Source organism: Ornithodoros turicata, unplaced genomic scaffold (genome assembly GCF_037126465.1).
Source record: "Ornithodoros turicata isolate Travis unplaced genomic scaffold, ASM3712646v1 Chromosome44, whole genome shotgun sequence".
NCBI lineage: Eukaryota > Metazoa > Arthropoda > Arachnida > Ixodida > Argasidae > Ornithodoros > Ornithodoros turicata.
In genome coordinates this window covers 115,172-187,075 of record NW_026999374.1, presented here as the reverse complement: position 1 = coordinate 187,075, position 71,904 = coordinate 115,172, and the positions used below count along the sequence as shown (strand labels likewise).

Here is a 71,904-nt window from a genome sequence, read left to right as displayed (position 1 = left end):
ATGATACTCGAATGGCTGCAGGTGGCAGACATACAGCGGCGAGGAACAACAGACTACTGTAGTACTAAGAGGCCAGTAAACGGGCACGGAAAGTGAGGGGCAGGTCTACATGCAGATTTGAGTTCACGGAGAACAGCGGATGAACGTTTAAACACTGTAGGCCAGTTTACTCGAGCTACCCCACTACCATCGAAGACAACACCAAGGATTTTCACTTAATGCTTTGAGGGTAAGCCCTAGGGGGCAACGCGGGAAGATTCCGCATTAATGTAGAGGGCACGGCTCTAAGCCCTGTTGAGTTGTGCGCCAGACACTTCACCGTAATCGTCGAATGCCTTCAGCACAGATTCAAGGCATGCTCCCCCGGTAGCATGACAGAGGTATCATCTGCATACGCGAAAACAGGAGGGGGGGCAACCACCAGGCAATCTAAGAAGCATAGATTGATAAGTTACCCGTCATAGAGAACTCGTGACAAGTTAAGTTACCGTATGGAAAATGTAACTAAGTTAATAACGAAGCTCTTCAGCCTGAAATGTAACTCGCAGTTACTGAGTTACTTAAAAAAGAAAGAGTTACTTCCAAGTTACATCGGACACAAAATAGTATTACGCAGGTGCAGCGCGCGTGAGCAGCTGAGTTAGACTTTGAGTTGCCCGCGGAGGAGTGCAACACGCTTAGATCTTTTTGATTTATGTCCAACAGTAGACCTCTCCCTGTTTGTAAAAAATAAAGTTGTCCATCTCAAAATAAAGTTATTGTTGTTTTGACAGCGCCAAAATCTGGTAGAATTAAAACTACGCTCGAAGCTAGAGGTGAACCAGGTCGCGCCCGAAAATAACGGTCTTGAGGGGATTACGGTATGGTCTCTTAAAGGGACGCGACCCTCGGTCCTACTTTTCTTTCAATGGGAGGCAGCGAACAAGTGCAGCGTTCGCGGAATCCAACCCTCTTTTTCCAATTTGTTTCGGTTTCAGTCTGTCTACCAATGTCATGATGACGGAAGGAAGTTGCCTCAGGACAGAAGCCGCCGATATTTCGAACAGAGTTCGTTCTTCTTCTGGGCACCGTCCTCGTCATTGGCATGGTATTTAAAGGGTTAGGTGTGACGTGTTTAAAGGTTCATGCGAATTTCTTTCCCCACGTAACCACTAACCTCCTTATCTTTCGCTATGTTTGCCAATTCTTGCCTGTTGTCCCGTTTCGTCCACCTGTTCGTGAACCTCCCATTTTTCTGTAACCGGTCAGGAGCCTAGATCACTTCGGGACGGTGTCACGGATGGCCATCCTGTGGAGGACCGATGACCTGCCAGCGACCGAACAGGCTTGACATGGGTGCAAGACCTTCTTTAAGTGCGGCGAAACGCGTAGGACAGGCGCCTTGGCTAGAATTTTGTAGTCGCAAGTCAAAAGTGTTACGAGGCGATACGCATCCTGGTCCTGCTTTCTTTACGCGTCCTTGCAGAGAAGGACGATTACGCCACTCTGCATCGTGGAGCAGAGCGCGCCTCGCGACAAGCATTGAGTACATATACGAGTTAAAGCACTGCCAATTACGCTCCAAGAACGTTTGTAGAACTCGACTAGGGGGCCATCGATGCCGGGACACTTTTGTTCGGTATTGACACCGTTCGGTATTGACGAAACAGCGGCAAAAAGTTCATTTTGCGTGAGCGGTCCTGAGTGTGCAAACCCTATCTGTTTCACCGGGAGTGGGCACTCTGGGCTATAAACTTCTCGTTGGATGATGACTCTCGATAAAGGGCCGCGCAATGCTCACGTATTGCAGCTCGAATGTCATCAGGTTGTGTGAGAAGTGAGCCGTCAGCTGACCGGACAACGGCGACATCCGAGGCCGTGTTTCCTGCCAAAGAGCACCGGAGGAGTAAGCGGGAGCAGTATGCTTCCCGACACCAGCGTTCGACGTTTCGCTGCGCTGCGAAATTGCGCCAGGAGCGCATTCTCATGGCCATCAGGCGCCTCTGCACGTCCGCAATGTCAGATTCAGTGTGATGGCTGTGAGAGCCAGGGTAGCGTAGAATAGCTAAGACCTGCCTGAGTGCATCTTTACACTCCCGGTGTTCACTCGCGCGCCGTCTAGCCCAACATCGAAAGCGATCAGCGGCTCCCAGCTTCAAAGCCTCCCAGTGATCGGACCCAAAATCGGGTACGGAACATTGTTCCGACAGCCAATGTTGCATAACTTCTTTAATTTCTTGGTCTTCTAGTAAGGACGCGTTCAATCGCCAAAGGCAGCGACCGGAGCGAAAATTCTTCAGCCCTGACAAAGATAAAACGACTCCATGATGATCAATGAGGTCCCCGGTCGGTTTTGTGTTGCGCCCAGAGACAGAATTCAGCAATCCCGGAGACATATAGAAGCGATCCAGCCGACTGTAGCGGTTCAGTATCTGTCAATTCGTATCTGTCACCATGAACGTGGGACCAGGCGTCAGTTAAGCCAATGGCGCTTACAAGACGCTCCAATTCTCTGCAGGCCTGCATACCGTGTTGGCGGTCGATCGTGCAACTAGAATCACCAGCAAGTATCAAGTTTTGGCTGCCAAAAAGAAAAGTGTGTATTGTCATCAAGCAGGAGAGACACCTATAGAGGTAGTCCCTTTTGGAGCAAGTATGAAGTTTTGGCAGCCGAAAAGAAAGATCTAAGAAAAGATCTTCCTGGAACAGCACCACCAAGACGAAAGAATAAAATTATTTCCCGGAACAGCACCGCAAGCAGTACTGCCCCGTCGACCTGTTTATCGGCCGTACCAGTCAAAGACACGGCCCACCCAGGGGCGGACCGCGGTATCAAGGGGCTCTTCTCCATATATGAAGGACCGGCTCCCTTTCGCCTCCCTCCACCGCGAAAGGTCGTGGCCACAAAAGGCGAAATATCAATGCGCGGATTTGAAGGGAGACCAGAGCACGAAAAGTGTGGAGGTAGTCCCCTTTGGACAGACGCTAACTTTACGTTACAGTCCTACAAGCTAGATAACAACACTCTCTAGGGGAGTTTGCTTTTCGTACTGACCATACCAAGTGAACAATCCAAGCACGGGAGAGCCGCTGCGGAGAGCAGTACGGTCCTAGCGAGCTGGCTAGCTAGAACATGATTTGTCACTCACCCTGAACGTGGCGGAGAAGACAAGTAGACATCAACCAGCGGCGCAAGCACTCCACGAGACCATACAGTGCTTGCTCACGGACAATGCGGCTACGAAGCCCTGTCCTGACAGCCTGAAATATAGGTGCGTCTCCGAAGTCTGGGCCACCGAAAGCCAGCCAGCAACAACGAATCCAGATTTGAAAGTTGATCTCGGTAATTAATAAAGCCAATTGTTTACGCTGAACGCGCGGAACAGGCAATGGCTCCACGAACAGTACGGTGGCCCAGGCGAGAGTCGACAGCTCAAATATCTGGGTTGCTCTACGCCACAGCAAAAGAGGAACACGACAACGCCTGAAACAGTGCTCTGCTGTTTCACACATCCCGCAAGACGGGCAACCGTCTGAGCGAGAGATGTGAAAACGGTGTAGTCGCTCAGGAAGAGGAACTACAGCGTGGGACAACTTCTATTGAAGACTGGCGCGGCGGGCGTCTAGCCAGCCCGCGGTGATTCGACGCCAACACAGCTTCGTCGGCACCGAAGGAACTGGGGGACCAGACTCCAACTCCCGGATAGCTGTATAAAATCGCTGACAGCCCATAACTGGATGTTAGCATCGGAAGCTGGAGTTGCAAAGGCCGTACAACATCAACACAGGCACTGTAGTGATGAGGCAGGACTTCGGATCTAGGCCGAAACCTAAGGCTCTCAACGAACCACCTGGTAGCACATCCCATGGAGTACTGCACTAATGCGCACGCTTTGTGTTCGGGAGTGTGCAATGCCTCGAAATAAACGCGCGGCTGAAGTGCTAGGCACTTGTCGAGCACCACCGGCAAGGCTAAGCCGCCCTGGTCACGTGTACGGTGCAAGCGGGACTTCGCGACCCACTCCACTGAACCGCCCCAGAAGAAACGGAACGCGTGCCTAGTGATGGCAGTTCGAATTAGTGGTGGCGGCGTGGCAACAACTCCCAGAAACCACAAGCGACTGTAGTACCAGGCCACTAGCAGATGAGCGCGAAAAGTGATGGGTAAATCAACAAACTTAAGCTGCCGCTGGACAGCAGTGCAACGATTAAACACTCGTGGCCAATTTACGGTAGATATGCCAGTGCAATCAAAACTAACACCAAGAATTTTGGCTTCTGGCCTCACTGGAACACAGAAAGGAGCACCGCAGGAAGGCTGGAGGTTCAGAAACAGTGCTGCACTTTTTGATCTATTCAGTGTTGCCCCTGAAATGGCTCCGTAATCCCCAAAGGCCTTCAAAACAGTCCCTAGGGAACACTCGCGAGAAAGGATCACAGAGATGTCGTCCGCGAACGCAAAGACAGGTGGGGGCATCCATTGGGCAGTGGCAATGTAACAGGAAGCGAGCACAGTCTCTCGAGTAGAGGGTCGATGGCAATGGCGTACAAGGTGGGAGAGAGAGGACACCCTTGACGGACCCCACAAGTTACGTCAAAGGGGGACGGCAGTCCGGCACCGACAGAGACAACGCTTCTAGCGCCCCTATACAACGTTTCCACATACCTGACCCAAGCAACGGCGAACCCATATGACCTTAGCCGAAAGAACAGGTATGCGTGTCGCACACGATCAAATGCCTTGCACTGATCGAATGACGCCAGTACAGCGGGGGCATGACCACTGTTAATCCAGTTTGTATAGCCAACTGTACGATGGGACAAGTGTTAGCTTGCCCACACCACGCTTCAAAAATAGGCCACAAAACAGCAACCGCCTGAGGTCCCTCAGAAGCCTTCATTGAGATCGCAAGCACCACGTGTTTGCAAAGAAACAGATACTAATACAGCAGTTAATCCAGTTGTATTGTTGACTGATTAGATGAGTCACAAAATTAGTGAGCCCATCTTATCTTCCTTATCTTTGAGCCTACCACTCCCAATATCCTTTATTTACTGATTTGCTTTATTTTCCCCAACCAAGTCAACAACTGAGGCCAGTTCTAAAACTCTGCACCATTGCTTTTGCACTTGAGTGTAACGCTGTATCGTGTGCTTCAGAAGAGCGTCAATACTCCTGTGCTTTACAGTTAACTCACCCCAAAATTCTGATAGATCTCCTCCTTGTGTTGCGGCGTTAGTATATTCTAAATTCATTTAACTAATCTGCCAATTTAAATTTAATAATACCCTCCACTACTCTGAACCCTTTACACTGCCACAGTTTCGAGAAGTTTTCTGCTCCTAACCTTAGCCGCTCCCTCCCAAGCCAAGTTCGTACGTAGTAACTGATTATATTTCTCATTCGTTCTTTACCCCAGCAGTCACCACCATGCACCAATCTACACCTGTTTACCCAAGCTTGATATGCGGTTTCGACTGCTACTAACATGTAAAATTTCTGTTGTCTTTTGGTTACTTTCCCAACATGTATTCCAACATCTTCTTCAAATGTCAAGTTACTTAATCCAAAATATTTCTTAAAACAGGAGCACAGGTACACCGGTACATTACACTCGAAGACGGCGTGCCTCACCGTTTCTATTTGACCGCAAATCTCGCAGTTCCTTCAGCTGCTTTTACCCCACAGATAAAACTTGTCCCTCACTGGTATGACTACATGCGCCATTTTCCGCGGGCATGTAACTAAGAATTCTTTTCCAAGCTTCCGCTGTTATTGTAGATGGATATTTCTCTATTTCTTTCCCTCTCAGATCTCTGTATAATTCAGCGACTGAGCTTCCGCTGTACTCTCTGCTCTTGTCTAATCGTTTCAATTGCAGCAAAGTGTGCTTCCCTGCTTCATAAATTGGTGGCTGCCATTCCGACATTGGACTCCTATGATCTATCCCGTGTTGCGAAAATGTCGCGACCATGTGAGTCCGACAGTCCTTTTACCACCACCGTCTAGGAACGCGTGCCTCGCGGTGGCAGTTTGAATCAGTGGTGTCGTCATGGCAACGACTCCTAGGAACCACAAGCCACTCTAGCACCAGGCCACTACCAGGTAAGCGGGAAAGTGATGGGAAAATCAACGAACTTAAAGGGACCATGATGATTCCCGTGAATGGCGAGTCCTCCGCAGGACAACCTTCTCATCATCCTTGACTATCGAGTAGACACATCGACCTCTAACTGTATTCAGTACAACTGGGGCGGAGTTATCGGACAAAAATAGCAGGGGGCGTGACTGCTGGATAATTGCTTTGAAATGTGCTTACGTCATAGCCATCTAATCCTCTCACTCAACTGTGAACGACGAGGAGGACAGACGCCGCGGGACCATGTGGGTGCATGGTTTTGGTTTGGACAACAACGACGTGGTATATCTGCCGTGGAAATCACTCGAAATACGGCGAAAGGCAATTATCAGAAACGGAGGAAGAGATTACGCGACACACACAGCGTCTATGGATCGTTCGGTACTCAGCAGCTCGGGAAAGAGAGTGAATTGGCATCAAATGGAAGGCCGGCCACAGGGGCAGGCTTCCTGTAGCATCTCAAACAGACTCGAACAACATTCTGAATACCAACTCTCGCCCAGCGACTAAGGCTGTTTAGAGATTGCTATGTATAGAGATTGCTATTGCTAGAGATTGTTTGAGATTGTCAGTTTCGCCATGCAACAGTCCATGACACTGGAAAGCTGCAAGTGGGAGAAGAACACGAGGATGTGGACACTCATAGGTTATCATGGAACTTGCCATTGTCCACCCTGAAGAGGGTGTCAGAGGTCATCCAGCGACGGTAAAACTCAACTGCTCCAAGCACCGCACGCTCCCTGCAAAGAACTTTGCGAATACCGGCGTTAAATAGCAGAATCATCTCCTGCACACTGCGGCTCTGCTGCGCGTGCACTCGTCGATAGCGTGAAATCCACACTTGGTAATTGACGATGAAAGATGAAAGTCACTGAAAAGGTTAGCTGGCTGTAGGGATCGAACCCACATCTTCTAGATTACCGGTCCAGGGCTCTACCAATTGAGCTAAGCTAACACGCCTCTCCAGCGACTTTCGGGGTGCGTCATCTGAAGGGACGACAATCCAGCCACTCACTCTCACTCACCCTCCTTTCACTCTTACATTTTTTGCTCACTCATACACACATTCATACGACGGAAATCGACGCAAGCGGCACCTGTTGAACAAGAGAGAAACTGATTTAGGCAATTTGAGGCTTTGTTTGTATCTGTTCCTTCTATGTCGTCCCAGCCTCAGAACATCAGTTTCTCTCTTGGTAATTGATTTCGGCTACCGAGAGCACAAAATGCCGCCTATCCCGCTGCGAGACAGGGAGGGGGTACAGACCACGAACTGTGCTCCACTCAACATCCATCATGCTATAGAGGCCTGCTACACGATGCCACAGGGCACCCGGCAACAAACATAAACTTAAAGCATGTGCTGACTCCCTGTACTCGCAGAAAGGACAGCCGGGTGACGTTATAAGAAAAAGGGAAAAACGCTCACGCAGCGGCAAAACGTCATGCGCTAAGCGCCACTGAAGACTGGCCCGACGGGCGTCCAGCCAGCCAGCAGTGGTCGTACGCCACGCTATGTGACGCTGAATACGCGTCGAGTTCGGGGGTGGCCGATTAAGCGCAAGAAGTGCCATATAAAGGCGCCGCACAGGCCATGATGTTATATCATCATCAGGGAAAGAAGCTCGCAGGCTGCGCATTGCCACGACGTATGCCTTCAGGTGGGGAGCCACGCACTCTGAGCGCTAGCGAGTGTGTGTCAGCTCAGAAAAAAAAAAAAAAAACGAATGTCGGGTCCTAACAGAAAAATCAAGAAAAGATCTTCCCGGAACAGCACCGCAAGCAGTACTGCCCCGACGACCTTGTTATCGGCCGCGCGTTCAAAGAAAACTGAAAAGTCGTATTGCCAACTGTAGGATGGGACAAGCGAAAGCTTGCCCACATCACATTTCAAAAATAGTACTGCTCTCGCCCTAAAACGAAGAGCAGGAAACCAGAAAAGTGTGTATTGTCATCAAGTAGGAGAGCTACCTATGGAGGTAGTCCCCTTTGGACAGACACTAACATTACGAAAAACAGAAAACACGGTAACTGAAAAGGTTTTATTCACAGTGATTACTTAAGTGTCACACATGAAAATCAATCGCCGACTATGTACACGAGGGTGGCATGCCTATGCCTTAAAAACGACCTTTCCCCTTGTGTTCCATTCCCTTTCCCGGTGCACGTTTGCAAGCAATGAAGTTATGCCATTCTTGCTAGAAAGTTGTTAACAGTTTCACCCGGGAGTTAGCAACCTCGACTATGTTGACACAAGTCCACGCAGACGAAAATGCTGTCTCACCCGTCATCAGCAACTGTCTTTCGAGGAACTGTTTCACCTCACTTCCAACACAGTCGATCAACATCATCACGGAGCACCACTGCCTGGACTGTATGGTGTCCCTGCATCGGGCCTTCCAAAGAGCTTGTTCTGCAATGGCTGTGAACAGAACCCGAAGCTTGCCTTCTGTTGCACCGTACGATCTTGTCTGGAGCCCAGCAGGGAGCCGCAAGCGATATTTTCGAGATAGTATTGACCATACTCTGCGGGCCACAGAGCATTCACGGAAAACATGCACTGCGGATTCTTCTTTTCGGCATCGCACGCAGGTGGATGTTCGGGAGACTCCCCAACGGCTCAGCCGATCCCGCGTTGGTAGTGCATCCCAGGCAGTGCGCCATCGCAGATCTTGAACAGAACTTGGTAGCCATAGCGGCGCGACGGCGTCCCAGCGGTATCCGAGACGGGGTTCGTCTTGAATGTGGGCCATAACAAGCATCTCTGATATTTTTCTTGGAGGCGTTCCTTTGGCATCGACGCCTTCTAGTCCTTGTATTGTAGAGTAGTGACCGAGGATAACGGCGTAATGAGCAGCCGGAGTTTCCGCTTTAGAAGACATGTTCAATGAAGACCGAGGTAAGACAGCTCTGCCGAGGGGCCCCATCCAGTATGCCATTAGTCTTCCAGCCGGATGATCAGGTGCATCTGCTATACGCAACACCTGTCGCAGTGCTAGGGTTTTAGCCACTGTACCTATTTCGGGTAAGCCCCATCCACCCCGCAAAGTTGGACAATGAAGATATTGGCGTGCGACGTAATGTGTCTTACCACTCCCGAAGAATTTGATGAGGGCTGAATGCAGTGAACGGACAACAGAGCAAGGGGGAACGCTCACGTGTGACAGGTGCCACAGTCGCGCCGTGAAGACTCCTCGTATCAGGTATGCCTTCTCTCTGTAGGAGAGTGCGAACGTGTTCGCCTTGGCTATCTCTTTCTGTATTTCCAGGGTTGCTTGTGTCCAGTTTGACCGTGATAATCCCTTAGCTGTAAAGAGAACGCCTAAGATGCGAAGTGTAGGGCACACGGCAAAATCTAGTTGATTCAGGCTAAAACTACCTAACAAGAGGAGCTTGCTCTTGTCTTTGTTCAAGCTTGCACCAGAATACAAAGCGTACTGATCAAACAAGTCCAAGATGTGCATGAGTGAGTCCGGGTCGTGTAAGAAACATGTGATGTCATCAGCATAAGCTGTCACCTTACAAGCACCAGTACCAGGGAGGGGCAACCCATTCACTCTGTTACATGAGATAATACTGCGAAGAAACGGATCCAAACTGATAACAAATAGCAGAGGTGACAGTGGGCAGCCTTGTCTAACACCGCGCTCTATATGAAAGGTTCCACCAATGGCATTGCTGAACAGTAGAGTACTTGTTTGCTGGTTGTATGCAGTTTTGATCCACTGGGAAAACTCTGGCGGAAGTCCATACGCGTCAAGGAGGCGAAACAGATAAGAATGCGCTACCCTGTCAAACGCCTTCGACTGATCCAGAGACAAAAGTGCTCCACTTGAACGACGAAATTCTGTGTATTGTATCATGTCCCGAATGCCGGAGAGTGCTGTGTACATACTTCGACCTTGCACACTGCACACTTGGGCTGGATGTACAATGCTCTCCATCACACTGCTTAGTCTTGCTGTCAGGACGGCCATGACGATCTTGTAGTCACTATTCAGTAGAGAAATTGGGCGCCATGTTGACGGATCACTGGGGTTACTGTTGTCTTTAGGAATCATGACAACGTAACTGGCCATGAATTCGGGGTTCCATGAGGAGGTGGTTAGTATCCACTGAAGATATCTGTGAAAGTAATTGCGGAGTGCAGGCCAAAACATTTTGTAGAAGGCATTCGGTAACCCATCCGGTCCTGGAGAAGATCCGCTGTTCAGCTTCTTCACTGCGTTGTCAATTTCTTCTTTAGTCACAGAAGATATCAACAAGAAGCGTTCCTCGTTTGAGAGTTTGGGCAGGGACTGCAGTACTTGGGCAGGGACCTCTGCAGTTGCCTCAGAGCAAAACTGTCGAGAAAAGAACTGTTGGAAAGCTTGGCGGTCTGTTCTTGACTGAGTGATGTACTCAGCAGCTGTAGTTGCCTCCGGATCGATAAATCACCTGGAACGCAGATAGCGCAAGGACCCTGGCCCTGCAACAGACCGAGACCGGAAAAATTCTAGTCGCGCTGCCATAGTGCTAGACTTCAAAAGAGCCATTCGTTCTGCCTCCAGGCAGTCAAGGTATGTCTTTGCTTTCGAACAGAGCACACTGGAACGTCGAGCTATGCGTATCTTCTTTGTCAGAACAGTTAGTTGGTTGGTACGCTGGCGAGCCTTCGACCGACCCATTGCTGTGAAGAGGAGACGGAGATATTTCTTGATCTTGGACCAACCCTCGAATGTCGTCTCTGTTCCAAGTAGTCTTTCAGACAAGAATTCGTTCACTGTCGTTATCGTATCTTCGTCGCATAAAGCAGCGTGAGACAATCTCCACGGTCGATGAATTCGCTCTGCTCTTTGAGGTACACGTAGCGTCATCACGACGGCTCGGTGATCTGACACATACCTTCCACTTTGGGAAACCTCAAATACATCACACCTTCGCACATAGCTTGTGTATTCTTGTGGTACGTAAAATCGATCCAAGCGCGAGCTGCTTTGTCCTCGGTGCCAGGTGTACACGAATTCGTTACCGCGTGTTAGTTCCCACGCGTCTTGTAATTGGAATTGCTGTACAATTCTGAGTAACTCTCGACCATTCCACACCGGTCGTCCAGCACCAGGCCCTCGGACATCTCTCACACCGTCCAAGACGCAGTTGAAGTCTCCCACAAGAAATGTAGAAGATGGGCTTAACAGGTGAACATCAAGATCAGCGAAAAATGCATTGGTGGAGTTCATCTGAGCAGGGGCATACACATTAACTATGCGAAGTCTGTTCCCCGCAATGTTTATGTCCACAGCGATGACGCGGCCCTCACTGTCTGGAGTCGAGAAAGCGTCAGATAACACACCAGTAAAGCGAGTGGATGCTAGGCTAAAAAAACAGTTCACGCGGAAACGTTGTCTGAACGATTCTACTTCTTGCACCGTGGTAAAATTAGTTTCTTGCAAAAGCAGAATGTCTACTCTGGCAGCTGCGGCGAAATTAATTACTTCCGCTTGCTTATCGGGATTTCGAAATCCCTGTACGTTGAGAGTGCATACTCGCAAATCCATTGTTAGAAAGAGAAGTACGAGCTGCACAGCAAGTCGCCAGTTGTTATGACCCATATTACGAATACTCTAGTCAGACGAGGTGTCGGAATCTCCAAAAAGATCTCGCTTGAGTTCGCGATGTAAGTCGCTCGCCAGCTTGGCTCTCTTCTTTGTTGGAACAGAGCCTTCGCTCGACGTCGTTGTAGCATGTTGGTGTTTCCCTGATGTAGTTAGGTCATTGCTTGTAGAACTCTCGCTGTCGCTTATCAAGTGTGTCCCAGCATTCATGTGCTGTGTTGAAGATGGCTGATGTGTCGCAGCATCACTCTTCACATCAGAAGTTGCGGAGTAGCTGTCGCTTCCCACCTCTGTGTCTTCATCCATGGATGATGGAGATGCATCTTGCGTCGCTTCAGGCTTAGCGTAGCAAGTAATATTGGACGGCACGGTCTCACTCGGAGGGGATTCCGCACCATTCAGCAGTTGCTCACGTGGCATATTATCGCAAGAAAAGCTTTCACGTTCATTCATTGGGACGTCGCCTTGTTGGTCAGTTTGGAGAGTTGGTACCACAGTGGTGACTTCGCTGGTAGGCCCAAGCGGAGCTGGGTCAACGTTTGCTGTCGTGGGCGTCGGTTTTGGTGGTCGGATAATGTCAGCGAACGTGCGCTTGCGCGTCACACGGAGGAAGTCAAGCTTGTAACTGTTACCGCGGCGATCACCGCAAACGCGAGATCCGAGTTTGGCAACTGTTACATAACCTCAGCGCCAGTCGTTCAACTTTGCTGGTGTGGCGGATGCGTTTATGATAAAAATGTTACTCACGGGTGCTCCACTAGCTGAAGGCGATGACGACGACGCATGAGTTAACTGGTGCCGGTGACACAATTCTGTGAAATATATTCTGCCTAGGATCATACCTAGGAAGGAGCGCGACCATGTGAGGGCGAACCACCACCACCACCATCTAGGAACGCGTGCCTTACGGTGGCAGTTTGAATCAGTGGTGTCGGCGTGACCACGACTCCTAGGAACAACAAGACACTGTAGCACCAGGTCACTACCAGGTAAGCGGGAAAGTGATGGGAAAATCAATGAACTTAAAGGGACCATGATGATTTCCGTGAATAGCGAATACTCTGCAGGACAACCTTCTCACGATGCTTTACTATCGAGTAGATACATCGACCTCTAACTGTATTTAGTACAACTGGGGCGGAGTTATCGGGCAAAAATAGCAGGGCGAGACTGCTGGATAATAATTGGCTTTGAAAAGGGCTTACGTCATAGCTATCCAATTCTCTGAGCCAACTGTGAACGACGAGGATGACCGCGGGACCATGTGGGTGCATGGTTTTGGTTTGGTCAACAACGACGTGGTATATCTGCCGTCGAAATCACTCGAAATACGGCGAAAGGCAAATATCAGAAACGGAGGAAGAGACTATGCGACACACACAGCGTCTATGAATCGTTCGGTACTATGGAGCGATCACTGTGAGGCAGTTGTGTGTTGTATGAGAGACTAAATGTGGTTGTGATGTTTGTTACATGAGACAGCGCTGGCTTAATTAATGAATAAATGTTCTCGTGACTGACGCTTCAGGTACAGTTGAGAAACGTTCGTTACGGCAGTTACAACTAGTCCCGCCTTGCGAGGAGAAGGGGTTTCTTGAGAAAGGGCGCAATGATACAGCCGCCGATGGGGCTGTCCGACTTTCTATCGTTGGTGTCCTCAGTCTCGGGGGAACGCTTTTTATGCGATGGAGTGACTGGACACCACAACTACTCCCCTCTTACTTGACGTTATTGGATTATCCTTAGATCTGTGCAGTGATTGGCCTTGCGTGTGTCGCGTGGTGAAGCTCTATCCGGATTGTCCTCAATAATCACTCCTCAGTTGTATAATTCGTATTTTCTAATATTTTCAGCTCAACGTAATGCATTTACTCGAAATAAATCAGACCTGTTAACTGCATCGCCTCTGTTGGGGATGCACTCGCAGATGACGACGCAGGAAGGAATTGACAGTATGTGTCGCAGGTAGTAGTCATCCATTTTGTCCCACGCCTTCGTCGAATGAGACTCGAAGGAGTCTGCAGTCAGGAGTACAACATGTCCGTGCTTATTATACTCCGCAGATAAGTGTGATTGAGATGAGGACTGTATGGGGATCACTCCTGTGCCGAGATGAAATCACTGAGACTTCCTCTGCTCCAGCCGCGCACCATCGTTGCTTCGTGAGCTAGCGCCGAGTGTCGTTGAAACACGTATGGTTCGTTACCGAAAATGGAAATTGATCCGAGGGACCAAATGCTTCTTTAGGATGTTGTTCATGTCATTGTCCTGGTGGATCTTTACTCCTGGACCCACGAGCTCTCCAGCACATCTGACGCTTCTATACCATCATCGCCGATCAGGACTCGAGTTCCAGTTGAGTTTCAGGCGTCTACATCTCTTTAACGCTGGGGCAGTATCCATGGAGGAAGGAAATGCAAGGAGCGGCTCTTCCTTCCAGACTGGCATAGCCGCCCTCTAGCGGTCGCTCGGGTCAAAATCGCCATTACGTCCTGTCCACCACGTGATCCTCTCTAAAGTTTCGGTTTTGCGAGACTTTGTTTCTCGCGCTGCTCTCCGTGTGATTTCGCTTTTCGAAAGCCATTTATTGTGAAAATGTGAGCACCTTCGTAGAAACGACGTATGGTAATGTGTTTCTGTCCCCGCTGCGGCTCTCGCCGAACAGAAAGCAGCTCTGTCACGGGAACACGTTTTATTCGTAAGTACACGATCAGTTATTTTAGTCTCCTGTGTGTGTTCGAGTCACATTGAATCGTTTGTTTGGGACCTGGCACTGTGCCGCAGATTCATTTCGTATCCTCTGTTGTTGTACAGCTTTGTGGCAAAAGTTTACGGAACACGGCGCCTGCCCATTTCTTCATAGGAGCAGCCCCATGTGGGCTATGACGAAGAGATCGAATAAGAAACGGGTGGCCGGCTATTCCTTCCATCTCTCAGTATGTGTGCCTACTCCTGCTTGCTGCTAGGTTGTCGCTCCATTGGAGAAATGCTGCACAGAGGTGTTGCGTAATAAACTTTTGTCCCAAGCTGTAGGAATCTGATTAATGGTGTGCTGGGTCGTTAGTTACACGTGTGGTATTGGGTCAGTTCGTGTAGAGCCTTTCAGAGCCTTTTGTGTATTTCAGACGTCGTGGAGGTGGTCAGTTCACGTAGAATATGCACCCGTCCTAGGCCGACCAAGGGTAGGTTAAGAGAGCCTTCTATATTATTCATACGTTTTAGAGTGGGTCACTTCACGTGGGATATGCACCCGTTGAGAGTGACCAAGTTTAGGCCTGTACACTATATTACGTATTTCACACTCTGGGGGTGGGTCAGTTCATGTAGAACATGCACCCGTCGAGACTGGCCAAGGTCAGGAAAGGACTGCCTTTTATGAATTTTCACACTTTGGTGAGTGGGTCAGTTCATGTATTGATATGAACACGTAGAGACTGACCAAGGTTAGGTCAAGTGAAGGCTCTCTTGACCTATAACCTTTGTCAGCCTTCACGGGTGCATATTCTACATGAGCCGGCCCACACGCCAACGTTTGAAATAGATAAAAGGCACTCCTTACCTAACATTGTCAGTCTCGACGGGTGCATATTCCACATAAACTCAAACACTCCCGAACGTGTGAAATACATAACACGTTCTACTGGCCTTACCTTGGTCGGTCTCGAGGGGTGCGCATTCTACATGAACCGGCCCACACCCCAACTTGTGAAATAGGCACTCCTTACATAACATTGTCAGTCACGACGGGTGCGCCGCGTCGCCAAGTCAGAACTGACCCTTACTACGCTCAGGATCATCGTTGTTCAGAATATGATATTGTCTTCTTTCCAGTAGATTTGTTCTTTTTCGAGATTTGCGCGCGCTTTTCCGTGACAATCTGGATGTATACGATAATTCCTAGAAAAAGACTCCACTCTTCTGCGAACCGATAAATGTATCGTTCGGAAAAATGGTTGATGGCGAGAGTGTTACGCAGTAAAGTTGGGTTTTCAGACTGCACGTGTTGTTATCGCTGCACGGCGTGCAGTTGTGCAGGCGCACGGGATCCCATGTAAATGCAGTCGTACAGAAAATCGAAAGAGAAATAAACGAACGCAATGTCTGCTGCTTAGTACAATTTATTGCCCTCAAAAGTTCCCCCCACCCATGATCATGTTGGTGAAAGAGAATGCCAGGGACTCTTATTTCATATACGTGCAATTGATCGTTTCGTTGTTAAGGGTTGCCGGTCAGCCATGTTTTTCATCCACCGAGAAGGAAGCATGTCTTACACTCGCTGTACTTTGTGCAAAGGACGTTATTAGGGCATGTAATACCCTGAACACAAGGGCAGACCTCCATGTCAACGTCACGACCTGCAAAAGGAAACGTCCTCACAATGATGGCTATACGGTAACATCGTTAATAATTCCAAAGGTCCTTACGTTCAAGCTCGTGTCCTTCAGGTGCAGCTTCACTGGCGACAAATACACCTTAAAAAGAAAGGGAATTTTTTTAGTTTCTCGTACTCTCAAGTTCCCCGCAACTTGGATCGCACCAGGTGAGCTGTTACGTCACGCGCTTTCGACAGCTTGTTACGCGTCCTGGGCACCTGTGCACGTGACTACCTCATCTCTCTAAACGTGTTACCGAATGACGAGGAAAGCCTTCGTGTAGAAAACTTTCTTTCTGCTGTCTTAGGGCGAAGGACATGTTCAAGGAAAAAGGAAAGGATAGGGGGGGGGGTGTACATCGCCGTTTTTCAGTCGGTTCGCCATAAGCTTCAATCTAACTAAAGCTGAATTATCCTGGAGCGATCCGCTAGGGGTAAAAGACGGGGACAAAAACCATGGTTCGGAACCCGCCAATGTTTCCAAAACCGTGTGTTCTTTTCAGTGGTTTACGCAGAATTCTAAGCGTGGAGGGGTGTTGGAAAAAATGGGGGTGCGTCATTATTATAGTTACGTTATTATAACATATTATCAGTGTGATGTATCTAAACCAGAATCCTAAGTGCACCCCGTGTAAGGGATACACAGGTCGAAAATGTAGGGGGTGTCACAGAACATTTGGGGGGTGTAGAGGGTCAAGATAAATTAGTGTTTCTTGTACTATCCTAGGACATCTCCTCCGGCTATAGTAGAATAATTGTCGGTTTGAAACTACCGCAGCTCTCGAAATTGAGCTTTTGGTTTGATCAAACTTTCACAACAGCCTATATTAGATCCCATATTAGTATTACCAAAGAGGAGGACGAAGACAACAGCGAAACGTAGAGGCGTCATTATGTCCACGAAGAGATCGTTGAAACTTTCCTGGAGAAAGAGAATAAAAGAACTTGTTTGTTTGAAGTCCTCAGAAATAGTTTTGGTAGAAACCTCACTTCCTCCGATACAGCCATGTGTAGTTTGAACGAAAGTGAAAAATGATGAAAGAAATATTAAACACGTATGTGTTTGTCCTTCTACATATGCGTTCCAGCCTCAGAACATGAATTGTCTCGTGTGAAAAATGAGTTGCGAGTTTCGCATCGAAGGTTAGGGTTCTAAAACTTTGACGTTGACGTTGAAAATACGCTTTTCGGCTGTTGTGCTTTTCTGATGATAAATGGATACTATTAAAGCCGGGCTGCCAGTCGAAATGGAAGCGACTCTGAACTCTTCGACGTCACCGCTTCGCTCGGGAGTGTGTCAGAGGGCTCGCAACACGAAGAAGACTTATTTTTTCTTTCTTTTTTTTTCCTTTTCGTAGCAGTATTCTGGCGTGCAGTACAATGCGTTCATGACAACGTGAAACGCATTATGAACGTAAACAAGAGACAATTGATGTTCTGAGGCTGAAACAACATAGAAGGGGCAAGTACATACAAAGCTTCAGTGACTTTTCTGAACTTTTGAGTGGCTTCCATCTTTCAGAATTATGAATGTGTTCCTACCCTTTTAAGGAATCTGTTCTACGTTCAAGATGTTTATCTAGCGTGAGACTATCCGGAACAGATTCCGGCCAACGCGTTCGTTTGTCAGTTGGTCGTTTCTGGTAAGTGGGAGGCTCTGACGGGACTTACCTTATTGCACTTTACAACCGTGTGCAAGAAGGTGACCTCCCTGGGAGCCCTCGCTGTGTTGGCACGTGTTGACGGGTGGTTGAACGAGTTCTGGCTACGATAAAAAAAAAAGGAAACGTCAACGCAATGCGGGCTATAGTCCCCGTCAACTATGTTATCTGGCTGAATGCAATACCACACAATGGAGCGTATAATAGTGTTCGAGTCTTACAAACCGTTTTCTTCAGCACTTCTTTGAAACACCAGGTCGATCACGTGTCAGTCTTTGTACCCTACGCTCAAAGATTCCATACAGGGCTTGCTGCATGCTTTTTAATAGCGAATTCTGGTGGTCATTTCGTAGCAAAACGGCCGAGCGCTCAGAAATTGCTAGGTCGGCGACCGAGCTGGATCACGTGACCGTTGCCACCCGAACATGATTGCTAGGAATCTAGCAGTTTTAGGTACTTGGATCACGCTAGGGGCGTCGCGGTCGCAAGTCTTCGAGTTCTGTCGTCTGCTAAACCACGTGATTTCAACATGCGGGCCAATGAGGGCACTCGCCACCGTTGCAGTGCGGATGTGACGACACCGGATACAGTTGAGCAATCTGCTGCTCGATCGTTTTGAGACCGGGCAAAAAAAGTGCTAGCTAGCAAATTCCGAGCGCTCGGAAAGCGCCACGCGAACATGCGAGATTTGCTTCATTTTGACCAAGCGTACATGACTGCTCGAGATCTGGCAAAAAAAGTTGCTCCGAAATGACCACCCGAATTCGCCATAACAACAATTGGTTTTCATAAATTCATGCTGCGTTGTATTGAAGATCGCATCCACAACGTATTCATAAACTGTGCGTAGTCTGACTTTTAAATGGTATGTCAGTAATGTCATTGAGGGTTAATCTCACCAACAGCAGGGCCCTACAGGTTTAACATAACGAAAACTTTTCTGCCGAATAGAGGACCATCAATGGGAGCTATAGGTTTCAAAACTGCACAAAAATAAAAATGTGTATTATAATATGTATCAATCACGGAGTAAGAAGGCTAGGAGGTGAAACTGCCCATAGAAGCAAGCGCCGGCGCGAGACTGTCACGTTGGGGGGGAGAAAAAAAGGCAGTTGCTGACTTTACGCGACAGATGGCACGGCGGCACTGTCTTCTATTTTGCGCTTTTGCATGGAAGGCTATGGGGAAAGCAGTTCTTTTCGCGAGTCGTACGGTAGCCTCTACGGACGAAGACAAACTGATGAACGTGAACGATGTTTGTCTTGGCAATAAAGGTCGCGCTTGTCAACTACATAGCGCTTCCTGTTTAGCGAAACCAACGGAAAACAATTTCATTCTCTTGCCTCTCGGTTCTGTTGAGCAGACGACAGGAGCACGATGATCGAGTAAGCGTTTCATCTTCTTCTTTTCTAGTGTTTAATTCACGTGCTTTCACGTGTTTTAGGGCCGTATTCCCAAACCACCCGCAACTTCGCCCTAAGGGCGCCCGTAGCCCAGGGACACTTGAGGGCGAACATCCCCTCAGGGCAGCATACGTTTCTCAAACGAGAACGTGCACGCGCTCAGCGAAGGGCTGGCCATCGGGAGGCTCGAAGGGGATTCGGCCCGATTCCTCGTAGAACGAAGCAGAAGCGCATGCGCATGACCGCGCTTCATTTCCGCTTCCGACGGCTGTCGGCTGCTATTTTGGTATCTGCTCGCGTTTGTCTTGCAAACTTCATGTCAGTATTGTGTTCAGATGTTGTATAACTGTTGGGCATTGTGAATATGAATTGTACCCATCTCATCATCGTCTCTTTATGTGTGTATGTGTGTTGTGCTAAAATGGCAAGATTGTAGCAATCACTGGATGGGCGGACAAAGGAAGCCACGATTGTCCATGCCCCTCCTGATGTTGAGACGTTGGTATAATGCACAGACGACTTCGATAAGCAGTATCTTTCTTTGAATTGATATTCGTCGTACCGCTCAACATGGTTTTTCCCATTCCCGAATTCGTCGTACTGTCAACATAAAACCGAATCGCTCGACGCGATCCATGAATGAAATCGCACATGTCCTCCATGTTTGTTTCGAGGCGAGCGTCCCTCAGGGAGCGTACAGGGAGCTCGCGAGCTTGCTTGGCTGGCGCGCGCTCTTAGGGCGCCCCTTGCAGATACGGGCCGTTTGGGAAACTAAATTCTCCTCCCTTAGGGCCGGCGCTTACATAGGGAGCCCTCAGGGTTGTTTGGGAATACGGGGGTTAGTCACGCCGACGGACAAGTGACAGTATCACGTGACCGCATGCTTCGGAAATTCTGCGTCCTCGTGCAACAGATGGCACTGCGGGCCGGGCAGCGGAGCACGCGCCCCTCGTACATTCTCTGGTCGCGGGAGAGAGTCAAGTTTCATCTCCTAGTCTTCACTCCGTGGTATCAATTAAGCTAGAAGGGAAAAATATTATATATTGCAACGTCTCTGTGCCCTATGTGAGCAACACTTACACTGGCCCGTATTCCCAAACCACCCGCAGCTTCTCCCTCAGGGCGCCCGTAGCCCAGGGTCCCTTAAGGGCGAACATCCCCTCAGGGCAGCATGCATTTCTCGAACGTAAACGTGCACGCGCTAAGCAAAGGGCTGGCCGTAGGGAGGCTCGAAGGGGATTCGGCCCGATTCCTCGTAGAACGAGGCAAAAGCGCATGCGCAGGACCGCGCGTCCTTTCCGCTTCCGGCGGCTGTCGTCTGCTACTTTGGTATCTTTTGTTCTGCTTGCGTTTGGCTTCCGAACTTCGTGTCAATATTGTGCTCTGATGTTGTTAAACTCTCGGGTACTGCGGATATGATTTGTATCCATCTCATCATCGTCTCCCTATGTGTGTACGTGTTGTACTAAAACGGCCAGATTGTAACAATCACTGGGTGGGTGGACAAGGGAAGCCAGGATTGTCCGTGCTCCTCCCGATGTTCAGTATAGTCTGTAGTGTTCATGCACACATAACTTCGACAAGCAGTATCTTTCTTTGAATTCATACGTCGTACAGCTCAAGGTGGTGATCCCAGTCCCGAATTCGTCGCGCCGTCACTACGGGAATAACAACGTGAGGGTAACGCTTGAACCGCGCGACGCGATCCACAGATGCACACACAGATGTTTGCCCTCAGGGCGCCCGTAGCCCAGGGTCCCTTGAGGGCAAACATCCCCTGAGGGCAGCATGCGTTTCTCAAACGTGCACACCCTCAGCGAAGGGCTGGCCGTCGGGAGGCTCGAAGGGGATTCGGCCCGATTCCTCGTAGAACGAAGCAGAAGCCCATGCGCAGGACCGCGCTTGATTTCCGCTTCCGATGGCTGTCGTCTGCTACTTTGGTATCTCTCCTGTTCTGATGAAAGATGAAAGTCACTGAAAAGGTTAGCCAGCTGTAGGGATCGAACCCACATCTTCTGGATTGCCGGTCCAGGGCTCTACCAATTGAGCTAAGCTAACACGCCTCTCCAGCGACTTTCGGGGTGCGTCATCTGATGGGACGACAAACCAGCCACTCACTCTCACTCTGTCTTCTATGTTCCCTTCTATGTTGTTCCAGCCTCAGAACATCAGTTTATCTCTTGTTCTCCTGTTCTGTTCGCGTTCGACTTGCAAACTTCATGTATGGTGGGCTACTTCATGTCAGTATTCAGATGTTGTACAACTGTTGGATATTGCGGATATGATATGTACACATCTCACCATCGTCTCCTTATGTGTGTGTGTGTGTGTGTGTTGTATTAAACGGCCAGATTGTAACAATCACTGAATGGGCGGACAAGGGAAGCCAGGATTGTCCGTGGCCCCTCCTGATGTTCAGTATAGTCTGTAGTGTTCATGCACACGCCCAACTTATCTTTCTTTCGATTCATATTCGTGGTACCGCACAAGGTAGTTTTCCCAGTCACGAATTCGTCGAACCGTCACTACGGCAATACCACCGTGAGGGTATAACGCTCGAATTGCACGACGCGATCCACAAATGCACATGTCATCCATGTTTGTTTCGAGGCGAGCGTCCCTCAGGGAGCGTACAGTGAGCTCGCGAGCTCACTTGGCTGGCGCGTGCCCTTAGGGCGCCCCTTGCAGATACGGGCGCTTTGGGAAACAAAATTCGTTTCCCTCAGGGCTAGAGGTTACATAGGGAGCCCTCAGGGTTGGTTGGGAATACGGGGGACGTCCTCCATGTTTGCTTCGAGGCAAGCGTCCCTCAGGGAGCTCGCGAGCTCACTTGGCTGGCGCGTGCCCTTAGGGCGCCCCTTGCAGATACGGGTGCTTTGGGAAACAAAATTCGTCTCCCTCAGGGCTAGAGGTTACATAGGGAGCCGTCAGGGTTGGTTGGGAATACGGGGGATGTCCTCCATGTTTGCTTCGAGGCAAGCGTCCCTCAGGGAGCTCGCGAGCTCACTTGGCTGGCGCGTGCCCTTAGGGCGCCCCTTGCAGATACGGGCGCTTTGGGAAACAAAATTCGTCTCCCTCAGGGCTAGAGGTTACATAGGGAGCCCTCAGGGTTGGTTGGGAATACGGGGGATGTCCTCCATGTTTGCTTCGAGGCAAGCGTCCCTCAGGGAGCTCGCGAGCTCACTTGGCTGGCGCGTGCCCTTAGGGCGCCCCTTGCAGATACGGGCGCTTTGGGAAACAAAATTCGTCTCCCTCAGGGCTAGAGGTTACATAGGGAGCCTTCAGGGTTGGTTGGGAATACGGGGGATGTCCTCCATGTTTGCTTCGAGGCAAGCGTCCCTCAGGGAGCTCGCGAGCTCACTTGGCTGGCGCGTGCCCTTAGGGCGCCCCTTGCAGATACGGGCGCTTTGGGAAACAAAATTCGTCTCCCTCAGGGCTAGAGGTTACATAGGGAGCCCTCAGGGTTGGTTGGGAATACGGGGGATGTCCTCCATGTTTGCTTCGAGGCAAGCGTCCCTCAGGGAGCTCGCGAGCTCACTTGGCTGGCGCGTGCCCTTAGGGCGCCCCTTGCAGATACGGGCGCTTTGGGAAACAAAATTCGTCTCCCTCAGGGCTAGAGGTTACATAGGGAGCCCTCAGGGTTGGTTGGGAATACGGGGGATGTCCTCCATGTTTGCTTCGAGGCAAGCGTCCCTCAGGGAGCTCGCGAGCTCACTTGGCTGGCGCGTGCCCTTAGGGCGCCCCTTGCAGATACGGGCGCTTTGGGAAACAAAATTCGTCTCCCTCAGGGCTAGAGGTTACATAGGGAGCCCTCAGGGTTGGTTGGGAATACGGGGGATGTCCTCCATGTTTGCTTCGAGGCAAGCGTCCCTCAGGGAGCTCGCGAGCTCACTTGGCTGGCGCGTGCCCTTAGGGCGCCCCTTGCAGATACGGGCGCTTTGGGAAACAAAATTCGTCTCCCTCAGGGCTAGAGGTTACATAGGGAGCCCTCAGGGTTGGTTGGGAATACGGGGGCATGTCCTCCATGTTTGCTTCGAGGCAAGCGTCCCTCAGGGAGCTCGCGAGCTTACTTGGCTGGCGCGAGCCCTTGGGGCGCCCCTTGCAGATACGGGCGCTTTGGGAAACAAAATTCGTCTCCCTCAGGGCTAGAGGTTACATAGGGAGCCCTCAGGGTTGGTTGGGAATACGGGGGATGTCCTCCATGTTTGCTTCGAGGCAAGCGTCCCTCAGGGAGCTCGCGAGCTCACTTGGCTGGCGCGTGCCCTTAGGGCGTCCCTTGCAGATACGGGCGCTTTGGGAAACAAAATTCGTCTCCCTCAGGGCTAGAGGTTACATAGGGAGCCCTCAGGGTTGGTTGGGAATACGGGGGATGTCCTCCATGTTTGCTTCGAGGCAAGCGTCCCTCAGGGAGCTCGCGAGCTCACTTGGCTGGCGCGTGCCCTTAGGGCGCCCCTTGCAGATACGGGCGCTTTGGGAAACAAAATTCGTCTCCCTCAGGGCTAGAGGTTACATAGGGAGCCCTCAGGGTTGGTTGGGAATACGGGGGATGTCCTCCATGTTTGCTTCGAGGCAAGCGTCCCTCAGGGAGCTCGCGAGCTCACTTGGCTGGCGCGTGCCCTTAGGGCGCCCCTTGCAGATACGGGCGCTTTGGGAAACAAAATTCGTCTCCCTCAGGGCTAGAGGTTACATAGGGAGCCCTCAGGGTTGGTTGGGAATACGGGGGATGTCCTCCATGTTTGCTTCGAGGCAAGCGTCCCTCAGGGAGCTCGCGAGCTCACTTGGCTGGCGCGTGCCCTTAGGGCGCCCCTTGCAGATACGGGCGCTTTGGGAAACAAAATTCGTCTCCCTCAGGGCTAGAGGTTACAGAGGGAGCCCTCAGTGTTGGTTGGGAATACGGGGGCATGTCCTCCATGTTTGCTTCGAGGCAAGCGTCCCTCAGGGAGCTCGCGAGCTTACTTGGCTGGCGCGAGCCCTTGGGGCGCCCCTTGCAGATACGGGCGCTTTGGGAAACGAAATTCTCCTCCCTCAGGGCTAGCGCTTACATAGGGAGCCCTCAGCGTTGGTTGGGAATACGGGGGACAGTCACCTCACGGTCGCTAAGGGAGAGATAAGGTTCGAGTGGGTACTTGACGTCATGCCTTGAAGGGTTCTTCTTGTCTTATCAGTTGTTTTTTGCGCCTCCAGGCCACCCAAGGTGACATTTCCTAGCGAGGACATCATTAAACTTACACTTGATTTAACGAACTATGAGAAAAAAGCCGACAGCAATTGTTCAGAAAGACACCACCTGACACGAGAAGGGATGGCAAGTGAGATTAACTGTTCCCCACTGCGGATGCTACAGATCGCGCGGGACGATAAGAGGGCAATGATGGGCGAACTAAATAGATATTGAAGGATATTAGCATCAATGACGAACATTCGAATTAACCGTAACACATCCGCCGAAAAAGCAGAAAAAGGCAGACGGCACAAATAGGTGGGAATTCTGAGCAACCATCGGTAAGATTGACGCTTTATATTAATCCAAGGAGAAGCAAGGGCACGCTACGCGGTGATCCCTGGGGGTTTTAAGTAACCACCTCCCGGATGCAGCGTACGTTATTTACTGTGACGATACAGATTAATACACTATGAGTAGCAGAGGAGTTACAGGATCAGCGAAGATAAACGCAAGAAAATCCCGCTTCTAAAAATACGCTATGCAGTTGGTAAAGAACAATTTACAAACACAGTGAGAACAGTAAAAAAAATCGAAACCACACAGTGAAACGCTACAACACAGCATAAATAATAGTGAAAGATATACGCATTGGGGATCTCACCTTACTCTGGACTTCCAGTGATGTTCACTTGAAGAGTTGGATATCCATCGGCAACCTGGCGGGGTCTGGAGGGACACTTACGGGATCCCGGCTTATGTGGAAGGCTGATAAGGCGTTACCCGGCCCCCATAGCTCCCCATCTTCGCGGCTCCGTCAGGCATCATAGTTGATACCCATTGGCCGAAGGACATTGCGCGCTCCGCTATTGGTTGGCAAAGTTTCAAAAGAGCATTCTTGAGCGGGCTGCCTGTCCGGCGGGAAGTTACGAGAACAGAAGGGAGAGAAGTGGCAGCGTCGTCTCGCGTCTCGACGATGTCAGTTGAGAGCACCATATGACCGCATTGTTCAAAGAGAAGTCGCAGATTTGTTACCCCCGTATTCCCAAACAACCCTGAGGGCTCCCTATGTAGGCGCCGGCCCTGAGGGAGGAGAATTTCGTTTCCCAAAGCTGCCGTATCTGCAAGTGGTGGCCTAAGGGCGCGCGCCAGCCAAGCAAGCTCGCGAGCTCCCTGTGCGCTCCCTGAGGGACGCTCGCCTCGAAACAAACATGGAGGACATGTGCGATCTCATTCATGGATCGCGTCGAGCGATTCCATAACGGTTTTATGCCGACGGTGCGACGAATGCGGGAATGGGAAAAACCATCTTGAGCGGTACGACGAATATGAATTCAAAGAAAGATACTGCTTGTCGAAGTCGTCTGTGCATTATACCAACGTCTCAACATCAGGAGGGCCATGGACAATCGTGGCTTCCCTTGTCCGCCCATCCAGTGATTGTTACAATCTTGCCATTTTAGCGCAAGACACATACACACATAAAGAGACGATGATGAGATGCGTATAATTCATATTCGCAATACCCAATAGTTATACAACATCTGAACACAATACTGACTGAAGTTTGCAAGACAAACGCCAGCAGATACCAAAGTAGCAGACGACAGCCGTCGGAGCGGAAATGAAGCGCGGTCGTGCGCATGCGATTCTGCTTCGTTCTATGAGGAATCGGGCCGAATCCCCTTCGAGCCTCACGATGGCCAGCCCTTGGCTGAGCGCGTGCACATTTACGTTTGAGAAACGCATGCTGCCCTCAGGGGATGTTCGCCCTCAAGGGTCCCTGGGCTACGGGCGCCCTTAGGGCGAAGTTGCGGGTGGTTTGGGAATACGGCCCTAAGTGTGTCAAAGTAACTCAGCGCGTGTTGTGATGTTTCCCGACACAAGTATCCTAAGTACGAACAGTCTCTCGAGTTCAGAACTGGAATGCAGTGGTGAGCTGACGCCTGAGGAACACTTGTGAGCGCCGTCGCGTTTTCAAATGCAGTCACAACGGAGACAGGATTCGGTGTCCGTGCGACAAGCATTTCGCTCTTCGTTGAAACCTTCGCACTGCGATCAACGAAAGGAGATGCTCAATGTGAAATCGTACGCACTCGTGCGAGCGTCTCTCGCTTCAGGAAGTAGAGTGTGCGTGTGCTTTGCGAGTTCGAACTTGGTCAACGAACGCAACGATTTGACTCTGTACGCACGGTGAATATTTATGTCAGACTATTGAGTCAGTACGATGTTTCAAATAAATGTGTTGTTTGTCCAAAATTTGCCTAGTAGTTCTGGAATACGGAATAACGAGCGTTGGGCATGAAAACCAGTAAAAGTAAAAGCCGATGGTAGCCAGTACGGAGCCAAACTGAGAGACTCCTGATTGGCCGAATGGTAGGCATCATAGTTCATTTTCATTGGTTGCATGCCCAGTGTTGCCTGAATTATCTCAAACTATGGGCTTGTGGCGCAGGAAAGGACTGACAACCGTACCCGGTGACTGGCGGAGAACAACTAGTTTAATCGCGCTCTGCGCGCTCACGTTCAAATTGAGCTGCCATCATCCGATGGCACTAGTGCTGCTACAGGCCTCCCCCCCTAGACCCTGGTGGTAACCAGGGGAGAATGCCAGGAAACATTGCGCAGAGGGACAGAGCGTGGGCGTTGAGGGCCTGCACAGTTGGGGGGAAGGTCGGGGAGATGCACAGGGGCGACGAGTGTCTCAAGATGAGCGGGCTTGACCCTGTCGAGGGAGATGGTTTCGCGGCGGCCATTAAGGTGGACTGTTACGGTCTTGTCGCTGCGGGCCAGTATCTTGTAAGGGCCAGCATATGCAGGGGTCAAGGGTGGCTTGGCATGATCCACCCGGACGAAGGCGTGAGAGGCATTGGCCAAATCCGGGTGCACGAAAATCTTCCTATGGGAAGGCTGACGAGGTAGGGCGGGTTTGTCGGCCTGGAAATGCTGACGGAGTTGCGTTGCGAAGTCGTCACCGGCGAGGGGAGGCTTCGGGCTGGGATCGAGGAAGTCACCAGGCAAGCGCAAAGGGGAGCCGAAGACTAACTCCGCCGAGCTACACTTGAGATCCTGCTTTAGCGAGGAGCGTAGGCCGAGGAGCACCCATGGCAAATGGTCAACCCAGTTAGTGGGCTCAGGCTGGGAACAGAGAGCGGCTTTTAGCTGGCGGTGCAGCCGCTCCACCATCCCGTTTGCGGCGGGGTGGTAGGCCGTCGTCATCATGTGCTTGGCTCCGATAGCTTTCAGAAGAGACGGAGAGCGGGATGAGGACTTTCAAGAGGAGCGGGATGTGAACTGGCGTCCCCTGTCGGTGGTCACAATGTCAGGGCACCCGAAACGGGCGACCCAACCGAGTAGAAACGCGCGGCCGACCGTGTCCGCCGTCGCGTCTGGGATGGGTACAGCCTCTGCCCAGCGCGTGAAGCGGTCCACGCAGGTGAAGAGATACCGGCAGCCGAGTGAAGAGGGAAGTGGGCCAACGAGGTCCAAATGAACGTGGCAGAACCGGCCTGCGGGCGTGGGGAACGCTTTGAGTGGCGTCTGGATGTGGCGTTCAACTTTGGTCCGCTGGCAAGCAAGACAGGAGCGGGTCCAGCTTCGGATGTCCTTATTGATATTTGGCCAGACGTAGCGGGTTGCAATGGCCTTCTGTGTAGCGCGCACGCCGGTGTGGGCGAGGCTGTGGTACTCGCTGAAGATCCGGCGGCGTAGCGGCTCGGGTACGAGGGGGCGAGGATGCGCAGTGGACACGTCGCAGAAAAGAGGGTCGACGCAACCAGGGAGGTGTATCTTTTGAAGGACGAGGGAGGATTCGCCAGCGAGGGAATCCTTGATCTCAGCGTCATTAGCCTGGGCGTTGAGGAGATCACTGACGCTCACCGGGGATGGCAAGTAGGGAACGGCATTGATGCGTGAAAGAGCGTCAGCTGCCGAGTTGTCAACGCCGGGGATATGGCGAACGTCGGTGCAAAACTCGGAGATAAAACCAAGCTGACGGATCTCACGCTCACAGTAGCCGGAGTGGTTGCCAGAGAATGCATATGACAACGGCTTGTGGTCGGTCAGAATGTGGAAGTCACGCCCTTCCAGGTGATAGCGGAAGTGTCGCACGGCCGCGTACACAGCGAGAAGCTCACGCCCAAACGTGCTGTAGTGGGTCTCGGCGGGCTTGAGGCGGCGGGAGAAAAAACCAAGCGGCTGCCACATGCCATCAACGAACTGCTGTAGAACAGCGCCAGCAGCCGTGGTAGAGGCATCAGTCATGAGGCGGGTTGGTGCAGAAGGAATTGGATGGACGAGCAGTGTTGCATTGGCAAGGGCGATTTTCGCTTCGACAAATGAGGCCTCGACTTCCGGCGTCCAGGACAACGGGGAGGTCGCCGACTTGGGCGCCCGGAGGAGGTCCGTGAGCGGTTGGACAATGCGTGCGCAGCCGGGGATGAACCTCCGATGAAAATTCAGCAGGCCAAGGAACTGTCGCAACTGCCGTACCGATTGCGGACGGGGAAATTCATGAATGGCCTGCACCTTGGTTTCGAGAGGACGAACGCCGTGCTGATCGATATGGTGCCCCAGAAACTTCGCTTCGCTCTGCCCGAAACTGCACTTCTTAACGTTAATGACAAGGCCGTGGTCTTGGAGACGTGCGAATACCTGCCGGAGATGCACAATATGCTCCTCCTGCGAGGCGCTTGCAATGAGGAGGTCGTCAATATAGGCGTAGACGAAAGGCAAGCCTCGCAGGACGTTGTTGATGAAGCGTTGGAAGCTCTGTGCAGCATTGCGCAACCCGAAAGGCATCTTGACAAATTCAAAGAGTCCAAAGGGTGTTATGACGGCCGTCTTAGGTATGTCAGGCGGGTGCACCGGAATCTGGTGATAGGCTTTCACCAAGTCCAGGGTCGTGAAGACGGTGCAGCCCGCAAGACTGGCAGTAAAATCGTGGATGTGAGGTAGAGGGTATCTGTCTGGAATAGTCCTGGCGTTGAGAGCCCTATAATCGCCGCATTGCCTCCAATCGCCTGGGTCCTTCTTCGGCACCATATGTAGCGGGGATGCCCAGCTGCTGGAGGATTGCCGGATGATACCTAAGTCCAGCATGTGGTCAAACTCGCGTTTGGCGATAGCCAGGCGGTCACCATGGAGGCGGCGGAAGCGGGAGGAGATTGGAGGACCGGTGGTAGTAATATGATGGGTCACGTCGTGCTTGACCGGTGCCTTCAAGTTGCAGGGCTTGGTGATGTCCGGAAACTCGTCCAAGAGCGCGTCATACGGGGAAGCGGGACGTAGCGCGCGGATACCAGTTGGGACTTCCGGAGAAGACAGGCCCTTCACTGCAAGCGTTGTGGGGTTGTCAAGGAGGCGTCGATGGCGGACGTTAACGGACAGGTTGAAAGCAGCCAAGAAATCGGCGCCTAGAATAGGCTGCGAGACGTCCGCAAGAGCGAAGACCCACCGAAATGTCCTCCTCAGGCCAAGGTCCAACGTCAAAGAGTCCGTACGTTTTGATTGCGGTACCGTTGGCAGCTTGAAGGTTAAAGCCGCTGGGCGAACGGCGACGATCTGCGGCCGATGCTGGGAGCACGCTTATCTCAGCGCCGGTATCAACCAGGAGGCGGTATCCAGCAACGCGGTCACATACGACGAAAAGGCGGCTGGGGGTTGGGCCATGATCGCTTGCCACCATCAGTGATCGGCCCGCGAGTTTGATTAAACTAGTTGTTCTCCGCCAGTCACCGGGTACGGTTGTCAGTCCTTTCCTGCGTCACGGGTCACCAAATGTGGCGCAGGAAAGGACTGACAACCGTACCCGGTGACTGGCGGAGAACAACTAGTTTAATCGCGCTCTGCGCGCTCACGTTCAAACTGAGCTGCCATCATCCGATGGCACTAGTGCTGCTACAGGCTCTATGGGGAGCTGTGGGAGCCTGGCGTTACCTTCACCGCGCCTTTGTTTGTCGTCCGAGTAAGTGTCGCCTCCTGGTGTGGGAATGTGGGTTTAGAGTAAGACTGAAGGAATAGAGCTACACCAGTGCGTACAACCAACACGTAAATGATGAATCGTGGCTTAAGTAGTAACCTAGTATAGTATAGTAGTATAGCATGCTTAGGCATATGATATCTTTTAAGTAAATGTAATATAGAATGTGGTGAACTCACATTTATAGTCTATGCTATGATTGAGAAAGCAGACATGACGTCATCGCGTGTGGTGGCTTTGAGGGAAGTACCGTAGTAAATGAAGGTATTATCAATTTAAAGGGACAGTCGCATTCTCCGAGGTCAATTTCGAAACTAATGCGAATTCTAATTCCTTGCCGACCACTGAACTGGGCCCGAAAATACCATTTCGATCCGCGGCGTACTTTTCGCGCAATCCGATGAAAAAGAAACCGGAATCCTTGCGCCCTCGCTCTCTAAAAGTGGGAGGAAACGTCACCCGGATAAGGCCAATCAGCGCGCGCCCTGGGCAAATGCGAGCCGCGCGCCTGTTTGGCGATCGCGAAGCGAAGGGAGCAAACATGGCGTCGGAAAACGAGAGTGATGTTTCTCTCTCTAGGGGAGATTCTGACGAACATGTTAGCGGTAGCGGCGACGAGTTAATGCTGGATGATGACCCATACTCTGCGGACCATAGGCGCCGACTGCGGGGGGGGGGCCTTGCCCCCCCCCCGGAACATGAACTAGGGGGGGCGCCGCCTCCCCCGGAAGTCCCGCTAAGAGACTGACACCAACCTTTGGGGCTCGGAGTGCCCGGGTCAAAAGAGCGAAGAGGCACCAACTCCAAAAATGCATCTTGCAATTTGTAAAATATGTATCCGCACACCATACTCATTATCACAGTAGAAGGTGAGGCGAAGAAACACAGAGGATGACACAACACATTGACTGAATTTCGCCCAAAGCAATCAGATCAATGAAACGAAAGCAGTCGAAAAGGTACCTGCAGCTGCCAGTGAGGTGCAACGGTAGAATCTTCGGAACACATATCGGTTGGGAGCTGGTTCAACTCCCGCTGCTCCATTTCATTGACCATATTCATAATATTGCGCGCATTTCGGGTCAAACACCGAGGATTCAATGCATTTTGTTCCTTTTGCACTCAGTTTTCAAAGGCGTAATGCCTTCAGTTCTGCACATGTTCACTGTTCACGTTCTCTCTGTTCTTCTTTTTTTTTTTCTGTTCTTCCTTCCTCTTATTTCTATACCAGTTCTGCATACATCATAAGATCCCGCCAGAGTGTGTGATTAGTTTTGTGTTCATTTTTCTTTTCTTTCCTTCCTTTTGTTTCCTTTTGCTTTCTTTTTCTTTTTCTTTTTTGTCTTCCCCCTTTTGGAATAACACGCCGACATCCATCTGGCTTACTTTTCTTTTTTTCTTAATAAACATATCCCCCCACCAGAGTACTTATTTCGCGGAGCGCCCTTGCCCCCCCCCCCCCCCCCCAGGGAAAATGAAAACTCTCCGCCTCTGCTGCGGACCCAATGCCTCTGGAACTCGCCGACCATCCACGAGATGTGGCTGCGGCGATATGATTACGACCGTAGTGAATTTTTCGGTTTAAATGACCCCCCCCCCCCCATCAAGATTCGGAAGGGTAAACTCGGGTGCTAGTCGGGTGTTGTTGGTTATGCAATTTGTACCTAAAGTGAACAAGGGCTGTATACAAAAGGGCGACTATTCTTAGCAGCTTTTTGGCCTACACAAGTTTGTCCCCCATAAATCATAAGCGTGGACGACAGCCGTAGAACAATCCAGAGAATCCTGGTCCAACAATTCCATTAGGAAAAGTGAAGCAACACAGCCGCCTCAGCTAGTCTCGACATGCTCTCAATTATGCCAGTTAGCCATGGCCTGATTGCCAACACAAATCCCTGATTGATTGGCAGATATCCAGTGGAAATTTTAAACTCTGAAGGAAAGTCTTACAAGTCTGAAAACAGAAGCATTTGAGGTGCCAATGAAGGGGGGAAGCATGTTACTGAAGAATGTATGAGTAACATATTTTGGGAGAAATTGGATTTTGCCGAAATTGGAGGGAAGCTGGTTTGGGAGGGAGTTAACAGTTGGGATCGGGCGCATCCTGAAAGAGGCGGACATTTTTTTGTTGTACTATGTTGCACATCTGCCAACCTTCCACAGACAGACCGAGGCTGTCTTCTTAGATTTCCGCAAAGCCTTCCATATGGTGCCTCACCCGAGACTTGTGTACGAAATCTCTCTCGACCCGTATGTCGACCATTGCAGAACTGAATTTCTTTCCAAGCATTCGTTTCCAGTCTCTCCCGTTGTCTGTCCTTCAACTGTTCCTGTCCTTTCGGGAGTTCCACAGGATGCAGTTCTTGGTCCCTCCTATTTCATATATTAACGACCATCCTTCATGCATATCACACTATTCGACTATTGACTGCGTTGACTGCACGGAAATCAACACTCCTACTGACCAACTACCCTTACAAAGCGACCTTGCCCTAATGCAATGCTGGCGTGACGAGTGGCAAATGCCCCTGTATACATCTAACTGCTGCGTAGTCTCACTTTCTCACGAACGTGCCCCGTTCTCTCCCTCCTTTCCACTACGCAATTCGTGGAATGCCTTCTCTGTTGCAACTACGGATGGCGGTTTCGTGACGAGGCATTAAGTTTCAACACCTACACGGAAATTGGGATGCTAGGCGGGTACAGCAGCTGCATTGCATTGCTCCATGCAACTGACGCAACGCTGAAATCGTTGGAATGATACGAATACATGGACTGGATTGGATTCCCTTCATTTTCCTCTTGAGTGGTCCTGATGTGATACTGCCAAATGGACCCAGTGTAACCTACTCTGTAGGGATTTCCCTACAACCCCCCCCCTGCATTTTTGCAACACCCCCCTGAAATTTCTCACGTAACCCCACCCATATCAACCACCAACACGTTCTGGTAGTGAGTCCCGCGTAGCGAATTACATCCTGTACTGTCAAGCTTATGCTGTAGGACCACAGTCATGCAGATGATCGTTCCATGCAGTTGTCCGAAATCATTTGAAAGTGACTGTTCAATGCATATATTACGCGCATATACGAGCAAAAATGCGTGCAATGCGTGCACGCAAACTCAATGTGGATCATCCACAACCATTTGCGCAAAACTCAGTCAAGCAGGGTATTCTGCTTTTTTTGTCTAAGGTTTTCACACTTGGTTCATTAGGTATTCAGTGAGATTCATGAGACATGGCGTTAGTCCTTTTGCTTTGTCGGTCGTGCGATTATGCATCTTAATGTTGAAATGCCGTTCATTGTGAATCTATATTCTAATGTACTGTGTTCTAACGTAATAACATGTACATATAAAACGGGAAAGCTGTGCAAATATGTCACCATTGTGCCATGAGTCTTTTCGTGTCTAAAAAAAATTCCGTAAGCGCAACCTTCACCAACCATACCCCCCCCCCCCCCCCTTGAGAGCTGGGCGCCCACCCAGCAGTGAATTTCTGGGGAAATCACTGCTACTCTGACTTTCAAAGTGGTTCCAGTTTTACCCACAATGCCCTGGCCAAGCCAACTCTGACTTCGAAGTGGACACCATTTGAAAAAAAAAAAAACGGTTCTATTTCGAAGCGTTTTGCCGGCCAAGTGATTACACTTTGACCCGCTTTGTCCTTCAAGTACATCCCTATGGTTATTCGTTGTCTGGTTTTACGATTTTCATATGTAGTTTGTCAAACCTGTTTGTTAGATTTATGGTATGGAAGCGCTGAAGATCCGAATATCGTTTACATTGACAGAGCACCACATTTTTCATGCGTCGAAGCGAAAATTAAAGGCTGTTTCTGAAACAAAATAGAACAATAGAACAGAAACTAGCTTCGAAATAGAACCGTTTTTTTTTGTGTTTTTTTTTTCAAATGGTGTCCACTTCGAAGTCAGAGTTGGCTTGGCCAGGGCATTGTGGGTAAAACTGGGACCACTTTGAAAGTCAGAGTAGCAGTGATTTCCCCAGAAATTCACTGCTGGGTGGGTGCCCAGCTTTCAAGGGGTGGGGGTATGGTGGGTGAAGGTTGCGCTTACGGAATTTTTTTTAGACACGAAAAGACTCATGGCACAATGGTGACATATTTGCACCGCTTTCCCATTTTATTTGTACATGTTATTACGTTAAAACACAGTACATTAGGATATAGATTCACAATGAACGGCATTTCAACATTAAGATGCATAATCGCACGACCGACAAAGCAAAAGGACTAACGCCATGTCTCATGAATCTCACTGAATACCTAATGAACCAAGTGTGAAAACCTTAGACAAAAAAAGCAGAATACCCTGCTTGACTGAGTTTTGCGCAAATGGTTGTTGATGATCCACATTGAGTTTGCGTGCACGCATTGCACGCATTTTTGCTCGTATATGCGCGTAATATATGCATTGAACAGTCACTTTCAAATGATTTCGGACAAATGCATGGAACGATCATCTGCATGACTGTGGTCCTACAGCATAAGCTTGACAGTACAGGATGTAATTCGCTACGCGGGACTCACTACCAGAACGTGTTGGTGGTTGATATGGGTGGGGTTACATGAGAAATTTCAGGGGGGTGTTGCAAAAATGCAGGGGGGGGGGGGTGGAGGGAAATCCCTGCAGAGTAGGTTACACTGGGTCCATTTGGCAGTATCACATCAGGAACGCTCAAGAGGAAAATGAAGGGAATCCAATCCAATCCATGTATTCGTATCATTCCAACGATTTCAGCGTTGCGTCGGTTGCATGGAGCAATGCAATGCAGCTGCTGTACCCGCCTAGCATCCCAATTTCCGTGTAGGTGTTGAAACTTAATGCCTCGTCACGAAACCGCCATCCGTAGTTGCAACAGAGAAGGCATTCCACGAATTGCGTAGTGAAAAGGAGGGAGAGAACGGGGCACGTTCGTGAGAAAGTGACACTATGCAGCAGGTTAGATGTATACAGGGGCATTTGCCACTCGTCACGCCAGCATTGCATTAGGGCAAGGTCGCTTTGTAAGGGTAGTTGGTCAGTAGGAGTGTTGATTTCCGTGCAGTCAACGCAGTCAATAGTCGAATAGTGTGATATGCATGAAGGATGGTCGTTAATATATGAAATAGGAGGGACCAAGAACTGCACCCTGTGGAACTCCCGAAAGGACAGACAACGGGAGAGACTGGAAACGAAAGCTTGGAAAGAAATTCAGTTCTGCAATGGTCGACATACGGGTCGAGAGCGATTTCGTACACAAGTCTCGGGTGAGGCACCATATGGAAGGCTTTGCGGAAATCTAAGAAGACGGCCTTGGTCTGATGGTTGTTATCAGCTTGGGTAAAGACGTCATCAACGAAACAACGCAGTTGCGGTTCGCAAGAAAAGTATTTTCCGAAAACCGGGCTGCAGCGGGTGGAAAAACTATTTTTCCTCAAGCAACTTGACTAAGCTCGAGAAGTTAATGTGTTTGCGAATTTTGCATGCGATGACAGCGATAAAAATGGAGCCATATAGTTATTAACGTACTGACTGTTACCGGACATGGCGACTGTCACAGGGAAACAAGTTTCGCGAGTATTTGCTTAAACATTTTTGTTTAAACGAGTTAATTTAGAGAAGATGAGTATTTGAAAGGGCACTGGTTCGGCTGGCCATGACAGCTCTGGGATTCCAAAATTTCTCGCCACGAGATGTTTTGTAAGACGCGTTCGAGTAAAGACCTTGGACACTTCGACGCAACAATGTATGTGTACTCCGGGTCGTTCTCGATCCCCTGCGGCGAGACGAGGCATCCCATTTAGGGTGTTTTCGTACCAGAGTTGTACGCAACGCGTTACTAGTAATTGCGTTACAAGTAATCAGTTACTTTTTCAGTATTTTTTTAACGTAATCAATCAGTTTTGTGAGCGAGTAATTTTCCAAGTAATCTGATAATTTTCGGTAGTCAATTACTAAGTAATCGATTACTTTTTTAACTAATAATTATAATTGGGGGATTACGTCGCGAGACAACTAATATCATGAGCGACGTCACAGCGGTCGGTCTGTGGATTACTTTTGCCCACCTGAGGGTTCTTTAACGTGCGATGAAAGCTCATCACACGGCACCCCGTATTTAACGTCCCTCGCGGAAGATCTAAGCAACTTGTACCCTGCCACTAAGTTGCTGGCGTCCTCGGCCTACTTTTTTAGACTTCTGTCAACAATGGCAACCATTTTCAGCAAGCCAACCTGTTCTTCTGTGCCACCACGAGTAAGCTCATTTCATCCGAAAACATGTTCGGAGGTTCTAGGCTTTCGGTTGATCTGGGCACGCGGGTGGCAGTGACCCATATCCTCCAAATGCTCTTTTCATCCGAGCGCCCAGAACCACCGAAAGCGGGATACTTGAAAGGACACGCTTCCCCCGTTTGTCAGGGAGAGGAGGAAGGATGAGCGGTTTTTGGGTGTGCGGGAATCCAATCATGCAACTGAGTCAGAAGTGAAGTTTGCAAAGGAGAGACTATTGATATCGATCGCGTTCAAGAAATGATCCGATCCGAACAGAGAGATATTTTCCATGTGAGTTACCGGGCTCCAGGCACTGTGTAGGTCATCATAGTGGAAAGCAAATAGTAACAAAGCGCCCACTTCACGCGTGTCGAAGAAGGTTACAAAAAGGACCTCCTCCTTTACTTTTCTTTTATGCGTTCTGTTAATACGGTTCAGAGGTTCAGAAAACACGCCATTAACCGGCTGAAATAACCCCTAGAAAAACCTTGCAAACAGTATGAATGCATGAAACCAACATATCGTCTGAACTGTCGATCTCCTCTGAAGGCGCTTGAGGTTTGTGTGTTTTCCGCTGTCCCGCTAAATGTTCCAGCCACAGAACATACCACTAACAATAGGGCTATATTTTTCACCTGAAATTCAACAATCATTTAATTTGTTTTGCATCAAACAAATGTATCCTATGCTGATTCCAAACATTTCGCTGTATATTTTTTCCCTTGGTTTTTGGACTTTTTGTAAAAGAAAGGACTCGAAAGATTCGAGTTTCGTAAGAATCGTGGATTCGCAGAAGCTTCCTTGTATTCGAATTGGGAACCATCTGGATTCATCCCATCTCTAATATGAATGCGTAGTCCTAAATAGTTTATAGTTACCTGTTTATCTTTTCTCACCTTTAGTTTGCTTTTTGAGCCTTAAGATTGGCCCCATATTATCATTTTACCCTTAATTTACTGGTTAATTTACTGGTTGTTGTCCTCGTCCTTGTTTCGCTTGGTGCCATTGTGCACAGCTTGAACGTTGCTGTCCATTATAAAAGATTCAACGACTTTTTTTTTTCTTACAAACAAACAAACATTCAACGACTTTTTTTTCCTTACAAACAAACGTTCAACGAGGACACCACTCTCGAGTGGTATTGTACGTGATGGTTTCGTGCGTTCTTATCGCTTTATCAGTTGCTTTCGTGCCCGCGGGACACCAGAGGATTCCTTATCTAGCCGGGAGACACCATGAAACAGGCCCATTTACCATCCTTGCTGACGCGTTTTTTTTTTTTTTCGTTTTAACTAGAGAGAGGACAGTAGGACTGGCTAGAATGTCTGTTTAGTTTATTAATATATCTGCATGGTCGAAGACTTTGGAGCTGTGAGGAATGAATTTCCGAAACCAATAATGAAACACATCCTACACTGACACGACATGAGTGCATACAGATATAAATGGATGCATGTAAACAAACTCTTATTGTACGACAACATACCGGATCAGAAAACAAAGCGTTACTGGATTTACAGACAACATTCTTTGACAAATTCTTCCACCGTGACGTAGACCAGTTGGAGGAAGACATCTGTTCTGCAGTCATATTCTCCAAGTTGTCTCGAATGATGGACTCCAGAAGACATTGTAGGGAGAAGCAAATACCCGGGAGGTTTCAACGCAGTTCCATTATAATACCCAATTTACAAACACATTTACCTCGAATATCATCACTTAATCATCATTTCAGGAACATTTCCGTCGTCAGTAATACAGAGACAAGGCAAGTATGGCGTCACCATTTGAAACGTTCTCCATTGGAGCATTCTACAAACGAATAGCCTTCGTGTGGGTAGCGTTAACTTTAAAATTTATAATCTCCTTCGCATTGCCGTCTATTTCGGACTTGTGCCTTATGCGAAGTTCGTCTCGAGATTTTATCGGCCAAATCGAGCACATCGACTCACTCCAATCTTCCATATAACGCCAGAGGAGCTTCAAAGCTGTTTGCCTTCTATAGTCCAGGAAGGGTAGAACAGAGTTGCATAAGGTCTGGGAAGACAACAGGAATTGTAACAAAGTTTATTACGTAATGTCTTCATCGCAGAAGTCTAAAGAAAAAGCCTTAGAAGGAGATCGTGTTGAATCTCGCCCTCAGTGTGGGGAAAAGTGGCAACAATATCCTCTCCTATATTAAATTACTTACTTACTACTTAAATTGATAATACCTTCATTTACTACGGTACTTCCCTCAAAGCCACCACACGCGATGACGTCATCTCTGCTTTCTCAATCATAGCATAGACTATGAATGTGAGTTGACCACATTCTATATTACATTTACTTAAAAGATATCATGTACCAAAGCATGCTATACTACTATACTATACTAGGTTACTACTTAAGCCACGATTCATCATTTACGTGTTGGTTGTACGCACTGGTGCAGCTCTATTCCTTCAGTCTTACTCTAAACCCACATTCACACACCAGGAGGCGACACTTACTCGGACGACAAACAAAGGCGCGGTGAAGGTAACGCCAGGCTCCCACAGCTCCCCATAGAGCCCATAGTTTGAGATAATTCAGGCAACACTGGGCAAGCAACCAATGAAAATGAACTATGATGCCTACCATTCGGCCAATCAGGAGTCTCTCAGTTTGGCTCGCCTTTCGGCTCCGTACTGGCTACCATCGGCTTTTACTTTTACTGGTTTTCATGCCCAACGCTCGTTATTCCGTATTCCAGAACTACTAGGCAAATTTTGGACAAACAACACATTTATTTGAAACATCGTACTGACTCAATAGTCTGACACAAATATTCACCGTGCGTACAGAGTCAAATCGTTGCGTTCGTTGACCAAGTTCGAACTCGCAAAGCACACGCACACTCTACTTCCTGAAGCGAGAGACGCTCGCACGAGTGCGTACGATTTCACATTGAGCATCTCCTTTCGTTGGTCGCAGTGCGAAGGTTTCAACGAAGAGGGAAATGCTTGTCGCACGGACACCGAATCCTGACTCCGTTGTGACTGCATTTGAAAATGCGACGGCGCTCACAAGTGTTCCTCAGGCGTCAGCTCACCACTGCATTCCAGTTCTGAACTCGAGAGACTGTTCGTACTTAGGGTACTTGTGTCGGGAAACATCACAACACGCGCTGAGTTACTCTGACACACTAACAAATCTGCGACTTCTCTTTGAACAATGCGGTCATATGGTGCTGTCAACTGACATAGTCGAGACCAGTGTTGCCAAATGTCATTCACAGGAAGTCGCTAGTGGCGTCCCGAAAAGTTGCTAAAAGTCGCTAAAATCGAAACTGAAAGTCGCTAAAAAAGTCGCTGCCGCTACTGTGCCCTTTTTGTTCGTTGCACGTTGTGAAACAATGTGGTGACAGACCAACCAGGATGTGTAGGCGAATGAGCGTGCTAGATGGCCAAGAGAGGACATGAAAAAATGGGTCTGAGTGGATAAGAATGACAGAAAGTAAAGAAAATTCGGACCTTGAATGTCTTCTGCAAAACGTTTTCTGGTTTTGTCATCGGAGGCACCGAACGTGGTTTGTTTATTGCTTGCAAAAGGTTCCGATGCCTTCTCGTCTTTTTGCGACCTTCTATGCTTCTTTATGTCTGACAACATCGTGCACAGCGCCCTTTTGTCGCAGTCTTGTGTGGACAAAGCTATCCCTTGAATACTGGCAGCATCACCAAGCTCTTGCGATCTTACTTCGGAGGCATTTTGGAAAGCACTTGCGTCTAGTCCACGCTGCTCGTCAGAAAAGGGGCAAACTGGCAACAGCTCAAAGAAGCTAGCACTGCGAAGAGCAGCAACGAAACTGCACTACGCTGAGCCGCTGCAGCTATCCGTGTAATGGGATTGGCTCTAGAGCAGTTACGGGTGGCGCGATTTCATATTATTCTCCGACAGAGCTTGTCGTCTACCGAAATGTGACAGGAAAATCACGATTCTTCCTGACTTCATGAACGAATATTCGTGTCGCAAAAAGGTCGCTGAACATATCAGAGAGTCACCAAAAAATCCGCTAATCCCAAACACAAAATTTTGTCGCTAGACAGACCCCGAAATCCGCTAAATTTAGCGACTTTTCCCCAAATTTGGCAACACTGGTCGAGACGCCGCTGCGACTTCTCTCCCTTCTCTTCTCGTAACTGCCCGCCAGACAGGCAGCCCGCGAAAGAATGCGCTTTTGAAACTTTGCCAACCAATAGCGGAGCGCGCAATGTCCTTCGGCCAATGGGTATCAACTATGATGCCTGACGGAGCCGCGAAGAGGGGGACCTATGGGGGCCGGGTAACGCCTTATCAGCCTTCCACATAAGCCGGGATCCCGTAAGTGTCCCTCCAGACCCCGCCAGGTTGCCGATGGATATCCAACTCTTCAAGTGAACATCACTGGAAGTCCAGAGTAAGGTGAGATCCCCAATGCGTATATCTTTCACTATTATTTATGCTGTGTTGTAGCGTTTCACTGTGTGGTTTCGATTTTTTTTACTGTTCTCACTGTGTTTGTAAATTGTTCTTTACCAACTGCATAGCGTATTTTTAGAAGCGGGATTTTCTTGCGTTTATCTTCGCTGATCCTGTAACTCCTCTGCTACTCATAGTGTATTAATCTGTATCGTCACAGTAAATAACGTACGCTGTGTCCGGGAGGTGGTTACTTAAAACCCCCAGGGATCACCGCGGAGCGTGCCCTTGCTTCTCCTTCAATTAATATAAAGCGTCACTCTTACCGATGGTCGCTCAGAATTCCCACCTATTTGTGCCGTCTGCCTTTTTTTTCCTTTTTCGGCGAGTGTGTTACGGTTAATTCGAATGTTCGTCATTGATGCTAATATCCCTAAATATCTACGTAGTTCGCCCATCATTGCCCTTTTATCGTCTCAAGCGATCTGTAACATCCGCAGTGGGGAACAATGTCACTTGCCATCCCTTCTCGTGTCTGGTGGTGTCTTTCTGAACAATTGCTGTCGGCTTTTTTTCTCATAGTTCGTTAAATCAAGTGTAAGTTTAATGATGTCCTCGCTAGGAAAGGTCACCTTGGGTGGTCTGCAGGCGCAAAAACAACTGATAAGACAAGAAGAGCCATTCAAGGCATGACGTCAAGTACCCACTCGAACCATATCTCTCCCGTAGTGACCGTGAGGTGACTGTGTGTAAGTGTTGCTCACATAGGGCACAGAGACGTTGCAATATATATTTTCCCTTCTAGTTTAATTGATACATATTATAATACACATTTTTATATTTCTGCAGTTTTGAAACCTATAGCTCCCATTGATGGTCCTCTATTCGGCAGAAAAGTTTTCGTTATGTTAAACCTGTAGGGCCCTGCTGTAGGTGAAATTAACCCTCAAGGACATTACTGACATGCCATTTAAAAGTCAGACTACGGACAGTTTATGAATACGTTGTGGATGCGATCTTCAATAGAACGCAGCATGAATTTATGAAAGCCAATTGTTGTTAGAAAGCATGCAGCAAGCCCTGTATGGAATCTTTGACAACACAGTTTCCACCACACTTGTGACGTCATGTCCCGTCCGTAACCATGGAAGATCATCATGAGGATGTCTCGTAAGTCACATCGCACATTGCAGGTGAGCCATGGGTCCGGCGTGGGAACATCGACGACGATCGTAACTGAAGTGTTCGGCGGAGCCAGGGCACGATGAGCGCAAGGTACAAAGACTGACACGTGATCTACCTGGGGCTTGAAAGAAGTACTGAAGAAAAAGGTTTGTAAGACTCGAATACTATTATACGCTCCATTGTGTGGTATTGCATTCAGCCAGAAAACATACTTGACGGGGACTATAGCCCGCATTTCCTTGACGTTTTCTTTTTTTTGATCGTAGCAAGTACTCGTTCAACCACCCGTCAACACGTGCCAACACAGCGAGGGCTCCCAGGGAGGTCACATTCTTGCACACGGTTGTAACGCTCAATAAGGTAAGTCCCGTCAGAGCCTCCCACTTACCAGAAACGACCGACTGACAAACGAACGCGTTCGCCGGAATCTGTTCTGGATAATCTCAAGCTAGATAAACATCTTGAACGTAGAACAGATTACTTAAAAGGGTAGGAACACATTCATAATGCTGAAAGATGGAAGTCACTGAAAAGTTCAGAAAAGTCACTGAAAAAGTCACAGGAGCTTTGTATGTACTTGCCCCTTCTATGTTGTTCCAGCCTCAGAACATCAATTGTCTTTTGTTCACATTCATAATGCATTTCACATTGTCATGAACGGATTGTACTGCACGCCAGTATATTTATTTTTTTATTTATTTATTTATTTATGTTACCCTCAAGGTATACACTACAGAGGGGAGTGGGTTATAATACAATAATACAATAGGAGCACGCTACTTGTACACATACATAAGCAAAAGAAATCGAAATAGAACTAAAGATGATTAAGTGAGGTAAGCGAGATGATCCGTTATTGCGACATGGAACTGCGTGATGGAAGTAATGTTACAGATTGTTGAGGGAAGGTGATTCCAAGCAGCTGATGAGCGGGGGATAAATGAATTGGCGAACGTGTTCGTCACAGCAGACGGGACAAGGACTTTATGCAGATGATCTAATCTAGCTGACGTGTAATGCGGGGGAGATATTAATTCACGTTTAAGTGCAAGGTTGTGAAAGTAGATCTTGTGAAACATTGCGAGGGTGGCGATATTTCGTCGTGTTTCAAGCTTCAATAGCGATAAATGTTGCTTCATTAAAGTCACACTCGACGTGCGATGGAAGTTACTTAGTATGAAACGTGCAGCCCTGTTCTGTATTTGTATTTGTATACTGTTACAAAAAGAAAAAGAAAGAAAAAATAAGTCTTCTTCGTGTTGCGAGCCCTCTGACACACTCCCGAGCGAAGTGGTGACGTCGAAGAGTTCGGAGTCGCTTCCATTTCGACTGGCAGCCAACACATTGACTTCTCGCGCGCTGGCCTTTCCGCTGTGAAACAACTTTCAATCATCAGATGCAAATAATTTTTTTATTTTCTTCTTTATTTTCTTTTTTTTTTTTTTGAGGCTAAGTATTCCTACTTTGAAAGAAAGTGATTGGTAGAGCTGAGCGCGCCTGCGAGTAGGAATTCGCGATCGCTGCAGGTAGCGGGTGTACCCGCAATGCGACCACGGGTAATGCGGGTGTACCCGCATTACCCTCACTCCATGGCCAACTAAGTGATCCCTCTCTGTCACACGCGAGCTCAGCAGTCTGCAGTGCCCTATGTCGTTGGCTGTATAAATCCATGTGCCAGATTTCAGCAGGCAAGTGCTGGCGGGCGAGTTGGATTATTAATGCAGACATATATGGCTCTCTGTTGAATTGCAGTTTTACTGGCATGCGATTGAAGCCGCCCGAGACACGTAGCCAACGCTCAGAATTTCCGTTGTTTCAAAATAGAAACAGCGGTAAAGTGGACGAGGAACGAAAATGGCCCGCGACAACGCGTGGCTTAATTCATGTTGGGGTGGGAACGCACTTAAACTAATGCGATGCCTTTGAAGCTTGCCTTTTCCCATCACAAGGTTCACTTGTTTGTTCAGGTTGGGACAAAAGTTTACGGAACACGCGAGCGAGGTACTTGTTCTTCGGTTTGACACCCTAGCGGCAGCCGGAAGTGGGTGAGTTTACTGTTTCGGAGGGATGGAAGGGCCTGGGAAGGGTCAGAGCCGTATATTAAAAGGGAGTCTGGCCATTAATGGGTCATGCCTATACCTGAAGCTCCACCCACTTTTTCAGCTTTCCGACCAATGAAGTCTTGAAATATGGGGCGCTATCAATCAGCCTATCCTCACTATTTGCCCCCTTATCCAACATGGGCAGCGCCATTTTGGGTGGCAAGTGGATTGGATAGGATTGAAATGGATACCTCTCGCAATCTGCAAAACTAGTGGATTGTTGGTGCAAATTTGATAAGCGCCACCTAGGGAGCGTAAGGCACGTCGGGAATTGTCGTCTGCTTCCGTCGATGTACCGCTGCCGGCAGAACCACCTGCTGGGACACATTCTGTTGTCGGTATGATTTTTAAACAAATCTACATGAATAGTTGGAATATAAGAGGCCAGAATGTTTATATCCATGAAATCCAGCTGTTAAAAATAAGATTGTAGAGCACAGCGCCGTTTTTGTTATGATTTCGTTGTGGTCGCCGCGATTGCCGTGTTCACTAGGCCTAACACCGGCGACAAAACGTATTATTTTCAGTTAGATATTGATGGATGAGCATAAGTTGAAACTCATTTCTGAGAAATTTATATTAGGATGCACATTTGCAGCGTAAAATCAGGTTAGTCTGTGAAAATTTTTTGTCACGAAATCCCCGCTTCATTGTGTTTGTTTTCGTCGCCATTTTGGGTGGCAGTATGGTGTCATGGCGACCCCCTTGGTAAAAAGCAAACCAATCAGAGGAGCGAAACTGTGATTGACAGGTCGAGCCTCTTTTTGTGACTCCTCCCAACGGCCAGACTCCCTTTTAATATACGGCTCTGGGAAGGGTGTGCTGTGAGCGACACACAGCGGTAACTCCTACTTCCCAGGCACATCGAAGTGACACTGGATCCACCGCATCTATCCACCCCTCCGAAACAGTGAACTCACCCGCTTCCGGCAGCCGCTAGGGTGTCGCACCGAAGAAAAAGTACGTCGCTCGAGTGTTCCGTAAACTTTTGTCCCAACCTGTACGATACCTATCAAGTCTTCATGATCTTATGTTACAAGAACAGTGCGGACATCACATAAAACGGATGCGTGCTGCCGAAGGTATGGTGGCGAGGAGGAAAATTGAACGCCCTGCGCAGGAAGAATGAGCTGTACTTTACATACCTACGGTACTTACCAAACAATAATTACTTATAGTTCCAGGAAATTGTAATTCAGTCGGACATTCAATCCCCAACACCGATGTCAATAACAAACAGAAGGAACGCATCCCGAAGGAATGCCCGCATCGTCATCTTCATCATGCAGAGTCAGAGGGTCAACAAGAAAACGGGCGTTTGAGCTGGCGGTATATACCGCTCACTTCCCCTTGTGGGTCCCAGTGCGGGTATACAGACAGTACTTCAGGTGCGGGTCGCCCAGATTAAATTCTTGCGGGTTTCCGGGTCCAAATTTGCTTACCTGCACTCACCTCTAGTGATTGGAAGGACTATCGTTGGGGGACCAACCGCGGGCTGGGGATTCCTTCGCTTTCACATCGGCCAACTATACGATGCGAGATGGTTATGTGGGTGGGACACCTAAGGTACTCATGGCCCGTTTTTCTTCACGCTAAACCCCGCAGACCCTCTCTAGCACGATAACCCGCAACGCTCCTACATTGCAACCACATCTGCAAACAATTTCGTTCAATTTAAAATTATCCCCGCATTTTCGCGGAAGCTCGATGGTTGCTATCGCTTTACTCTTTGTTGCATTAAAAGTGAGACTGCTATTTTGCCATATGCCATTGTAATTTAGAATTTCAAAGTGATAGAATTCCACTCAGGTAGAAGATTTTGATTGGTCGCTGTGGATTCGTTAGGTAGGGTACGGACAACCAATCCTAAAGGGTGATTCACTCTACTGCGCTTACGGTTGCGCTTGCGAGTTTCGTAAGCTGACAGCCAATTGCTGCAAGGGAACATCTTTCAGGATAGAACGTAGATACACGTAAGACACTGCACGCAGCCATAAACACAGACATGTGAATCTGCCTTAAATGTCAGTTCCTCGATCTGCAAAGAAAGAACTTATGTTTCGCGACTCAAAACGCACTATGCATGTGCCTCTTTGATAAGACTGTTTTTCTGTCTGTCTTGTTCTAGATACCCTGCACGTGTTGTGCTGCTCAAGTTGTTCAAGATGTTGTCGTGGCTCTTTGCTTTGTTGTACGGTACGTTATTTTCTATTTATTATCGCGATCTCTTCACTGTCTGCTGCTTTCTGTCGTCCTCTCAGCTTGCACGCGTATGTTAATTTGTGTGTATGCAAGTCCATGAGAACTAAAAGGAACAAGAACGGTTTGTGTGGCTCTCTCCGTGAGCCTAGTTGTCGTGAATCGATGATCTCTTTGATGAAGTTTGTAGGTAGCGTGTTCCAGGAAAGAGACAATGTTCTAGCTAATCCACGGGAACAACTAATGGCCGAGCGGCCCGTGCGCCGTGCATTTATTAGCGCGACCAATTTGAACGAGCGCTGATGGCGTTGCAGATTGGGCGGCTCGCTACAAAGTCAACATCCACAATCCCATTTAACATCTGTAATGCTGTTACATGGGATGAGTGCTGGATCTTATACTGTTTGTGGCTAAGATCAAAATGTACACGATATACCTTTTTACTCACACCCTGTTTCAACGTCATGCACAAGAGGTGTCATATGAACTTTGTCCTTTTACTGAGTACAACCAGGATGGCTTCCTCAAAAAATATAGGGGCGAGAGAGAAACTTCAGCCACCAAGAATGTTGCATCTTTGCTGAAGTTCCACCAAATGTATACGTCACCGAAGAAGGGAAACAAAACAATCCTAGAAACCCCTCTCCTACTTCGTATGATGGCTGAGATGAAGTATGGAGAAATTGCATAGTGTGACGATTGCTCTTTGCCCCCTAATACTGCCGACAATTCTGGTGACAGGAGTATATACATTGTACACGTGTGCAAGATGTTTGCCGAATACAAGCACCTTGTACACAGAAAAGAAAAAGAAAATGAAAGAAAACATCTCCCTAAGTGCCGTGCGAGGGGACAACCATGACGCAAAGCCTTCATTCTACTCAAACCGTTGTCTCCTCGCTATAAAGTCTATATCTCCTCAGGATACCTTGGAAATCTTATTGAATGAAGACGAATTAGGGAAGTTAGATCCCCGAGGAAGATTGATCAAGGGCGTTGGTGACAGTTCTGTGAAAGAAGCGCCATCTTGTATTTCTTTGCTCTGTTGTAGGGTACGTATTTTTTAATTTTTTTTTATTTAGCCGGACTCCAAGAATGCATTACCCAACCCTCTCTCACGCTCCCATGTGGTCATTACATGTCCTCCTTACCCCAACCTAGCGTAAATGCGGCAAAAATCATTGCTTTGCTGTTTGCGTCCTGTTCTGTCCATTTGTCTTGTATGTCTCAGACCCTACCCAAGTGTGAGGTAACACAAGCAGACAAACAAACACTACTAGCTGGAAAGGACATACAAGGAAACCTCTGTTGCTACAGTCGTATCCTCTCCCACCATTGTTCTGAATCCATTAATGATTTGTACTGATCTTTTATCACAATATTATTGTCGCTTCACATTGCCTTTCAGTCTTTCATCGTCCATATTGGCTTCCTCGTGCTGTTCCAATCTCCTCTGTTCTCTTTTTTTAATTATTATTATTCAGAAATTCACGTTAAGTACATCATATTCACTATGGAGGAGACGTGCATTCTTTCCCTTTATTCTGGATCTGAGTCTCCCTTGCCTACAGTATAGTAAGGGCTTTGTTGCTTTTTTGAATCTAGTCCTGAGCAGGGTGATTTCAGGTAGAATCAGGCGCGGTGGTTCGGTCGACCTCTCGGATGTTTTTCGTTCCAGCATACGTTGCAACCTAGTGCTTCGCAAGTACATTGGCGGAGAAGATAGCTGAAAATATCGGACAGCTGTTTTTTTAACATAATGTTCGAGACTGACCTTTTCGAGCACTGGGCTTCTTTTCAGCGCTCGTATCTTGGTAGTCATTAAGGTCACGCATTTAAAGTTCAGCACGCTTGCTGCCCACGTGCTGCTGTACTGTTTGCTCTACCTTTGAGGTTCGCGGATTTGCGGGTGTCGAGGTAAAATAAGAGCGCCTCATCCGCAAAAAAAAGAGCTTTTTGACTGCGTAAATGCTTTTCTGCAACTACAAAGGGGTTGAAATAGGTTACATCGTCCTGTTTGTCATTAAACGCTCTGTCAAATCATATAAAAGAGATCGTTGGAAACTATCGGGCATTCTTCCTGACGCGCGTTTAGGGAGTGTTGGTATAGGTCAGAAACCTGCAACTTCGGTAGACTATTATTTTCCATATCCGGCAACTCGTGACGTGGTTCACGTGCGTCACAAGCTCGCATGGCGTGATGAAAAAGAAAGAAGCGAAAAAAAAAAAAAGGTTCGCGACGCTAAAATGGAAAGACAGGTGTCGCGGTCCAAACGAATTACCACAATTGACCTGTTTGTTGTATTTCAGTTAGTCTGTTCATAATTCCCATCTCAATATTACAGGAATTTCTCGCTTCATGTACAGAAATATGGCTTCGACATCTGAATCTGACGTCGACATGGAAAGGTCACCACAGTGGGACGACGTCAGGAAGGAAATGCACGAAGCCATTGCGGCGAAACACGAGGCTCGTGTTCTGAAGTGCCTGGATGCTGTGCCTGCATTGAAACTGTGGTTGGATCCTGTCACAGATGAGTCAGCTCGTTACAAAGCAATCGAAGAAGGAGCCTTCAATATTCATGGCCTTTTAGTCTCGCGGGAATGTGGACTCAAGAACGACAGCGAATCATTGTGTTACCAACATCTCTCACCCCTTGAACAAGCTGAAATTCGTCGACAACGATATTACACCACAGAATGCGAGGGCTCTTACATCGACTATTTGAAAAGCAAATCACTGAGCGTCACCAGATGTGATGACTTCGGTGTACGAAAGGAGAAAATGTTTAAGCATATCTCCAGTGATGAATTAAACAGGATTATTCTCAAAGTGGCTGCAAGAGCGCCACACCTGGAAATAACGTTCGACTACAACAGTGAAAATGTTCAAGGGATCACGGGAAGCTGCAACAGAGGTGTCGCCGGCCTTACTTTCTACGAAGAGCAAAGAGTTTTCATCAGGGGCCGTGCTGCAGAAGCCAAAGTCTGGGGAACACTTATTCACGAGTTATGTCATACGGCACTTTACCTAGTGTACAGGAACGATGGCAAGCCATATTACAGCGACGATACCGAGCGGGAAAAGCAATACAAGAACATCCTGAATAACATAAAACCCAGGCAAAAAGATATGAACCTTCTCATCCAGCAAGCTTTTATGAGCAACAAGAATGAAGAAGAAGAATTGATTGTACGGATCCCCCACGTACTAGTTCAATATGGTTGCGACGAAGGTCATAGGGTTCTGGAACGGGAAGTACCCGAACTGCTAAATTTTTTCAAGGACCATGTCATCCAGGACATGAGGGAATACATTCAGAATGCAATCCCATCCATAGATGCAACACAGATAGAAAAGGAAAACGCTAGACTGAACAAAGCTTTCAACACTGGCAATCTCAACGTCCAGTTCGAGAAACCAATAAATAGAAGTCTCTGGGAGAAGGGGTCGCTTCACATCGTTACGGGTCCAGAACTGAGGCTTCTCGAAATAATGGTTCACAACTCTGTGCAAGCTACTGGTCGACCATACTTGTTTTTCGAAGAACACGAGAACTACCCCACGCTGGACTGTGATGTGTTAGTGAAGTACAAATGTGCATTTGTGCTCGTGACAGTTCGTTGTGTCACACGCTTTATAAGAACTCTTAGATTCCTGAGTGAAGTATCCGGTGTGACCGGAACTAAGGTCATCTTGCTCGTGGAAGACAGAGAGAAAGAAAACTTGATGAAAAAAGTCCAAGAAGGGAAATTATTTTCCGGTGTGCACGAAGACCACAGGGTCATTGAAGCAAGCTTTAAGCACGTCTCAAATATCTGCAAAAACGACATTTTTGAAAAATCTCGAGTAAAACTTCAGGGCAAAGATATTTCAAGGTTACCGGAGGCAACAAATACAGATACCTTCTTACGTTGCGTAGATACCGCAGTTTTCCTAAAGCTATGCGAGTCGGAGAGCATTGACCTGGGACCTCCTCTTCATGAACTAGAAGAATGTGTTATGAGCTATTACATAGAACGAAGGCTTACAAGAACTGTGGAAATTGACCTGCAAGAATGTAGAATGAACGATGACAAAGAGGCTTTCGCACTTCTGGGTTGTGAGAAACATGTTGCAAAATTTATACCTAAAGGTTACGAGGCAAAACACATGGATAATTTAGTGTGGTTTGAAAAATTTGTGGTAGTCCAGGAGCTACATGACTACGAAGCTCTCCTAGACAACGATAAATACAGAGAGAAGGTAGTGCACCTGCTAAGGCTAAACGAATCCCGCGATGGACTCTTGTGGACCAAATCAAATGGCCCTCTCAATCACCTTCCAATGACGGGATGTGACGATTACACGACAGAGACGTTGCTGAACGTGCCCGAGAAGGTCGTTGTCGTCTCTGGAGCACCTGGTATGGGAAAGAGTGTGTTGGCATCTCGGTTGTGTACACAGTTAAAAACTCAAGACAAGAAACGGTGGGTGCTCTACGTCGACCTTGTTCAGAGAATGGCATCAGTTAAAACTGCGTCGCCTAGTCTGGAATATCTAGCGAATCTGTGCCAGGTAGGAAAAGGTGGTCTGGAGTTCGCTTTGTTCGAAGAAAGCTTGAACAATGGAAGCCCTTTCGAGGTCGCTGTCACGTTGGATGGCTTCGATGAAGTCAACGAGGAATGCCGCAACTGTGTGCTGCAACTTGTATCGTTTCTAGCCAACAGAAAAGTTTACAAGGTGTACCTGTTTTCTCGCACTGTGTTTAAAGCCCGTGCACAAGATGCCTTGCACACAGTGTCATATGACCTCGTTCCTTTTTCTGATGAAAACCAGAATGAATTCCTCACAAAATATAGGGCCCAAAAAGAAACTCCAGCCACCAGGAATGACGCACTTGCGCAAAAATTCCAGCAACTGTATGGGACATTGAAGGAGAAAAACAAGACAATCCTGGAAACCCCTCTCCTACTTCGTATGATGGCTCAGATGGAGAGCGGGGAAATTACGGAGTCTGACGATTACTCTTCGCTCCTTAATATTGCTGACATTTGTGGCGGCAGGATATACACTGTACACATTTACATGATGTTTGTTGAGTACAAGCACCTTGTGCACCGAAAGGAAAAGGTGAAAGAAAACATCACCCTATGTGCCGTGCGAGGGGACAACGATACCGCGAAGTCTCCATTCTACGCAAACCACGGTCTCCTCGCTATGAAGTGTATATTTCATCAGGATATATTGAAAACCTTATTGAGTGAAGACGAACTAGAGCAGTTAGATCCAGGAGGAAAATTCATCGAGGGCATTGCGGACAATTCTCTCAAAGAAGGTTTTGTGAATGGAATTAACGATCGAGGAATTCCCGAGTTCGTTCACAAGACTTTCGCTGAATTCTTCGCAGCTCACTACCTGTTGGAAAGGACAAAAGCCAGAAAAAGGCCGAGCTTTAGGGAAAATGTCGTCGGACTGTACGGTGAAATAGACTACGAGGGTGTAATGGTGTTGTTCGATGGACTGGCGTCGACGTCCTATCCGCTTCACTCTGCCGTGATGAACAACGACGCTTCATATTTTGAGCAACGTGATATCCAAACAGAAGACATGCATGTTGGCGATGAACTCCAAAGGACTCCATTGCACGTAGCTGTCATGCATGCTGATAAAAAGACATTGGAGAAGCTTCCAATGGAAGATGTACTAATCAAGGACGATAAGTTCGAAATGTCACCATTCAAGTACGTGGAACTCTTCTCCCCATGGATCGCAAAGTGGACGCCAGAGCAGATGGAATATTTGCGGCACGTGCCTAGTGCAATAATTGCGCTGGATATGGTTCGGAGGCAACATTTGTGGCCAATGAGTCAAGCTATGCGAGAGAGACTCAACGTGTTATGCGCTCGATGCAGTGAGGAAGCAGTGAAGCATTCTACGGAAAATCTGCGCAGATGTGAAACCTTTGAGCAAAAGAGAAGTTTTCTAGAGCGAGCTATATCCACAGCTGTGATATACGACCTACCAGACATTTTAGACGTGTACCTGACCTATGTGTCCCCGAGAGACAGCACAGGAAATCTAGACAGAGACATCGTGGACCAATTAGAATCACGCAAGGAACGAAGCTTGAGATGTTCTGCAGAGCCTTCGGTAATTGGAAACCTTGATGACTTTGCAGACCTTGACTATAAAACTGCCCCTTTTTACGCAAAGTCGGAGGTTGTTTGGAAAATGCTCCTTCCTTATTGCGATATGGGAATTCTTGACAACGATGGAAACACAATGCTGCACATTAGCGCGAAGGGTGGAAATTTGGAGACAACAAAATTTTATCTCTCACATTTATCCATTAGCAGTAGAAATAGACACTTTCAAACTCCTTTGCATTTGAGCAAAGTTGCAGAGATTGTGAAGCTACTTCTTCCTCTTTATCCATCAGTGAATGTTCTCGATTATAATCAATGCGCTCCGATGGATATATGTGCACAGAGAGATGATTTGGAGGCCATCAAGTTGTTACTCCTTCGCACTCGGACATATGATGCACATCACATGAGACTCAACACAACACTTTATGTGGCTTCTAAGTCTCGTTCCCTTAAAGCTGTGACGTTTCTTCTACCTCACACAAGTGCGCACCTGCTTAACTGCGAAGGAGAAACGTGCTTAGACGTTGTTTGGACAAGTTGGGTATATGAGTCGAGTTCGCATTTCAACGTTGTGAGGTGTCTCATCCCACACTCTCTCGTGAACTCACCTGAAACGCTCAGCTCGTCACCGTTGTATGTCTGGGCGAAACGTGGTGGAAGGGAAGTGATGCAAACTCTATGGCCTTATTTGCGACACAGTGACCCTAGGAATGCACGGAGGATCAGCAGAAGCTTGGTGGATGTGGACGTGAATTGGGATTTTGAAGAAATTTGGTGTCTGAAACTACTCTTCCTCCATTTAGACGTCGTCGCTGGTGACCCTTATAGCCGTAAACTGCTACATGATATGGCCAAGCGCAAGCTACCACGGGTAAATTGCATCAATTACATGAAGCTGTTACTGCCACATTTAAATCTCAGTGAGCAGTATTATGTAAAATGTCGCGTAGAAAATGATGGCATCGTTACCTTATATCGGAAATGGTCGGACATGAATAAAACCGATGATGCCCCCGTTGACAATGCCGACACGGAAATGGTCGACGACGATTGCAGTACGAAGTTGCTGATAGCAGCAGTGGAAGTTAAAGCTGTGGAACTTCACCTCTCCCATTCATCCGTGTGCTTTACAGATAAACAAGAGAACACTGCATTGCACTTGGGGGCGTTAATTGGACACACAAATAGGGTGAAAGTTCTGATTCCTTTTTATACATCAGTGGACGTGATCAATGTGTTTCGAAAGACACCCATGCATGTGTGCGCCTATAAAGGAGACCTGGACGTTGTAAAGTTATTATTACCTCGCTCTAGAATGAGTTCCCGTGACAAGTATGGAAAGACACCTCTTCACTTGGCCTGTTACAGTGATGCCGTTGATATCGTGAACTTCCTTCTTCCACACTCGTTCCCTAATATGCGCGACAAGTTTGGTTCCACGTGCGGCGCTCTTTCCGCTAAAGGAAGGAAAATGAATGTTCTCAGATGCCTCATTCCTCACACTCTTATGAACTGTCCTAATTCGATAGGCCAATCACCAACGCTAATGTGTGCAGAACATTATATGAGAGAAGAGCTGGTGACATTATTGCCATATTCTTGTGATTATGACGTTGCGAGTTTACTGACGCCTTCCTTGTCGTCATTTGATGAGGACCATATCAGTATGGAAAGTACGCTTTGTCTCAAACTGATGGTTCTCCACTCAAATGTCACGGCAGTGCATGCGTGTTTCCGTAAAACACCCAACCGCATTCGAAGGATTTATGTACAGTAATCCAAACCTGCGTCCAAAGGAGACTGAGAGATCAGTATTCCTGAATTATATTTCTCTCTTGCTTCCGCACGCAAGTATTTCTGCTAAGGAGGATGAAGGCAAGAAACTGTTACAAAAAGCCCTCCAAATTAGTCAAGATCCCGGATTGATTAGCGTGCTTCAGGAATGGCTCGCATGAGTGACATTCAAATGTATATGAAATAAAGTGTTTTTCGCACATTGGAGAAGTCTTAATTCAAATTAGTTTGGAACTCTCACTCATTTCACTGCAGAGTTGTGTAAAGTAACTATTGTCGAGCGAAACACATGTGCGAGACAGTCATACATTTATTACGATCCAATAAATGTACGGGTTGCAAATTGCTTTGGCAGTTATGATTACAGATTACAGTTTAGTTACAGATTATGGAACATATTACTTTACTTAAACGTAATAAAGCTTTGTGTAGAGGAACTCCGACTGATCCAAAAGTACCAGAAATTGGATTTGTGTTCGTGTGATTAAAATGATTACATGCAGCTGTCCTTGGAAGTAATGTGTCTAGTTAGATGTCATCAAGAGATGCAGAAGGGAAGAAATTCCAGTAAAGAAATATGAAGCGAAGTGTCCCAGAAGGAGAGCCGCACATATTTCGAACAGAGACTCTTCTTCTTCTGGGCAGTTCTTCTGTTCTTATTCTTCATGAGCGAGATGGAGAATTAGGCTCACACACACCGTAGGACATGTCCTAGAGTCCATGTCCTAGGCCTCGTAGTAGACAAGGACACGTGTTTCGAGGGGACACAAGTTATAGTTATGGTCAGCTTCTGCAAGGTTGGGATGTGCGCTTAGTTTTTATGACAGGTACTTTTGCGGACTGAAACTACCCGAGCAGCGCACAATATTGGTCCAATATTGGCAATGTCCCGGCTTCATTGGGCCTATGCAGGGCCAATCAAGGCAATGAAGAGCCAATAAGAGCCAATAAGTGGTGTTATTTTGGCTCATCAGCAAATTCACACAAATGAACAAATAACGCACGACATGTTAGAAAATGACCAGCATGTCATTGTTATTGAGGTTTGAAGCAATGTCGCCCATAAGATTACTTTCTGGAATTGCTTAGTTAACAATGACGCTTCGCTGGCTTACATTGGTCTATAATCAAAAGAAATTGTCGATGTAGCCAGCTTTCAACCACTGGTTGTAATTTAATTTTCCAAAGACACGTTATGCAAACAGAAAAACCAGAGTACTATTGCTAAAATTTAACTTGCGTTCCTGCGAAGTGTTCTGGCAACAACTATTTCTTACTTTTTTTGGTCGATATGTTCTCAGTGATGGGTAGTTCTGTGGGACTACTCGAATCCCAGACCGAGCGAGATCCTACTATCTCACCACCGCGTGCCACCCATGGCAGTGTTTCAGTATCTACAGAGATAAATATAAGAAAAAAGCCGAAAGAAAACAATAATGCATTGTGCCGTGATGCCTTCCCGTTGTCGTGCTGCCATTCAAACCAATTAAAACTAGACCGGAGTGGCAGTTACTATAGCTACAGGGCATTCGTATTCTTCATTGGCTCACCACGGGCTTGCAACATTGGACCAATATTGGCAGTTTCATTGGCGTATTACCAGACCTTTGTTGCACGGCCTATATACTGGACCAACGTGACTTATATTGGCTGCCAATCTTGGACCGATACGTGACCAATTATGGTGTGCTGTTTGCAGAGTTATCTTTACAGTTACCAAATTAAGTCTTCGAAGGCATCTTGTGCTTGCACCACATCACTGTTAGGATATATTGTCGAAAAGGAATGAACTTGAATTCGCGTTTTGATATGATTCCCAAAATCGGTAGGGATGCTGATTGCGATGTGGTTGTACACCACGTTACTCCGTTAAGCGCTCGGTCCCGAAGACTGAGAGGCTTATGCACTCGCCGGTCTACACTCGGCGGTTACTGACGGACAAAGCAACACTCTAGCCAACCCACGATTCCCTCGACAATACTTAGTTCGACCCAGGGCGATCAGCACTCGTTAGAGCACGATGGTGTAATCGTCAAAGGAGTGACTCAGGGTACAACGATAACAATCCAACACAACGCTTTACTCAATCTTACAAAATTAAAAAGAAACAACCGATGAATGCTTCAACACAGATATTAATTATAACTAAATAATACAAGGTGCAATGCTCATTAAGAAGACATTATCTACGTGGAAATAGCCTTAACACAATTTCAACAGGGTGACAGAGAATTTCAAAGTCTTAGCTGTTTTGCACAGAAGGTCCGAATGTCCCTTGTCAGAAAGGTGCTGTGATGAGTCGGGTCGCGCGGCGGGGGTCCTTTTCGGTCTGTGGTCTCTGCGGTTTCTTGCACGACGCACCCAAACAAAGGAACTCGCCGACGTCTCCCCTCGAGGACTGACGCTGCCGCACAAGCTTGTTTCCAAACCACGACTGACGTTTCTTGGTCTCGCTCCAGGTCTGGTTCACCATTCGTTTTGCTTGTTATGTTCTTTTTCTCAAGTCCCGGGAAGGAGGAATTCCAGACTTTCAGACGCACACACACTCGGTGGTGTCACTTGACACCACACGGCCAGGGGTTCGCTGCCCTTCCCAATGTTCGGTCCCCAGACATAAACACTAACTGCTTTTCGCAGGAAAAAGGCCATTTCGACGTCTAGACAAAGTACATGATGTAAAAAAACAAATGCAGCTCTCGGCTACCGTACTTTTGGCTACATAGTCCATGCTCGAAAAAGTTCCCGAAATGCGCCGGAATCACGGATTTGTGACACTGCCCCCTTTTCAAGAATGTTGACGGGTTAACATTTCAAACCTTACAATAGACGAGATTCCGACGGTATAATAACCCAAACGTTCGACTGAACAACTTGGAACATCAAAAACTCAACAGATGAACATATGAGCACAAATCGAGCAACAAAATGGAGTAACATTTCGATCGGCTGTGTATGCAGCGCACGCTTTACTTATTCCACCCATATGCCCATGCATATACAATTGGCATGAAGTATAATAAAAACGTTACATGGGTACGTAAACAGATTACAGTTAAGAAGCCATGCATAACTCATGCATATCGACATCATGAATAGTGCCCTCATCAGGTTCTACTTAAGTAGTCGGCACCGACATTATCTTTGCCCTTGATGCCCTCGACTTTGAAATCATACTCTTGCACAGCTATGTGTGTGTGTGTAATTGAAGGTGTAATTGAAGGTGGGTTTTATGGCGCAAGGGCAGCTTGGGCCAAAGAGCGCCAAATCAATGACTTAATGACTATGAATGTTTACGATGTTGACCAATATAAAAGCTTCTGTTCTCATAAAAAGCATGGTAAAAACGTAAATGCTATTACTTGAAAACTGTCACTACCTGGGAAATTCATTTTATTACAGGACTAGATGTATTTTATCAACTTTGTAGAGTCTAAAAAACCAAGGATACTGTCATAAGAGACAATCCCATCGTCACCTAGTAAAAGAGATGGATGATATGGTAAGTGATATCGATAAAATATCGGAAAATGAGTGATGCGATGGCGGTCATACAAGGGACAACTGATAAGAATATGCAGTACGGTCAGTGGTTCACTACAGTGTTGACAGACCGGTTGTTCCTCGGCCCGGAGCAGATAATTATGCGTTAGGTGGGAATGCCCAATTCGCAATCGTGTCAAGATTACGTCATGGTGTCTGTTACCATGAGTGAAACTTTCTCGCTCTCTTATGACTGGCTTTACCAAGTGCAACTTATTAGTTGCTTCCCTGTTCCACCTCTGCTGCCACTGCGAGAATAATCTGTGTTTGATGGTAGCTCTGTAATCTTGAAACGGTATTTGCACTGTGCTCTCTGCAGCAGTCGAGGTTGTATCTCTCGCCACTCTGTCAGCTGGTTCGTTCCCAGCAATCCCAGCATGGCTTGGGACCCAACAGAAGTGAATCACATGTCCATTTTTATGGAGTTTATGAAACAGCAGCAAGAGATGATGAAGAAGAGCGTTCTTTGTTGGTTGCCGCGTTTTCATTGCCATCATGAGGCTTTTGGAATCTGTGTAAATCACTGCCTTCTTTGTTCTTGCACTTTGTATCATTTCGAATGCTAGTAGGACCCCGTACATTTCAGCTGTGTACACACTCGCCCTTGGATTTATGCGGATTGAACGAATATTGTTTTCTTGATGTACGGCAGGCGGCAGCTACTCTGTTTTTTGTTTTTGAGCCATCTGTGTAAAATGCTGAAAAATCTCTATAGTTATACTCTTGCACAGCTAGTGCCCAACGGAGCACTCGACTATTCATGTACTTGGCGCTGTCAAGGTATCTAAGCGGCTGATGATCAGTTTGAATAACGAACTGGGTCCAATACAGAAATATGTGTCTGATTGCCCAGACAATAGCTCTTTCTCAATGGTTGAGTACGCCCGCTCTCGGTCTAATAACTTTCTACTGGCATACCCTACTGGGTCGGAACCCCGTTGAAGTAGAACCGCGCCTGTGTCAGAGGCGTCTGTTCGAAGGATGAACTGCTTCGTGAAATCGGGCAACTGCGAAATGGGTGCCTCAGCAAGATGCGCTTTGAGCGACCGTTCCTGCTCTTCTCCCCATTTTACGTGGGTTTTCTCTCGTTTCTTTGTCAGGTCTGACAATGGCGCAGCAATAGACGAATAGTTAGGGATGAATTGTCGATAATAGCCAGTCAGTCCTAAAAACGACCGGACCTGCGTCTTCGTCTTCGGCCTCGGTGCATTCTCGATTTTTTCCAATGTAGCTGAGATGTGGCTTTGTTTCCCGTGACCAATCTTGTGGCCCAAGAATGACAACTCAGTGAACCCAATTTCGCACTTTGTTGGTCTTACCGTTAGCCCTGCTTCTCTAATCTTCCTGAAAACTTCGTTCAGGGTCTGAACGTGTTCTTCCCACGTATCAGTCGCGATGAGTACGTCATCGTAGTAATGTTGCACATTGGGGATTCCCTGCAGCACTTCTCGCATGAGTTTTGCAAATACCGCTGGTGCTGTCTTCAAACCGAACGGCATGTACCTGAACTGATACAGGCCACTTGGTGTCGAAAATGCGGTTTTTGGTTTTGACTCCTCATTGAGGGGTATCTGCCAATATCCCTTGGCAAGGTCGAGTTTAGTGAAATATACGCGAGAGCCAACCTCTGCAATTAGGCAATCCGACCTGGGAATGGGCTCTTCGTCTGCAACGAGGATGTCGTTGAGTCTTCGGAAATCAATGCACACCCTGTTTGACCCGTCAGATTTCTTTACGATCAAAACTGGAGAATGGTAGGGAGAGTTGGACTTTTCAATAATTCCCAGCTGAAGCATTCCCTCCAACTCCCTCTCAACCTCACCTCGTACAGCGAACGGAAGGGGATATTGCTTGACGTGCACCGGACAGTCTGTTGCCGTCTGTAAGTTGCATTCCACCAAATTAGTGGAGCCGGGCAAGTCGGAAAATATTTCTTGATACGTCGTCGTTAGGTTTCGCACGTCACTTCTCTGCTGTGTGCTTAGCTCCTCACCGACGATTATATCTCGGCAATCTTCTCTCGTTGCTCCTAACGTAGTAGGAACCTCCACGTCGACGTCCACGTGGTCTTCGCACTCATCCCTCGCAGCCACTGATGCCAACATGGCGTTTACTTGTGTCGCTGGTTCTCTTTATTCATACTTCTTCAGAATGTTCGCATGAAACAGCTTCTTTTTGTGTCCGAGGTCGATAACATAGTCAGCTTCTCCTTTCTTTTCAATTATTTTGAAGGGTCCTTTCCATTGCATCATTAATTTATTTCCCTCCGGCGGAAGTAACAGTAGGGCTTCGTCTCCAACCTGGAGCTGTCGGTCTCTGCTTCTCGTGTCATAATACTTCTTGTATCGCTGCGACGCGTTCTCCAGCTCCTCGTGGGCGATTTGACAAGTCTCTTCGAGCTTCTTACGCAGATCCAATACATGCTGATACGTCGTCTTCACCTCTTCATCAATCTGTGCTCCGCCCCACAGCTGTTTCAAAATCGCCAACGGCCCCTTCATCTTTCGGCCGTACAAAAGCTCAAATGGGGAAAATCCCAGGCTTGCCTGTGGCACCTCCATATATGCAAATAAAAGGGGTGACAAATAGCGATCCCAGTCCCGTGGGCGCTCATGGCACATTCGCTTCAGCATCTTCTTCAATGTTCCATTGAACTTCTCTACGAGTCCGTTGGCCATCGGGTGGTATGGTGTTGTGGTGAGCTGGCGAACTGATAGCAGCCGACTGATCTCCCTCATCAGGTCGGAAGTGAAGTTAGACCCCCTGTCGCTGAGTATTTCATCTGGCAATCCAACCCGGGAAAATATGTTCAGTAGAGCTTCAGCTACTCTTTCTGTTTCGATGCTTGCCAAAGCAACGGCTTCCGGAAATCTGGTAGCATAGTCGACGAGAGTAAGTATGTAGCGATTGCCCCCTTCCGACGATGGTTTTATCGGTCCGACGATATCGATGGCCACTCTTTTCAATGGAGTGTCGATGATAGGCATTTTCCCTAGTGGCAAAGGTCGCGTCCTGCCCTTGTCACTGGTTCTCTGGCAAATGTCGCACGTTCGGACAAACCTTTTCACGTCTGACTGCAGTCTTGGCCAGTAAACTTCTGCCATAATTCTCTCGGCCGTGCGTTTTGCCCCTTGATGTCCGGCCATTATTCCATTGTGTGCCAAGCCCAAGACCGTAAGCCTGAATTTTTGAGGTACCATTAGCTGAATTGTTGTCTCCCCACTAAACGATTTATACTTCCGATGAAGCAAATCGTTTTCCTCAAAAAATAGGTAGCTGCCCTGACGCCGGTTCTTGCTTTGGAATTGTTTTCTGATGGAAGCAAAAAACTTTTGCAAAGTCGGGTCGGCCTTTTGCTCTTTACCGAAATCTTCGGTCACTATGCCCTCGCTTAGGAGTGGACTTCTCAACTGCCGGAAATCTTGCCTCTGCTTTCTGGACTGTTGTCGCGTAGTTACCGCAAGAATCTTAGGAGGGATTTCTTGCTGGCCACCTCCCACGCTCTGTGTGTTCCCTTCTAGTTCGGGAACGTCTTGTTCCTTTGAACCGGTGTCTTCTGCATTGTTAGGTTCGGTTTCCCAGTGTGGGTCTTCTTCCTCAACGCGTCGCATTCCGGGCACATTCCCAAGTATAACGTCAAATAAAGGATCCTCCATGCATCCTGCCTCAAGCTTCCCCGTGCAGTACGGTGACTGAATGTGAACGGTGGCAACAGGTAACATTCTGACCTTGCGATCAAGTAGGAACACAGTCATCGTCCTTCCCGTCAGCTGCTCGGGCGTAATCAGAGCTTTGTTAACGATGGCCGTGTTACACCCTGTATCTCGGAGAATTTTGACGCGTTTGCCGTCTATAATGCCTTCCACAACCGGCAAGTTATTCTCCTCTGGTGGACGTTTGACACAACGTGTACCACGGGCACCTTCTCCCCGCTCTTGAGTTCAACATATCCTCCCTGAACGCATGTGGACACCGAATTTTCAGTTCCATCCTTCTTTGCAGTATTTGTACTCCTGCACTCCGAGCTCTTGTACCCACGACGTCCACACCTGTAGCCAATTATGTCTGAGGCTCCTCTAGGTACATTTGTACGACAATTAGAGGCCTTGTGGCCGAGCCCATTGCAGATCAGGCATCGCTGCCGCTGTGCGCCTTTCCCATCGGCTCCGGTTTTTCCCGACACGGGAGCAACTTGCTTCTACGGAACTCCCCTTTCGCTAGTTTTCTTCCCTAGGGTTGTACGCCCCTGCGCGTTCATGAACTGGTCCGCTAACTCGGATAAGTCTTTTCTGCTTCCTCTCTTTGAGCTTCGGGTCGCATCTCTCTAAAAACCTTTCGCGGATCATCAGTTCTTTGACATCTTCGTATTCTTTCTTTGTTCCTGCTAGCTGCAACTATCTTTCCCAGTAGTTATCTAGCCTAGCGAGGTACTGACCCGCCGTTTCCCCATCTACGGGTGGTGCGGCTTGGAATTGCCACGAAAACCGTCTTCCGTCAAACGGAATCTACTCAGCAAGGCCTCTTTCAACTTCGCGTAGTCGTTGCAATCGCTTGCTGGTAACCTCCCAAACACGCTCAAAGCTTCTCCGCTAAGGCACATACTCAATGCCGCTGCCCATTGCTCCTTGGGCCACTTCTGACCATCGGCTATTCGTTCAAAACGCATCAAATATGCATCTAAGTCATCTTTCTCTTCGTCATACGCTGACATCAACTTATGGGGACTAATTCCCTGAAACTGAGACGATGGCGGAACCGTCTGTCCGACCCACTCACTTGGGGGGAACCTTTTTCGGAAAGCCGCCAGCTTCATTTCCAAAATTTCTCTCTCTCTTTCGTGCGCCTCCTTTTCTCTTTCGTGTGCTTCTATAGCCTTGGCTTCGGCCTCCCTCATGCGCTCTCGTTCTAGAGCCCACTCCTCGCGATCTCTAGTCCTCTCCTGATTTATCCATTCCTGAAGCTCACGCCCTTGCAATCCAAGCTTCTCGCCTATCTCAACTAATTTGCCGATCTCCACGACCATACCTGATAACAGCACTTCTGACAACAACCTCAATCATTCAATATCCAGAGACCACACCTCCAACAGACTACACCATGCATCGCCACCTAAGTCCTGTCGCGGACGCCATTTTTGTTAGAATATATTGTCGATTGGGAATGAACTTGAATTCGCGTTTTGAGATGATTCCCAAAATCGGTAGGGATGCTGATTGCGATGTGGTTGTACACCACGTTACTCCGTTAAGCGCTCGGTCCCGAAGACTGAGAGGCTTATGCACTCGCCGGTCTATACTCGGCGGTTACTGACGGACAAATCAACACTCTAGCCAACCCACGATTCCCTCGACAATACTTAGTTCGACCCAAGGCGATCAGCATTCGTTAGAGCACGATGGTGTAATCGTCAAAGGAGTGACTCAGGGTACAACGATAACAATCCAACACAACGTTTTACTCAATCTTGCAAAATTAAAAAGAAACAACCGATGAATGCTTCAACACAGATATTAATTATAACTAAATAATACAAGGTGCAATGCTCATTAAGAAGACATTATCTACGTGGAAATGGCCTTAACACAATTTCAACGATTGTATCTCATTACGGCCGAAGTCTCATTACGGCCGATGTCTCAATACGGCCGAAAGTCTCAATACGGCCGATAATCCTTTAATCCCCAAGTGTCTCATTACGGCCAAAGTCTCAATACGGCCGAAGGCAGTCTCATTACGGCCGAAGATGTCTCATAACGGCCAAATGTGTATTGTAACCTGCATTGATATGCAATGTCGCAGCCAGGTATGGATATATATTCAGCAGGGTATAAGCCATGCACTGTGCCCTTAGGGCCCTTATCATATTTATATACACATATTGCGAGACAAACGGTATGTTATCATACCACAGCACAATGCAACATATTGTGTAATGTGTACTCCCACAAGGTAGTGTTGATGTTGCTGTGAAGCAGGCAACTATGTGGAGTTAGCTACTTGCAGAAAGCTAGATGAATATTGGCTTTGTTGTGACGCTTTTGGGGCCATCCTACAGTCACTGGCCAAGACGGAACACCTATCTCAGTCGATGTCAGTTTATTTCCATTCGCTTCTTGCTTCTGGAATGAGTAAACCTGCAAGAAGCGAAGAGCAACCATCAATAGGCTAGAATATTAAAAAAAAACAAAAAAAACAAGCATTTGTCTCTACATGGCTGGTTTTAATGTGCACAAGCTGCACATGTGTTGATACGTGTCTGTTATTTCATACAAGGTTAACATAAATGTTCATCTAGACAAAAGAATGACAAGCCTTAAAAATGTGACTTCCAGGTAAACACGGAGCATGACCATGATATGAATATAGGTTCAGTAGTTCATTCCGTTAATGGAAACATGTGAATATCAAATAGTGATACATTACAATTCATGAAATGATGCATGCATAACTTTCCATTTCTGGTTTCTTTTTTTTTATAAAAGTAGTGCACGAATTAACATTCGTGCACTACTACAAAATTTCTCACTTCAGAACAGAACCTTATGATGATCTTAACCGCTCACCTCTTCGGCCAGGACTCCCTGGGCAGCAACATCCTATTAGCCATGTTGTTGTTTTTCTTTTTCGGAATCCTCCGTGCAGCCACATACCATGCCTGGAATGGAAAACCAGCTATAAATAACAATGTATTTGAATGACTTCCTCTTGAAGTATTTATTCTAATCAGATATGCTTTTGTGCCTAGTATGGTACGCGAAGGCACATAAGTACAACATTTGCAGACGTTCGACGTAAGCAGTTCAAGGAGATCAATTCAAGTACGCCGACTTGCGCTTTTATTTTTGAAGAAATAGGACGACAAATTTTAACAAATTAAATATGGCTCACAATGATACGAGTAAATGCTGCTGTACGGTGATGCACTGTCGGTATCTTATCGTCTTCGAATAAATTTGTTGTTCCTAAACGCGCAACCAACTAGAAACGACGCAAACCTACGAACAGATACCGAGTTACATCTATTACAGGCACTTCGGATGTTTTGATTCATTTAAATTACTCGTATGAGAATCCAACTATGTGTGGACAGCACACTACTAATCCAGACAATCTACCAAAGCATTACTCACCAGAATTCCTGCTGGACTTGGTCTTGGTCAACACTGCGCGATATACGTTGGGGCTGTGGCGATTCATTCAACTCGATTTTTACCGGAACAACAGGCGCTGCTCGAAAGACAACGACGGAAAATAGAGAGCCGCTATAAAGTCCGCTAATTTGCACATTACAGCACTACAAATCGATATATGAACACGTCGTAAACAGCAACCACTCGCTCACACAAGAAACGAGGTACCCAACGTTGCTAGACACCATCCGAACTCCAAAGTGAGAGTAGCAAAACAACAAGATATCAAAACACGAAAGCAGGAAGAGTATTGATCCCCCCTCCTTCTATAGCATGCAAAACGTGATTTGCGCTGAGATGAACATATATGTTCATGACGCGAGTAATTTTCACTTTTCACTGATCCAAAGGAGGTCACGTGGGATTGCTTGGCGTTTGCGAAATTAACAGCAATGAAAATGGCGAAACGAAACTTGTGATTCGTGCATTCATGCGCTCTTCATGGTAGCTGCCAGAAAATCGAATAAAGCTTATGGGACACTGGATTTCAGGTATGTTGGCATCTTTTTCATTCCTGCATATCATTTCACATTACATTATACGTGAATACATGGTGTCATGTCATGGGTGTCGTGCCTCACGATGCTGGGGAAGTAGTTGCATGGGGAAGTAGTTGCATGGGGAAGTGTGCATGGTTGTAGACTTTTAATTTTTGATCGCGTAATCGAAATATCGGCACCTCTCGCATTGTGGCTTGCATGTGACCAACCAAGTGCTGTTCCCTTACTAGCGCTTCCTACAAACGACAAAACGAAACATGTGGGAATGTATATTTTTGATTACTCATAAATGTATCGTTTTCAGGTTGCTGCCACTACTCCATGTGCCCGCAATTGTCTTGCGTGTATGATTACACTAACGACGTCGCCGACCACGGCGGAAGTGTTTTGCGTACACGCGTTTCAGCATGAAGCCTGCAGGTAACATCTGATGCTTACCCTTCGGATATTCTGAATTTACATATTGTAGCTTAGAGGAATTCCGAATGCCCAGAGTGACACACACTTATAACATTGTGACATCAGTGCAGTGGCATAAGCTCTAATGTAGTGCCCTACGAAAATGAACAAGGGGCAGTGGTTTATCCAGAATCCCAAGCACAAGAGGGGTGTTGGAAAAAATTGTGTGGGGAGGTCATCATTATAGTTACGTCATTACAGCTTAACATATCATTACAGACGTATCTGAAGCTGAAATCGCAAGGGCACCCCCTGTAGGGGGTGCACAGGCAAAAAAGTTAGGGGGGTCTGGATAAAGCACTGACGAGGGGGACTCCTCCACTCCAAGTCAAGCCTCATAAAACATCTCCTGAAATATTTTCCTGGCTATGCAGCTGCATCATTATTACGTAATAATAATTGTCATTGTTGTCCATAATTCTTGAATATGTTTTGAATATATGGAAAGAAGTCTGCCTGACAGCATATGTCTTATGGTCATCATCAAACAAGAGCATATGTCATTTTGTTCAGTGCCTTATGTACTTTTTTTAAATTTCAGGTGGACGTAAATTGTAGAAGGCAACTAGTTGGGGAGAAGATCATGGTCATAGGTCATGTGGCTCCTGGAGCTCCCTGTGGGCTCCCTTGTGGAGCACTTTTCAGAACACACACACACACAGTTTGCTCACAGAACCAACGAGTAGGATGTTGCTTGGATACTGAGAGAAAATGGCGTAACACATACAAATATCGTGTGACACATATGACAATAAAAACATTTTTCACGAGGGATGCATGAAACACTGTCGCAATATTGTGTGCATGAACCATTGTGTGTGACACAAGCCTTGGGGGCACACCGCCTCGGACACATGTTGGGAAGCATAAAACACAGTATATACAGAGCTAATATGGTGGATGCTTCTTTTTGGCCGTTATGAGACATCTTCGGCCGTAATGAGACTACCTTCGGCCGTATTGAGACTTTGGCCGTAACGAGACACTTGGGGATTAAAGGATTTTCGGCCGTAATGAGACTTTCGGCCGTAATGAGACTTTGGCCGTAATGAGACTTCGGCCGTAATGAGATGTTACCATGGTCTTGAGGGGATTACGATGATCTCTGAAAGGGACGCGACCTTCTCTCCTACTTTTCTTTCAACAGGAGGCAGCGAACAATTGCCAATTCGTAGAACCCAGCACTCCCCTTCCGATCTGTTTCGGTCTGTCTACCAACGTCATGATGACGTTGATAGACAGACGAGGTTTATTGCAAGCAGTTTTTACTGTCGAAGTTGCAATAATATAACGCAGAGAAATGCACACCTTTTATACCTGTTTACGGTTCTTTTAATGTCTCGAAAGGCCTTGGTGAGCGACTGTCTGCACGATGCTGTTTATGACCCTTGCCGGCCCTTGCGCGGCCCTTTTTCAGCGGTCATCTCACGACGAGCTTGTTGTCAGCCGAGACTGTCCACTGCCGGCGTAACAAATGGAGCATAACGAGAGGATAGAGAGGTAGCAAGCGAGCTGGTGGTATAGATCCATAACTTAAAAACCCGAGACTAGGGGACAAAAAACAACAAACACAGACAAGGTCTCAAACACAGCTGAAAGTTTACTTACAGCACAAACATATAAATTCTGAGAGTCTTCTTGGGGCCCTGGCATCTTTTCATGGTAAAAAATGTCACGCATTGTCCCTGGTGCGTTTCCAGTCAAAAGCGGGTATTTCTGTCTCGGATTTTCTTCGAGTTCCAGAATTGTATCTTAAATCAGCTGCTATAAGTATTGATGGAGAATTGTTTACCCAAAAGACTGGCATCTGTATTGGTTCTGCCATTGCACCGGTATTGTCAGAAATTTACCTGCGTACTGTTGATACTGCTGTCATGTCATTTATTTCAACTGTTTCCACTGCCTCTCTTCTTGTAAGAAGGTTTGTCGATGATGTGTTGCTGTTGTCAAACGAAGAGTCCATCATTTCTGACTGTGAACGTGTTATCAAGTCTGTCGCTCCCGAACTAGATTTTACTGTTGAGTACCCCATGAATGGCGAGCTACAATTTTTGCATGTACGACTTTTGTTCAGCCCTTATCTTTGCTGGAACTATGGCAAATTAGTTCCTAAACCTATCCTGTCTACTAATAACTGCCATTCAAAAACTGTCAAGTTTGGAGTCATCGCCGGGTTACTGTCAAATGCTGTAAAAAAGTCTTGTGTTCACCAGTTACATTCTTCTCTCTGCCACCAAATGTCTCGGTTGAGGGACGCGGGATACTCCCATTGTATGCTTTTTCATGGTCTAATGACGCTTGGAAACAAGCTTTTTTCCGTTTCCCTAAAACAAAATAATGTTACTGGGGGGGGGGGGGGATATAGGTTTATTGCAAAACAAAAGAAAAAAATAAACGAAAGGGGGGAAAGGTTAGCCTGGCTCCAGAAGCCGACTTGCTATTCCCGCTTACAAAAAGAAAAATAAAAAGAAGAAAAAGAAAGACAAAACGAAAAGAGCGAAAGAAGAGGCGCAGTCACAGGCTCAGCGCGAGCCCTGTGTCGGTAAGGAAGCGTACGAGTTCCCTTCCGACGCGCCACTGAATGGGGCGTTGCAGAGGGCCCAGTAGCGTTGCCAGCGTGACCTCCCTGAGCCCTAGGGCAGCTAGCCGCTCCATCAGAGTGGCACGGGGAGCGGCGAACAGGCGACAGTGGAGGAGTAGGTGGGAAGTGTTGCCCTCGGTAGAGCAGGCTGCACATGTAGGGGTGTCAAGCGTGCTGAGTTGGAAGAGCCGTGTTGGCGTTCGAGCCACGCTTAACCGCAGACGGTGGATAACGGACGCCTCCCTCCTCGTGATGTTTGGGGGAGGGGCGTATTGCATTTTTGGGCCGATGGAGTGCAGAAATGTATTGGGCGAGATGGCACGTTCTATGAAATCTTGAACACAGCGAGAGCGCAAGCGACGTATTTGGAGCTGGCAGGCAGACATTGAAAGCGGGATGCTGAGACTCAAGGCAGCCGTGGTATGGGCGCGTTTCGCAGCAATGTCGGCACGGGTATTTCCGGGCAACCAGACGTGACTGGGTACCCACTGGAGTCAGTAGTATACGACTTGTGAGAAACTACAGGGGTGAGAAACTACAGGATTCCTGCCCTGAGCCCTGCGCGTATTTTTCCCAGCGCGGCGCGTGTGCGGAGGGTTGTCCACGTGCTTATCGGCGGGGGAGGGCTGCGTGCGCGCTTACCCTCTCACATTTTTGAACCTGGGCCGGCTTCTTTCGACATTTTTGAGCCTTGGCCGACTTGGGTCGCGTATTTTTTCTCGCACCCGGCGGGCGGCGCTCGGGTGGAGGCGCTTACCGGTGGATGGCGCGTGGCCGGAGTGCTGCGTGCGCGCTTACCAGCTCACAGTTTTCAGCCCGGGTCGACTACTTTCGTCATTTTTCAAACTGTGCCGACTTCAATCATATTTTTTTTTTTCAGCTACAACAGGTGTGCAGTAGGCAATTTACATGCAAAGGATAGACATACACAAAAGTACAAGTGAAAATATATTTATTAAAGTCATTAGTGTCAGAAATTATGTTATGGCTCTGCGTGAATGTGAAAAACTTAGCCAAAAATCTGAAGCAGGAGAAACACAATACACGTAACAATACTTATTACAGGCATGATGCAATAGCATTGAATAGGCATCATACATCATACACAATATTTTTTATTAACTGAAATCATACACACAAGTTTTCAATGAATCAGAAGGGATAGCACATTTAATCAAAGAAGATGTACTTAATCATTACGATTACAATCAAAATTACAAGTTTTATTGTAAAAAGTCTGAGATGTGAGAACCTGATAGATGTAAGTAATTTCGAGCACAATATGGAAGCTAAGTTTAATATTCCAATATGACATACATTTAATTAATCAATTTCTATTGAAGTGAATAGCGCAGACATAAGGCAATAATTCGAATCAACACGATCAACAGATAGCATTAATATAGAACCAATCATCCAACATGTAGGGAAATAATAGCTACACCATATCAAAACGAGAAACGATCACCACATTTAATCAAAGAAGATATTCTTAATCAATATGATTATAAATAAAATTATAAGTTGTGTTATAAAAAGTCTAATATTCTTATACGTGAGAACCATCAGTGCAATAGCGGGAAGTTCTGATAGTTGTATGTAATTAACTGTGAACAGCAGAGACCCTGGAAGACTATGGGACATGAACACAAGAGGAAATAAAATCTATACCACTACAAACAAGTTATTCTTAATCAAAACAACATAGTAATCTATCATTCAGAAAATCAGAAGAAAAAATCAAACTCATCAGAAAATAGATATGTTAAAAATGAACTTCACCACATAGCACGCTCCTAGGCAACAAACAGAACTAATGATATCTGCCATGATTTGTTGAAGACGAGAGGCGTACACATGTTTTGTGACAGTTACGAACATTTTCGAGCGCAATAGGGAATCTAAGTTGGTTATTCCAACTTTACACAATTAACCAATTTCTTATTAAGTGAACAGCATAGACGTAAGCAAATAACGAGAAACAAGAAACGAGTTGAAGAACAATCTTTCAAAACGAGAAACATGCACGCACTTAACACTGAATAGCAGAGAAACACTCTAAACAGCACATCTGCCACCGTGTAAATAACAGACACATGCAGGAAAATAATTGAAAAACAATCTATCAAAACGATAAACATGCGCGGATGAACAGCAGAGAAAGGAAGTTCTGATAGCTGTATGTAATTACCTGTGAACAGCAGAGACCCTGGAAGACCACGGGACAGGAACACAAGCGGGAATAAAATCTATAACACTACAAAGAAGATATTATTAATCAAAACAACAGAATAATCTATCATTTTAAATATCATAAAATCATCCTCGTGACTTAATCTAGTCGAACTCAATACAATTTTCATTCTAAGAGACACTACAAACATTACTTTGTTTTATCAACACAGAAAATATATTTAAAAAAAGAACTTCACCGCATAGCATGCTCCTAACCAACAACCAGCTCTAATATTATCTGCCCTGATTTGTTGAAGACGGAAGGCGTACACATGTTTTGTGACAGTTATGAACGTTTCGAGCGCAATAGGGAATCTAAGTTGATTATTCCAACATTACACATTTAACCAATACGACCGACCGAGCACTCGTTTGATGAGCCTGGTCGTTCTCTTTCACTTGGTAGTGCCAGCTTGTCCACGACCTTGTATGATGACGCTGGAGAGGCTAACGACAAACTGCCAGCAGAGAACGGCTAGCCCGAGGTGGTGATGGGGGATGATCCTCGTCTCATTTCAGGCAGCTGCGTTGCTCGTCTACTGGAGCACTTCAGAAACCAGGAATTTGAGCACGGCTACGGCATAAACCCGTGCGCCTCCTCCCAGACGTTCGGCAAACGAGCCTTGGGTATGAGGCGAAAAATACGACCGACCGAGCACTCGTTTGATGAGCCTGGTCGTTCTCTTTCACTTGGTAGTGCCAGCTTGTCCACGACCTTGTATGATGACGCTGGAGAGGCTAACGACAAACTGCCAGCAGAGAACGGCTAGCCCGAGGTGGTGATGGGGGATGATCCTCGTCTCATTTCAGGCAGCTGCGTTGCTCGTCTACTGGAGCACTTCAGAAACCAGGAATTTGAGCACGGCTACGGCATAAACCCGTGCGCCTCCTCCCAGACGTTCGGCAAACGAGCCTTGGGTATGAGGCGAAAAATACGACCGACCGAGCACTCGTTTGATGAGCCTGGTCGTTCTCTTTCACTTGGTAGTGCCAGCTTGTCCAC

At 47.6% G+C, this 71,904-nt stretch overlaps 2 protein-coding genes and 2 long non-coding RNA genes across 5 annotated transcripts; 1 reads left to right on the top strand and 3 right to left on the bottom strand.

Annotated features, from left to right (window-relative positions):
- Positions 1-15,815: 15,815 nt before the first annotated feature.
- On the bottom strand, positions 15,816-25,071 carry LOC135374121 (uncharacterized). Its single transcript, XR_010416766.1, has 4 exons — positions 24,975-25,071; positions 16,935-17,007; positions 16,138-16,185; positions 15,816-16,068 (listed from the first exon to the last, which is right to left on the bottom strand). It is a non-coding gene; the product is annotated as an uncharacterized LOC135374121 (long non-coding RNA).
- Positions 25,072-26,890: 1,819 nt separating this feature from the next.
- On the bottom strand, positions 26,891-27,529 carry LOC135374130 (uncharacterized). The gene has a single exon (XM_064607140.1). It carries the CDS (start codon positions 27,527-27,529, stop codon positions 26,891-26,893), a length of 639 nt encoding a protein of 212 aa, XP_064463210.1.
- A 13,341-nt stretch (positions 27,530-40,870) lies between these two features.
- On the top strand, positions 40,871-54,737 carry LOC135374104 (uncharacterized). 2 transcript variants are annotated; one of them, XM_064607106.1, is made up of 5 exons: positions 40,871-40,987; positions 42,178-42,315; positions 42,436-42,529; positions 46,400-46,467; positions 48,816-54,737. In XM_064607106.1, exons 4-5 carry the CDS (start codon positions 46,437-46,439, stop codon positions 54,377-54,379), a joined length of 5,595 nt encoding a protein of 1,864 aa, XP_064463176.1. In that variant the 5' UTR covers positions 40,871-40,987; positions 42,178-42,315; positions 42,436-42,529; positions 46,400-46,436; the 3' UTR covers positions 54,380-54,737. The 2 variants fall into 2 exon arrangements, with proteins under 2 accessions (XP_064463176.1, XP_064463177.1); XM_064607107.1 differs by lacking the exon at positions 42,436-42,529.
- A 9,311-nt stretch (positions 54,738-64,048) lies between these two features.
- LOC135374102 (uncharacterized) lies at positions 64,049-65,350 on the bottom strand. The gene is made up of 3 exons (XR_010416756.1): positions 65,067-65,350; positions 64,500-64,591; positions 64,049-64,070 (listed from the first exon to the last, which is right to left on the bottom strand). It is a non-coding gene; the product is annotated as an uncharacterized LOC135374102 (long non-coding RNA).
- Positions 65,351-71,904: the final 6,554 nt, after the last annotated feature.

Coding starts and splice junctions, on each gene's coding strand:
- LOC135374130 (XM_064607140.1), bottom strand. CDS start 27,529: ATGACGACGGCCTACCACCCCGCCGCAAACGGGATGGTGGAGCGGCTG.
- LOC135374104 (XM_064607107.1), top strand. CDS start 46,437: ATGTTGTCGTGGCTCTTTGCTTTGTTGTACG. Junction 46,468..48,815: donor GCTCTTTGCTTTGTTGTACG/GTACGTTATTTT, acceptor TCAATATTACAG/GAATTTCTCGCTTCATGTAC.